This window comes from Chlorocebus sabaeus, chromosome 11 (genome assembly GCF_047675955.1).
Source record: "Chlorocebus sabaeus isolate Y175 chromosome 11, mChlSab1.0.hap1, whole genome shotgun sequence".
NCBI lineage: Eukaryota > Metazoa > Chordata > Mammalia > Primates > Cercopithecidae > Chlorocebus > Chlorocebus sabaeus.
The window spans coordinates 82505860-82577948 of NC_132914.1; the positions used below are offsets into that span (position 1 = coordinate 82505860).

The window sequence follows — 72089 nt, forward strand, 5'->3', positions numbered from 1 at the left end:
CAAACTTCAGATATATAAACTATTGTGAGCATTAAAGATGTCATTTGGAAGATTTGATCTGAAAGAGACTTGCATGACAGGTTTAACCCTGTAACATACCTTGTTCAGTGCAACTGAATGTGCAATTTTGAGAATCAGCCACTTTAGTTACAGGGAATTTTCATTGTTAGAAAGTTAGTCTTTTACATGGAAAAAAAAAAAAAAATTCTAACTCAAGTCAATCAACTTAGTTCCACCACTGGGGCAAAACTGAATGAATTTAATCACTCTTTCTAATGTCTTAGCTAAAATTCACTAACTCTTACAACCATTCTTTAATATGATATGGTTTACAAATCCTTTTTGCATCAGCCACAGTACACAAAATAGCTTCATATTATTATTCTTTCTCTATAAAAATAGTTTCCAGAGCTCTTTTTAATTCTCTAGATTTCTTCATATTTCAATGTATTTTGAAGATCTGGTCTTCCTTGATGTGTGACGGTTTCATTTCTGTTAATGTAATATAAGCTAATTTTTTTTAGATTCCTTAGCAACTAAGTCGTACTATAGACTCAAAAGTATCCTCAGAGCTTTATTGTTGGAACCCCATAAGCTTTGTTTCTCTTCTCTATATTTTTTAACTTTAATTTGCAATTTTGAGTTTGCGTCCATTAATTTAATCCTATCATTCTACCTTTGCCCAAAATATCTGCATCCCAATTGTTGTGGTATTCAAAAGATTTAGCTGACCATCCTAAGAATCCATAAAATGTAAAGCATAGTAAGTATAAAATATCTATATTTAAGTTTTTGGTGAAAATATTGAAAAAAGTTACACCTTTAATGGATGATACCTGAATAAACTTTTTTAAGTGACTTACGGGATTCCATGGTGTTCACCTCTAGAACTAAATAGTTGCATGATGTACCATAGAGTCACTTTTATATCCTATATGGTTTGCCTCAACTGTGATCCAGTAGTTAGAGATGCCCAAAGAAGCTAATATATCTTAAATGAAACAGTACATATAGATCTACTTTATTTCATAAAAGCAAAAATTAGTAAAAGTTCTTTAATTTATTTTGCCAAGATTTATATTTCTTTTTTTATTTTAAGCCAAATATTCAAAGTTTTATTAACCTAAGAAAGAATGCAAGATTGAAGGGCATTTCTACTGGAAACAGATAAATCGGGTATTTAGATTTTGCTTAATTCAACTCAATTCAATTATTAAGCAATTCCCAGTGTGGCAAAAGAGTGGCTGTATACCTCTCCCCAAAAGTAGAATATATGAATCAAATACAGTGTAAAATAAAAACTTTCAAGAACATTAATCAGAAGTGAATCCAAAACAAGTCCTTTTTAAAATTAAAGTGTTTTTTAAATACTTATTTTATAGTAATTTTAATACTGCAAAAAGTGTTTGAAACCTCATAAAGAAGTGGAAATAAATGTATTCTTAAAAGACCTTTTTTTTTTTTTTGGTATCTTAAAAATACTTATTTAGTAGAATGGCAGTAAACGTTTTAATTGCTTATTATATTTGAACTGTATTAATAAATTGTGCGTTCATGAATCTTTGTGAACTGAGAGAGCAAATGTGAAGGTAAGAAAGTATTTAATTTTTTTAGGATTGTATAACGAGGGTCCATTTGGGGGCATCTGATGTTGGAAACTGAAAGATGATGTAATCCCATGAGGTCTCTGAGACTTTTCAACAGAGGTCTTCGGATACCCAGGGCGCCACCCTGCTATAGGTAATGCGTCAACTTGGTTTAATAAAAAGGTCATTAAAAAATCCAGTAAGGGTTAAGAAATTTTTACTGTGGAACAAGATCTTAAGAAGAGACATTACCGTGACCTGGCATTGAAAATATTGGCAGTCAGGCTGAAACCTGGCTTTTTTTTTTTCATCGGGGGAGTCGATCATCACTTGTTGAGGACAGGTAGTTTAAGAGTGAGGTATGAGCTACTTTCGGGCGCTCTCCCCTCGCCCGTTTGTCCCCCCACGTTTGTGTGTGTGTGCAGGCGTGCTCTTTGTACCGTCAAATAGTTGCATGTCTGTTAACTAAACTCCTCTAAATCTGCCGCATTTTGTGATATGGATTAATTCTGATTGCCAACATGTGAAACAAAAAGGGCACTGTCCTTACCAAGGGACGGCTACATGATCCTTTTGCCAACATCAATATTTGGATGGAAAGCTTAAAATATGCTGTTTTTCCAAGAGTTAAACTTTAAAGGGCGAAAAGCACCACTGATGAAATATTAGCATCAAATCGGTTAACCACTAACTGCTTTCCATTTTCGTCGTCGAGGCTCTTTTAAGTTTGCATGAGAAACGAAACTTTATTCTCTTCGCTCAGAATAGAGACTCCTCTACCTATGCCCGTTTAACCACAGAGTCGTTCCTGATTGTAATGGACTTCTCCCACTGCGTTGAAGTGGAGACCCGGCCCTCATTCCAGACGTCCCGCACTGCAGTCGCTCATGGCTCCCTCCAGGCCGAGAGCCAGGAGGGTGGTCCTTCACCGAGGTGCGCAGCAAGTGGCGGTCCATCCATGCAATGGGGCGCACCAATCTGCCTCCAAAAATTTGCTGCGCACACAACCTGTCCACGGTTCCTGATCAGAAAGGGCTAACCAGATGTCTGTCTACAGCTGTCGCTGGGCGAGGGCGCAGGCTTTGGGAAGTGGTTCAGCGCGAGCAGGGACACCGCTTGCAGCCCTCGGTCCTGCACCCCTAGGAGGGGCGTCCCACAAGCTCGGCTTCCCTTCTGCGAGCCACAGAGAGCTTTTTGTTCCGAAATTGTCATTACGACAGATAGCATGTTAAAACTCATCAAAATTCACATGAGGAATCTGTGTTGCTGGGGATAGGCAAGACAGGTTGGGAGGAAAAAACGCGTGAATATTAATGTTTACCTTTCTCTAAAGTTCTTTGATGATTTTCGAAATAAAGGAGCTGGCGCTCTCTCCTCCCTCTTTTTTTTTTTTCTCTGAATAATCCTTGATGTAATAAATGTGTTTTTGTCTTTCTGTTGAACTTATAAAACACCATGACAAAGAGGATAAGCTAGATTTCGAGAGGTTTTCACACCCACAATGAGATTCATTCTAAGCTCACCACCTTGGGGTCTAAACCCGGGCCTCTTGTCCTGAGATAAAAGATATCAGTGGGCATGGAAGGGGCAGAGTAGGTGGGGAACTTATGGGAGGCCAATCTACTTCACTCCTTGGACTCGCTTCGATTTTGTATATTGGCTATACTCTGAGGGTCGGGTTTGATTAATGACCACGGACTTCACATTTACGTTGTATAATTCCAGTCCAAAGGAGAAATATCCATCATTTTATCTCAGCTATCTTTACTGAGATTTTTCTTTAAGGAAGTCTTTACCTGAAATGGGAAATCTCAAGGAGTGAATATGCACGCACATCTTTTTGAAAATAGGCAGCCCTGTCTTTCAGACATATCTAGTAACTCAGCAGGAAAAAAAAAAAAAAAACCAAAAATGTATTTAAATATATCGAATAGAAGTTTAACAGTTCACTTATCAAACAAAATAGTGGAAAAACGTTTTAGAGACATGATTAATAGTTTGCTGGTGAAATACCAGTCTATGAATTGAATACAGTTTAACTTACTTATGTACTTCTATATGTGTCACAGAGGAAGTCTAACGTTAACGGTCTTTATTATATTCAGAACTTCCTGAAAAAATAACGACAGCCATAGAAAGAAATAGAGGTGACTAGATTATTACAGATGAATTATTTTAAAGTTTGGATTAAAATACATTTTTTATAGTAAAAGTAAACAATGTCTATAGCAATGGGTACACATACACCAGATAAATCAAGATATTTGCACCAAGGGCAAAGAGTCATACTGTATTTTTACATTTAAATTGGATCCTTTAGGAGAACAGAAGTTTACTTCTCTCTCTTTTAAGAAAAGGCAACTGTGTGAAAAACTATTATTGAAACACATTGATATTCAGAAACAAGCATCACTTTTTGAAAAGCCAGAAGTTTATGAAACACCAAAATCTTTAATATTATTATTACAATCAGTGTAAAAATTTAATTCATTATACTGGACAGCTTTGCAGCAGCATACTTTAAAGGCTTATAAGATCGATTAACATCTAATTGTTTTTTTAAACGCAGAAACTTCAAAAATGTCACAAAGTTACACTTTAGTCTGTAGGTGTGTTTTCTAGAGTAGATGATGGTGGATTGGGCATATATTTTAAAGAAAAGCCTACATATTTATTTGTGTGCGCATATATTTTTATTTTGATGAAAACCTCTTGAGCTGCTTTGCTGCAAAATATATTTCAGTATCTGTTATGTCTGCAGAGCTGTGGGAAGGCTGAAGATGAAGGCAGGGAAGGAAAACAGCAGCAGAGCACACACAAACACGAGGCCACCTGGCATCTTGCCATGCTACATGACATTCAATTATTTTAGTACTTTTTCATGAAAGTTTCTCTCCACCAGCTCCTCCCCTCTTCAGACCATTGCTCTTCTACATTTGGCATAGTTCGCCTGATTCAGCACACATTTTTTTTCTTGCTCTACTTATAAGCCTCAAACTCTCACTGCAAAAATGAAATCCTGTCTTGACATTCCCACTATTCGTATGTAAGTGTGACATTTCTCTCCGTTAAGTTGAAATCGGAAGAAACTAGAGTGGTCTATACATTTATTCTACAGCTGCTTTAATGCTGCATATGTAAATATTGTTTTCATTTCCCAAAACATATTCACAAAGGGAAGATGGGCATTAAAAGCAGCTTTTAGTCTGTGAGGTTTCTTTTTTCTTTTTTAGTAAAATGAGCCAAGATGCCTTAGACTGTGAATCATTTATCTGAATTTTACTTTCTAATAAAGCACTACTTTGGGGGTGGCAGAACGTCAAATAGTCATTTCAATGGACTTTCTAATAATTTTAACTTCTTCAATTATTCTAATTCTAGGCTCTAAATGGGAACTAAAAAAAAAAAAGAAAGAAAAAAAAGAAACTTAAAACAAATCCCAAATCACTGTTTGGGAAAGCCGCCACCTAACAACAACAACAACTGGTTGCAGGAATAATATTAGATGTCACTTCAAATGGTAGCATCCATCATCTTTATCTTCACAAAATAGCTTTCTCCCCCTCTGTTAGGATCCCATGGTGCCAGAGGAATGATCTAGCTTGCTCCAACGCAGCTCAGTTACTAGAGGAGAAAGTTTTTCAGAGAGGCTGAGACTTGAATCTGTAATAGTCTTGTTAACCCTCATTATTCCTCCTGATTCCCGCCCCACACCTCACCCACAGGCACTGCCCCTCATCCCCATCAAGAAGATGTGAAGAAGCATCACTAAGCCGTGAAGATATGAAAGTGCTGAAATCCTAGGATGTCCTAAATCTTGTTAAGTTTTCAAAAAAATCAATTACTCCCCACCTCTGTTGCTCTCCTACTGCCTCTCTCACCCCATCACTTCCTGCAAGTGTTGGTGCCCATCCGGAAAGTTCAGATTTGAAGGAAGCAAATCAGAAAAGGATGCACAGCAGCTTATTCTAGTTAGATATCTTGACTGACATAAAAGAAGGAAAGCTGAATCCTGGGTTTATATCCTGAATATGGAAAAAAGATGAACAATAAAAGGCAAAATAGGTGGGCAAAGAAGAAAACTGATGCCTGGGGTTGATGGGCTGAGGCCCCAGGAGATAAATCCCCACCTAGAACCTGACCTAATAAACTGGATCACACTTGCCTCAGAGCACAGTTGTCCCTGGGGCCAAGCTGACTCCTTGGAATTGAGGAGGACTTTTAAAAGCTGTCAAAGTAGGAGCCAAGCTGGATCTGGAAGGCTGAAAGCATTTATCAAAGTACTATGGTCAATTTCCAAGAAGGTTATCCTCAAAGCATTAGTGGAAAAAGCCCAGGTAGATCTCAGGGAAAGTGAGATCATCTCCAATCTAATTTCTTCTCCCTTCTTGTGACTTTTAGAAATTATTGAATTAGTATTGTTTTAATTAGTATTATTTTCAATGTATTATTAATGCCCCTATCTCTAGAGCTGTGTCAGAACCATAAACTCCATCTCAACCTCTCGAAATTCATGTAATGCAGCTGTTGGCAACCAAATACCCAGCTTCTTGCCCAAAACTACAGATTAAACATTCGTTATGGGAGTTTGCCATTAGCTGTTCCCTCTGTTATGGGCACATGTGGTTACATGTCACAAAACGCACGGGATTCTGTGTAATATATTTGCATTTCCAGGAATCTCAGGGATATTATGTGCGTTTGGTGACACCTTACACCCCATGCCTCCAACCACTACCATCAAAAGTGAGTTTTGGTAATGGGGTAGAAACAGGTTTACTAGACAGCTCTTCTCCTCGGCTACCCCGTACTTTTCTCTATGAGTTGGACCTTTATTGGCATACAAGTATCCTAGAACTTGTATTACATGTCTTTAATTTAAAAGACACCGGATGTTTTTCCGGAAATTTAGGGTTTTTAAGACATATATTTATAAACAAGCTGACATAGCTCTACAAGATAACTTGGTTGATAACTAGTTTGTATATTTCCTCAAGTCAGCAATAGCTGTTGTTCTTGCTGCTGTGAATTTTTGTAAAACATATTAAACGACCATTTTCTTATCTTTCCCCGTGTTTATTAGAGAAAGGCAGACTTTCAGGATACCTGAAGATAAGAAGATACCGAAGGGGATAGGAAGGAATAGAAAATGGCCAACCCAAGAGGAGTGAGTGAGTAAGTCAACATTCAACGTTTCCACAAGGCTGCCCAGGAGCCCGCTAGAAAGTGTCCAAAGAACGCAGAGCTGAGCCTCCTGCTCACGCAAGGTCGGGATGCTACAGGACACTTTAAGAAGAGCGTTTCAATGGCTTCTTCCGACACCTCACCCTCTCCCCCTGGGCCTGAACTCAGAATGCCAGGTTGTCTGGTTTGGAGTTCCTATGCTCCTACGCCCCGACGCAGCGTGGCTTCCTGCTGAAGCTCACTCCCTAGTGCTTTTCTTTGAACTTGCTCCCCTGAAATTTAACAAACTGCAGTTGGTGCCGGCAGCAATGCTCCGAAGAGAGTAATAATAATACAGCAGAAGCTAATTAGTCCCAGCAATAGCATCCACTTGCCTGAATCTGAGTGCACACTCAAGACCACACTGAGCCCTGCGCCACGTGAACTAAGCTTGTGCCCTTCCTCGGGAGAACAGTCTGGGTTGAACCCTGGCCGGGCGACCAAGGTTGCTGCTGCCAGCCGATCTGCTCGGGTTCCTCTGGTCGGATCTGGGTGCTTAGGGCCGACCCTGCCTTTGGCGCAATGCTAAGGAGCAGCTCTGGGGTGCACAGCGCTCCCTGATTGTTGCTCTCTGGCTGAGGCCTGGTCAGGTCTCGAAGTTCTTACCAGAGAGGCGAGGGTCTGCCAAGATCCCCGAAGAAGGTGGAGACTCTCAAACCCATCAGCATGCCCACCACAGCTGGGCTTGGCCTCACCATCCTCAGAGTCGGGACTGCTGGGCCTGCCCGAGGCCTCACCATAATTGACCGGCTTGTCTGGGGAAACGCAACGGCTGCTGTGAGTGCCAGTGTTGACAAAGGCTGTGTCAGGACACACAAGCAGACGCCTTCCTGGACTACAACATGTCCGGCTTATTTTCACCAAATTTGCTAGTTTAGGTTGCCTGATGCAAATGCCTTTTTGTGCCCAGGGCACCGAACGCATTTCTCCCAGGCGCCGCGGGCGCCTAGGAAGCCAAGAGTCATGCCAAAAGTCACACAGAAGGGCTTTCAACCTAGCAGTGCTCTCCTGCCTGCCCTACCATCCCCTCTGGCGGAAACGGAGGCCTTGGACCTGTCCGCGCCCAGGGCACCGCACAGCGAGTGCCCCCAGCTCCGCGCGCTCACCACTCACTCCCAGAGCGCTGTTCGGAGTAACTTCACAGCGACTCTTTAAAAGTAAAAGTAATTTCTGTAAAAATATGCAGACATTCCTATTCTTCGTAAACCCCTATTTGTAACAATCTTCCCTTTGGCATTAGAGAAAAGCCCTTCAAAGACACTTATCCTAACGGGTTTTCTTAAAATAATTTGGGTCTAATGATAAAATCGTGGACCTAAAGGAAGGGTGGGAAGAGGGTAGGGAATTGGTTAGCATTAGTATAATGGCTTCATTGCCTCTTGCTCGGCTTCTCTCTCCCACCCATCGCCACCGCGTCCACACGCCGCCGCATCTCAGAGAAAAAGAAAAGGCCACGGCCTCGTAAAGCGCCCAGCTGGCCCGGGACGCGAGCTCCTCCCGCTTAGAAGCCTAAGCGACCCTTCTACTACTGCCGCTGCGATTAATAGCTGACAATGCATCTGGTTTCTTGGGCTTCGGATTAACGTGAATCTTCCACGTAAACGATTTACGGAAGAAATGAAAGCCTTTTAGAGCAATACTTCCTTTCAAGTTCTTAAGACGCCTCTAAATCTTTCTGGTAGTGAGTGCCGGCATGGGGGCGGGGTGGGGACGGGTGGCTCAGGAAGGCGCAGGCGGTGGATAGTGGAGGTTTAACTGCTTTGCGATCTCACCAAGATCTTCCGAAATGCCAGTCCACTGTCACCGCGGCAATGAATCGGGGTGTCGGGGGTTCGTCTCTCCTGGCATTTGTCTGAAATGGAGCTGTCTGTCTGTCTATCCTAGGCCTGGACGCGCTCAGCCCCGGTAAGTGGGGAAAATGGGGGTGGGGTGGGGGCGGAGGGGGACCTGGGGTGGAGTTAGTCGCCCGCCTATTTTCATATTCATTAGAACTGGGAGGTTGCCCGAGGAGCCCAGCTGAGTTTCAAGATATAAAAGCAACTTCGGGTGCTCCTTTTCCAGCCGGGACGTATTAAAGGGACCGGAGCGGGGCAGTTCCCGGCGCCGCAGCGTTAGCTTTCCTTTCCCTCCTCTCTGGCCCTCCCTCTTCCCGCCCACTGGCTCCCTCCCCCAGTGCTCTCCAGTTTCTGTGCCCCAGGAGCTACGCGACCGCCTTCCAGGATTATGGAGTTTCTGAGCGAGAAGTTTGCCCTCAAGAACCCTCCGAGTAAAAACAGTGACTTTTACATGGGCGCAGGAGGTCCTCTGGAGCACGTTATGGAGACGCTGGACAATGAGTCCTTTTACAGCAAAGCGTCTGCGAGCAAATGCGTACAGGCCTTCGGACCCCTGCCCCGCGCCGAGCATCACGTGCGCTTGGAGAGGACCTCGCCCTGTCAGGACAGCAGCGGTGAGTCGCCAGCGCCCCAGCCGGAGCCGCCGCAGACCTTTCCGCAATCCAAAATGCAGGATCGGTCAGATCTGGCAGGGAGGGAGGAAGCAGAAAAGTGGGAGCGAGGGTGCTGGAAGGTGGAGGAAGGCAGTGGAAGGTGCTCGCTTTATGAAGCGGTGTTACTGCTGCAGCAGCCTTTGGGGGCGGGGGCCGGAGGGAGGGAGAGATCCGGCACCGGGTTGCCTCCCAGCGATTCTCCTTTCGCTGTAGAATCTGGTCGCCTACCGATCCCTGAGTCCTTCTGTAGTATTGGCTCCTGGAGTAAACTGATAGGGCGCTAAATAGAGCGTAATTGAGTCAAGACAGAACGCTTCTATGCGAGCCCGCCTCTCTGTCCTGGCGGGAGGAACTGAAATCGATCACAGCTCGTTAGAGTACGTCACTGTCGTCACGAGTAGGAAAAGAAAAGAAAAACAACAACAACAACAAAAAACGAAAACAAAAACAGAAAACAAAAAACCCTTTGAGCTCCTTTAGGTAAAGATAAATCTTTTTAATTTTCCGAGACGTGGCGATATTTTTTCTAAGTTTGAGGATCCCTAGATTTCTAGCGTGTGTGAATTTGTAATTTCTGCTTTTTTGCGTTTGCAATACAACACGCGTTAAATGTTTGTTAAACACCAAAGCACATTAAGTAGCTTCGGGCAAAGCATTCCCGGCCTAATAACTCATTCCAAGATTCTACGTTTTCTATTTTTATGACTTCACATTAAAAGTCACCTAAGTGGTCTTCGGAATGCTTCTGGGTGAAATCTTCAACTTTGAATGCCCAAGTATCTCTAAGTCAAAATGTTATCAAAACAAACCATCTATCTTTTCTATCTTGTAACCTAATACGAACCTATTATTTCAGATCGCGACAGCTAAAGCACGTTTACAATTCCAAGAGAACTTTTTCTTATCATTGTGTATATTCCACAGTTAAGCTATAAGGGGCGGGTTGCTTTAAAATAACAAACGAATTAAGTGTGAAATATTTACAACAAGCCCCTTGCCCCCTATTTTATGGAGATTCAAAATGTGACAAAACACTGACCTGTAGAAACTCATTTTCTAAATATTTTGAACACAGGTTTTTTTCTTTTCTAAAAATCTCATATTTAATTTTATTTAACCTTGTAAGTAACCTTTGACTAAGGGTAAATCAAAAATAAAGGCGCAAATGATAGAGAAAAAAAAAACAGCTAAGTCGTTTCAGTCATTTGTTTAGAAAGATTATGTTTAGCATATACTTATTATTCTTACACTGAGTTGTTGGTTTTCTGGCTGCGTTTCAGACCTGGTATCTGTATTTGTGGAATTCTTAGATGCATGCGTAAAGTTATTTGAATTGACAGGTCTTTCTTTAATGATTCTGCAATGTCTTTTATTGACTCTGGATGGACTCGATCATAACATTTTATTTTAAACAGTTGGGGATCCAAAATAAGAGACATAGTTGATGCGTTATCAACTTTTAAACAAATATCACACTATTAAGGCTAATTTTAACAGAGAAGTGTTAAGGAAGATGAACATAGGCAGTCATTCGCTTAATTTAGGAGAGATCCTGTCTTTCTCTTGAGTTGCCCTTAGCCTCTCTGATGCTTCCCCTCCCCCATCCCTAATTGCTGCAGTTCCCCCTTTAATTTTGCCCAAGGAGACAAAACCGTGTTGTTAATCAGTCATGGCTCTTCTTTATATTTAGTTTAATATCACATCTTCCTTTGCATGAAAACCATTAATTTTAAAACTTTGTTATATATCGACAAATTATAGTTGTGTATTTTTATGGGGTACAAAGTAATGTTACGTTTTATGAATACAATGTGGGATGATTAAATCACGCTAATTAAATTGGCCATCACCTCAAATATTTGACATTTTTTGTGATGAGAACATTTTTGAGAGTTACTCCGTTAGTGACATTGAAATGCACAGTACTCAATTGTTAGCTATTTAAGTTATATGCACATTAAAGTTGAATATATTTGTATAATGATGAAAAGAGTTGTAAAAATGCATTATGGGGGTAATTTTAAAAAAGAAACAAATGAAAAAAAGTATAATCATCTATTGGAAATTATTGTTCTGGCTGGATTGAATTTACGTTTTAAAAAGTGCTTCCCATTTCACTCTGTGCGTCCATTGCATTTGTGGGTGTGTGGCATTATATGATACATTTTTGTTTTATATCATACTGCAAGCATGCAATCAAATCTGAAGAAAATTACTGAAATTAAACATCCCTTAACAGAATGCCAGATGTCATCCTCTGTAATGTTTTAATAGCTGTTTTAATTTCTGTGTTTCAGCAGAGAAAAAAGTAAAGCTTTCAATCCTAAAACATATTTCACTAGCTAAGCAGAAATATGAAATGTTTTAAAAAGAACTGCATGATAAGTTTAGGTTAAAAAAAAAAATGCTGCTTAAATCTAATTTCCGATAGAAAGTACATTCAAAATTTGGCATGAAATTTATTTTGTCAATTTAGTAGATTATTTTTGAAGAAAAAGTGTAAATGCAGACATGGATATAAAGTTGAAATATCCAAAATTTAGTGGAAATAATGTCACATCTGAAGTCTATCATCAGTACGTTTTACATGGAGGGGGATAATAACTTTCAGATATTAGTATAGAGGTATTATTTAAGATTAAAATATATTTTCTGAGTCACATTAGTAGCTTGATTTTATCTGCTGTGATAAATATATGACATTAAACTTGCTTCAGTTTTCAAAAATCGTGGACACTTAAGTTTTGTTCATGAAACACCCAGATCATCTTTTAATTCGAGTACATGAATTTAAATAAAAAATATGTGCATAAACATATAAATCCTGTAAAACAGAACTGCAGATTTTGCCAGATCATATCAGTTGCATGCACACATTTTAAAATGGTATTTAAACCCGTCCTACAACGAACTAAGTGTAGAATGTGGTAACTGAATTAATACTGGCACAATAAATTATGAATAGGCCAATTTCTTGATGCTCTCAATTACTTCGACGTATTGATTTAATTGGGATGAGTTTCACAGTCCTAAGAACTGTTGTTTTTCCTCCTCTGGGTACAGTGAACTATGGGATCACTAAAGTAGAAGGACAGCCCATTCACACTGAACTGAATAGAGCTATGGACAACTGTACACACAGTCTCCGAATGTCTCCCGTGAAAGGGATGCAAGAGAAGGGAGAGCTGGATGAACTTGGGGATAAATGTGACAGCAATGTATCCAGCAGTAAGAAGCGGAGACACCGAACCACCTTCACCAGTTTGCAGCTAGAGGAACTGGAGAAAGTCTTTCAGAAAACTCATTACCCGGATGTGTATGTCAGAGAACAGCTTGCTCTGAGGACAGAGCTCACTGAGGCCAGGGTCCAGGTAGGAGCCAAACAGAGGCCTTGATGGATGGGATAGGAAAATAAATGGTGTTAGAATAATTGAATAAGTGCATCTTGCTACAAAGAAACAAACTGATTCCGTAGCTGAAGATGAGGAACAGAGTAAAATATATGAATATATATCTACTAAAATTATTTTTTAATTGCAAAAATTTTGATAACTCACGCAATATATAAAACAAAAGAACACTTGAGTTATTACGTAGACATAAAAATTAACAATCATTCAAATATAACAATATGATAATATAGCTCTGATTTTCAAAAGCGATTTTTAAAGGATGAAAAGCAGAATCAGGACTATTTAGTAATTGGTATATTTATTAGTTTTTTTTTTTCAGTTTTATTAGCCACTGAGGTTATTTTTTAGATTATATATCAGGTATTTGTAAATTATTTGTATAATAGCCCATACATCTAGAAATTTACTAGAGTTGGAGGCATAATAAAAGAAAAAAAAAGAAGCAATACCACAAATTCCCAATTGTTATGCATATCGTAGAATGTTTTCACTATAGATGATTAAAAACAAGATCAAATCGTGCTCATTTACAATTTTATAGTTCTAGTAGTTGTCAATATGTAATATTCCATTATAATTTTTAAAGCCTAGATAAATTATATGAATTTTGTATAGGCAATAAAAATAATGGCTTTAAAGTAAATTTTTGCATACACTCAGTTATGTTTATAATATATATTCTAGTTATTAAATTGCATGATCCAATATACTTAATTTTTAAAAATAATTTGAGAAAAAAAAATCATACCAGGTAAAATTTTTCCTCTTAGGAGTATTTTATTTTCACGAAATTGGATTTTCTTAAACTATACTTTACTAGTTTCCAAGTAGTAAGAGTTTAAAATGCAACAATAATTCAGGATAATGGCCTTTGTCTTTGTGTGTGTTCTGACTCCTCTACAAGTATTGATTTTTGCAGTTCCCATAAACTGCTTAAATGGGAGAATGAATAAAATAGTAAAAATTTTTGTTCTAAATTGAGTAACAGTATTTCTTCCTAAGAGTAAGCCATTGTAAGGCTCTTACATCATTAGAGACAACATCTGGTGGTACACGGATAACAAGCAGCAGATTTTTACTTGATTTTGTGGAAGTAAATGGTTACTTTATCTTGGTTCAGGAAGTAAATATGTAGAAAGTTCATGCTAACAAAGAATTTTAGAATTGTCAAGTATTAACACCCGCTCTGTATGTTTGAGATCTTTGTCTTTGTCTATATTTAGTTATACTTGTAACCATAAACAAATATGTTTGCACACAGAGTGACCAACTGTACATAATGCATCTTTTCCCTTTAACATTCACCAAGTCTTGATTAATTTTTGTCTAAGAACATGCACAGAGAGCCAACCTGAACTTAATTTACTCAAGTCATTCTCTTTCCTGCTTTGCACATAAGAGTGGTAACTATTACCCATTTTAAGGAAATTGTCAAGTTCTTTTTGTCAATGGAAAAAAAATAAAACCCAAAAACATATTACTAAATTCCCTTAGTGTGTTCCTGGGACTTGTCTGTGGAGACAGCAAGAAAATTTGATTTGTTTTGTTTTGTTGTTGATGTCTTGAGCCTTGTTATAATGGATAATATGCCTTTATCAGCAGTGTACTAAAACTATAATGAACATGTAGCTTTCTGGCTCATTTCAATTGCTGAAAACTCTTCAAAGTGCCATCTTAAATTTGTAATGTGTACTTAAAAATTAAACTGAGTGTTAATATGTTGCCATAATTGTGAAGGTAAAGATATATAAGATTAGAAATGAGTATGAAAAATAGTGAAAATTTGAAGTAAACTTCAACAAAAGACTTTCACAACTTGTATTTTTTATATTTGATTTCTAGCTTTTTTCCTAAATATTTTATATTCTGAACATAGTTGTGTGAAGAAAACTAAAGAGATTCCCAAAGGCTACTCCTATAATGTTCACTTAAAAACATTAAAGTATACATATTGAATATAATCTTCTGCATCTCCCTTTAATATTAAAATGAAGATCTTGGAGCATTACAAGTATGAATTAAAGAATGTCCAACCTGCTGAGGAAGATGGTTTTTATGATAAACACTTCTAATAGGTAATTAGAGAAATTGTGGAAGATAGCTTAGTGATCTTAGTTGCCACACTAACTGATAGACTTTCTTGACACTTGGTTCTATTTGCGCTATTTCTTATATTATTTCCATTACCTGTGCTTTAAATTAAAGAAATTTTGTAAAGATATCTGAGCATTTTCATAAGGGAAAATATGTTGCATAATGTATGTAATAGGTACATTCATGTATTTTAAAACCATCGTTCAACTTTAGATGATTCCTTTTTACCATGCTTATTTTAAAACCATAGTTCAACTTTAGATGATTCCTTTTCATCATGCTTATTAAAATATGTAATTTCATTTTTTCCTATTTCTAGATAATCACGATGTTCCTCCTGCTGCCATATATTTAGATGCAATCTTTATGTTTAAAATTTTAAAAGATTATGTAGGTATGAACACAACCGAGAAGAGCTTTCACTTTTGTGACATATTTTAAAGATAATTTTAATAGACTCAGATATTAATTCACTTATAGATTGGCTGGGTTTACGTTATGGCGGATATGTCTTCCAGACTTGCAGCATCCTCTTAAAGGAGACTTATCCATGACAATGGAACATACAATCTGATTCCTTTTTGTTTTCCCTAAATGAGAAAACAGAGGCTCAGACATATCAGATGTATTTCCCGAAAGTCTCCTGCCTCTTTCTATTAAATTAGTTTGCCTCATGGGCAAATCACTTACCACATCAAGATACAAGAAAAAGTAAAATCTGTGGATCCTTTTCTAACATAAATACATTTCTTTTTAAGTAAATTTTTTAACCTGGTTTACCTTTCTGGTTTGATGTCTTTTAACATCACATTTGCTTTATCAAATATTCCTTAGCTAAAATTCTACTTTTTATTAAATAATTAGGTTTGGTTTCAAAATCGAAGGGCCAAATGGAGAAAAAGGGAACGTTATGGCCAAATACAACAAGCGAAAAGCCATTTTGCTGCCACCTATGATATATCAGTTTTGCCAAGGACTGACAGCTACCCACAGGTATGCTAAACTACACAGAATACTGTTCAAGAAAAGTAGATTTGGTTTGTGTATTCTTAAAATGGTTATCATAGGCTTTACTTCATGTGATATAATAGTCAAGAATGAAAATTTAAGCTTCAGAAAACATTCTTCATGTCTGCTAAGTTTTAATTTTTCTAAATTATTTTCTTGTTTTTCTTACAGAGTCATTCATTTAAAAATATTTCAGTGTATTTTTTTCTTTTGAATTTTGTTTATTGCAACAAATGAAATAGCATCATTTAATGATACAGGTCTTTTAATTATTCTACATTCTAATTACTCAGACTTTCTCCCTTTTTTAACTTTTAAAAATACTGTAAATAGAGTGTTGCCTGGTGTGCAATCTCTGTGGATATTGTTTTATGAACTATACTAACACCTGATGTCAAATGTGGCCTATTAAGCCCTTAACTCCGCTTAAAAATATATCTCTTTTTCTATTTTTTTTTTTTTTTTTTCAGATTTCAAATTGCTTATTCTCTCAAGGTCCACATTTGGTCCTGTATGACTTAAACAGAGATAGAATTAGTACCAGACATAATTTTAAAAATTAATCACAGATAAGTAACAGCTTCCGTTTATAATGGGTGCTCTTTTATTTCATTACAAAAAGTGTTAGAAATTCTTTTTCTTCCCATTTTTCTTTTTCAATATAGAGACTCTATATATTTCTTTTTCATGTTTTGTAATGAATGCAAATGTTTTGTCTTTCTAATATATTTTTGTCACTCTTTCCTAATAATAATGATATTCAGAACTGTATTTGATACATGATAAAAAACACCTATGTTATAAGGAACAAGCTATGCATTATTTTGTTATTTATTATTTAATGATATGCATTGTAAGAGACCCCTATGAAAACACCTATGAAACAGATATGCTGGAGAAATACCTTGAAAATTTAGTAACTAGATGATCTGAACCCCAAACCTGAGTATTCATTTTCTTCAACACTATGAGTACAAATTCAGTTCTTTAATATTGTTCTTTCCTTGTGTTCCTATGCCTTTTATGATTCTTAAAAACCAATTTTATAAACCTCACTCCTCCAGATAAATCCCCCAAATTTATTAATATAATATTATATGTTAAATAAAAGAAGTCTTGGAGGTCACCTTGTTCAACTCCTTCATTTAAAAAAATTATGAAAACGGGCTCAATTGAGTTAAGGAATTGATTCGTGATCACACAAGTGGTTTCCTGCAAGAGATACTATAAAGGTCGCTACATCTAAGCCTTTACCCGATAGTTTGCTAGAAGACTATTGTTATGGATACCTTTTCAATAAATGCCCCCTATCTCCTTGTCATAGGAGGAATCTTGCTTCTCTTTTAAAATTTATGTTAAAGAGGTTATCTTATGTTTTCTCCTATTTTAAAGCATGAGGATACCTCTGGTGGTTATTTATCATCATAGGGCTAGTGAAATTTTGTTTGCCAAATAGTTTTGAGTGCCTTAGTTGAGTCAGTTTGAGTTAGTTTGAGTGCCTTTTGTTTCTAAGCAAAATTCTGTAAAAATGTTTCCCCTCTAGGCGGCAGACTCCATGAGGACAGGGACTGCAGTGTCTTCATGGTTATTAACACTACTGTAGCCCTTACTGTATATCTGGACACTGTTCTAAGCAGATTACATATATTATCTCATTTAATCCTCACACCAACCTTATGTGCTAGGTGTTACTAATTATCTCCATTGCTCAAATGAGAAAGAGGTGAGGTGAAGTTCAGATTTGACCAGAGACAATTTGGTTCCCACTTGCCAGATTTTAACCTGACAATAGACTGTCTCTCCCTGTGAATATATTTAAATGATACCAAAGGAGCATAAGGCTTGAGCTGCATTATTCTAAGTCTGCGCTTTAGTGTGGGGGAGCCACAACCAGTGAAATAACAATAAAAATATAGGTGAAATGGAGAATGGTTTAGATCATTTTGAACTACTTGACTGTGGTGACTTTAGACGTAATAAAATAACAAATTATGAGCTCTTCACGTGGATTTTAAACAGTCTTACTAAGTATATTCCACAACACTTGACTATGACTACTTTTTTGTGCATCTTATTCTTTCAGTCTTCATCTCCTTTCAAACCCCATTTCTGTCTGTTTTCCACTTTTCTGTCCCTATATGTTGGTTGTTTTATATTTGACTCTTCTTGCTTCTTTGGTATAGGACAAAGCAATCAGAATAGGGCCTACCACTGATTAAGCCCTATATACAAGGTAAAGCATTCAGAATAGTGCCTAGCAACTATTCTGAATTTAAAACTTTATACACTTTTAAGACCTGAATAAAGGCTCAATATGACTCAATGTACTGTGACTAACCATCTCTTTTCCCTAAGGTTATCTTGCCATTGTGTTAATGTACCTCAAAGCTTTATATATTATTAATTAGAAGAATGAAGTAACCTAGACACCAATGGAGGAAGGGACATGGTACACCAAATTTTATGTTTGATCATCTTTTTCACTCCAATGAAAAATTAACTTAAAAAATTTCCCCCCACAAATCATGGAAATGTTGCACTAATTACTCCTCATAATTTGTATACATTGGCTATACCACCTGATAATTTAAGAATGGAGAATTTACGTTGGAATTATTTTAACAGTGCCAATCGTGAATAATCATAAAAATTAATACCATGAAATCCATAGTACTTTCCTGTATTGGTAAATCATTTAATGTTTGTTTACCAAAATTTCTGAAATTATGTGGCTGCAATTCCCCACTGTAGCTACTGGATAAAGCCAGGGGGAATTTTTATTTTAACTTAAATATATACAGAATACTTTTTTAGTTTGTTTGAAAAAATAATTGTGCCAAGATCATGTCTCTCAAGAGTTAGCCTAAAGGAAACTTTTTTTTTTTTTTAATCATGGGTTTTGAAAATAGGAAAATAGGAACTTGTAATGGGAGAAATAGAAACAGAAGTAGAATCCAATAACTCAGTCCAATAAGACACTGGATTTGGTGACTGTTAATTACAGAAAAAAGCATTAATTTCAGAAAAGTTGGAAACTAGAAAATGTTAGAGGAAGGACAGAAATAAAGAATTAGCAATTTGGCAGGAAAAATAAAGCCATACATAGAAATACATGAAAAACAGAGATAGTTTAGAAAATGATCTCCTCAAGCCTGCTCAGGGTGTACAATCATAATATGTTTATTTCTATATAGTAATTAATACTTTCTAATATGTTCTAATAAATACTTTGCTTCAACTGGCCTTCTTTTACTATAGTAACAACAGCTGTAACAGTAAAAATAATTACTAATAATTGGGGGCATATTTAAAGCCAGACACTGTGCTTCCTTCTTGTATCTCTTATTTAATTTAAGCTCAGGTTTTCTGAGCTCAGAAGCCCAGAGACCTTTATGTGACATTATCTCTTTAATTCATCATTGAACAGTGAAATAATTCAACTTGGATCCTAAAGTATCATATCATTTTTGCAAAGTAAAAATGCTTCTGTTTTTAAATTTATAAACATTTAGAAAGCCTAAACACCTCACTGACTAAGAATTTTTTCTTAAACTTGCTTATCTGTGATAGCAAACAAATAAGAAAGTGAGAGATGTGATGTTCATATTAACATATTTTAAAGTAGTACATTTTGATGTACTGATAATAGTATCTTTTTGTTTAAGTTCTTTATTTGAAGATATCAGTTGCCATTTGACAATGCTATGATTTAGCTAAATTAATGTATTCATTTTTCCTCAAGAGGTGACATTTTTGAAAGCATTCTCATTGCTTGGGATGAATCTGTTTCCTCTATCTCGAATTTCCCTCCCTCACCTAAGCCATATTTACTCCATGAAGCCTCTGGAATGTGCCATCTATCTGCACATCACTTTCTCACTGACATTTTGGTGGGTTGTGTTAAAGATCTGACTTTCCATTTACAATGTAAAATATTTAAAAGATGGCCCAGTTACTAGTCACCTTTGTATCACCAAGGATGCTCTGCTATGGATTGAGCAAATTATATAGACATTGGATAGATGTGAGTAATAATACAGATTCACTTCAGTATATTAATATATTAAGTAGTGTATCATAAAACAAAAATAATCAGTTTTCAATAAAACAGATAGTTTCTGAATTTCTGTTATTAACCAGCTTTGTGGTATAAGTAATTAACTTTTCCTCAATTTCTTCTTCTGTTAAAAAGAATAAGCTAAAAAGATTTGCAGACACTTTTCAGCTGACTTTTATTCCAAAGTTATTTGCATTTCAAAGCAAATATATGCCATGCACTATTGCAGGGATCAGGGATATATAAATGATCTAGACAGAATTCCCTGCTTTGTAGAACGACTAAAAACTGGGTAATATTTGTACTAAATTTGCAAACACTTCTTGGTGCAAACTAGGCCCAAGAAACCATAAATCTAAATAATTTTGCCCTTAAATTTAAAAAGCAAGCAAAGATCTATTGATATTACATTTTAACTTGTTTCTAATATAGCAAAACCAAAACATTTTAAAAATAATTATTTTGGTGAATAAAATATTTTACCTTAATGTATAAGTGTTTTCTTGCGAATTATAATGACCCTTCATTTCTTAAAAGAAACTTTACAATTTCATGTTCTTAGATTTGGATTACATGAGCATTGACATTATTATCTAGATAGATAACTTTGAGTTACAACTTTGACTTGATCTTCAGATTCTTTATTTGTAAAATAGAAGTATTGTTGGTGCTAGTGTTGGTGATGTTGATGGTGTAGATGATTAAGATGATGATGGTTTTTCTGTTTTTATGAAGACTAAATGGATTTCCAAATCGGAAAGCCCTCTGTTTGTAGACTACAGAGGTGTATCCTGGGATTCGAAGAGGGCCATTAATGACTATGAACTTCCCAGTCAGAGAGATGTGGGTTCAAGTTTTGGCTTTTCCGTTTAATAGCTTTTAGACATTTGGCAAATGAATTAACCATGAGGAACATTTCTCTTCATTTATAAAATGGGGGTGAAAGCTCATATAATGTTTGTGAATGTTAAACAAACTTGTTTATGCAAATTACTTAGGGCATTGCCTAGTACAAAACAGAACTTAATAAGTAGTAAGATTTCTGTCATTTCCATTAGTTATTATTAATTTTGTTCTAAAGTCCCTGCCTTTCCAGGTAGCTAAATTGCTTGTTATCTTATGTTGTAGCGTTTAAGTTAATCCAATCTGTGAGTAAATTTACTATTGGGGTCTAGGGAAGTACTGAATTTGGTTAAATATACTTTCCTTTTTAAATTGAAAACCCAATATGGTAACTTTAGAAAAGTTTATTTTCAATTCACCAGCATTATTTTCTTATAAAGTAAATATTTTCATCACAAATTTCAGAAAAAGAACCGAAGTGCTTTTCCCACCAAAATTTTGAATGAGGTTTCACTGAGTATTGTATAGTGAAAACTATGACTAAATCTATGCTTACCAAATGTACCAAGGAATCCACACAGTGTCTTGTCTTCTGTTGTATTATTGAGGACTTCAGAAATATATGCCACTTAGAATTTGAACATGCCAAGCAGTAGATTCAAGTTATAGGTAATTGGTAGTAACTTTTATAACTTAATACACAGATTAAAGCTGTAAAACATTTTAGTTTAACACATTCTATTTCAAATATTGTAATGATACAATTAAAAAGTGAAATTCAAAGGTTTTCATATAATAGTAGATCCCATATAATAGATTGTAGATATATTGTTTATCTACCTTGGTTTTAACAGCAGTTGCTATATTAATCTTAATGGCTGTCTTAACTTAAGCTAAATAAGGAACATAGGACTTGTCTCCTTCAACCACTGTGGTTTATAATTAAAAGGCATTTGTAAAATTTTTTACCTTTGGAGAAAGTATCATAATTTTATCCCTATAATTTCTACTTTTTTCCAAATATTTGAAGTAAACAAACCAAAATCTTTAAAAAATATTACTAATATAGTGGTAATTAACACATTGTATAATGAATGCTTTCACATCCATGAAACAACCAATGAAAGTCATACAATGATACAGTGAAAATTCTTGTATGACTTATGACCAAAAATGTTATCATCATTTTCAAAAAATCATGTTGATATTGCACAAATTTGTCATTGTTAATAAACACAAATATTTAAAGTGATAGAAGAAATATAATGTTAATCTACCTTACCAAAATATAGTTTTTGCAGCGAGTAAATATATTGATTTAATTAAATTTATATACTGTTTAAATAAATATGAATAAAATCTTTATATATGTGTGTGTGTGTGTGTGTATATATATATATAAGTTATGTGTAGCATGAGACAAATTTTTTCAGTATCCTTAGGTGAAGGTACAGTTAGTTACAGTGAATTCTTTATTTTGTTGAAATATTTAAATTTTAATGAAATGGAATTCATTTAACGAAAAGAAATTTTAATAAAATGAAACATTTCATTTTTATTAAAACTTTAATTAATTTTTTTGTTGCATATACAAAAACTTTAAAGAGGCAAAGAATATCATCCAAAAGAAACAAAGTGCATTCATGTCAATTATGAAAATAATTAGGTCTGTTCTTTTGAAAAGGTCATATTCTAATGTAACTGTACACAATAAGTTAACAAAATTTTTTAAAATAAGTATTTTTTATTTTACGAGGAAAGTAAATCAGTAGGTTGAGTAGATAACCAAATAAATAAGAAGAAAATAAAAATAGATGTTGCAGAGTGCCAGTGTTAGCTTATACATATGAAAACCTCACAAGAAGATGGAGAAATGACAGGCAGAAAGTTAAGCCATCAAAGCCCAGGAAGTCTATGAGCACAGACCTGTGGTTTAAAATCTGCTGTTTACACTATTGTTAGTGTGAACCTTATGATATACTTTAATCCAGAATTATATGCATGCCATGTTTATGAAGCCTCATGTGTCTATGGATTTTCTTTTTTATTCTATATCATTGACATTAAATAGGTAAACTTTGATACAAACTCACAGTTGATTTTAAAACTTACAAAAATAAAATGTCAACTTTGTAGTTAATACAAAGAGATGATGAGTAAAATCAATAGCTTCACTCAATATTTTAAGAAGAAACTCAAAGTCCATATATGACTCCAAGCAAGATCTCCAAAATTAAAAATTTTCTATGCAAATTAAAATATTTGCATATTTAATTCATATTTTAAGCTATTTATGCATAAAAGCTTAATTTACAAGCTTACATTTTTATCTTTATTTCTTATATTGTGAATTTTGTTTCAATAGGAAAATTTCATCACTAAAATGAATCAGACACTGATGAATCAGCAATAGCTATCATACATGTATTAAAATACATGAAAAATAATGTAACAAATGTTTGGAAAATCCTCCATGTGATCATTATTGCTTGATAGTAATAAAATAGCAAAGGCTAGGTGTTACCAATTTATTTCTTCCTTAAATGAGTTGATTTGAAAACTTTCATTTTAAAGCAATCGTGAGAGTTTCTATAAATCTTCTTTTTAAAAGTCACTTAATATAGAATTTAAGAATACAGCTAACACCAAAGAAAAAATTTCTTAATGTTCTTATATCTTGGACTTGGAGCATTTTTCAGTTATTATTTGAATAATGAAAAATGTAAACACATTTATATGATGTTATTCTGAAAATTTATAGACATTAACATTTCTTATTAAGCTTTCTGCTTTTAATTTTGCACTAAAAGTAGACATACACATTTATTTTTCTGCTAAGCCATTTTCTTCTTAAATTATCAGTCTCATATGGGTGTGATATTTAATGGTGACTTTTTTAAAATGGAAAAGACACCTTTTTTGTTTCAAATCTCTGTACACATATCTAAGATGGAATTTTACTAAAAAGTAAAAGTGACAGTATTTAGTATATGATCTGTTTCTGATGAATAAATTATTTCTAATCACTTTAGTTTAATAATATACATTGAAAAAGTACTTTAAGAATGTTTGAAATGTCAATCGATTCATCAAAATCTAAATATTTTATATATCAACTTAAAACATTTTTTGGTGAAAATTAGATCTAATGAGTAGATACTGATGAAAATGTACCCTCACTTTTACCTTAGGGAGTACCTAAAAAATACTCAGATTAATCTTTTCATTGCTTAAATAATTCAAGTTGGGATCTTTTCTTTCAGGTAGACAAAGTCTCAGTGTGTGTTAGTCACTGGTGGCAAATTCAATCTTTAAAGATTCACTTACACTCTTTCTCCCTGCCAGCAACTTACTGATGTAGTAAATAGAAAAGTTAATGGGATCCTAAAGTTAGTCAACAGCTAAAAATATCTGCATGTTGCTAAGCATATGATTCTTATTAATATTTTGTCATGTAAATATTACAGGAACGGGAATACTAGTGAATTTCATAATAGTCTCTTTAAAAATAGAACTGTTTTTGCAGAAATCAGTGTTCTCATTTTTTAAGAGAACATGTACAAATCTAGTAAATTCAATTACATAGTGATACTGTCATAATAAATTTATATAGTATTAAATGATATACAGAAAAGTTAGTAAATGTAAACAGTATGTCAAAGAGGAAACGCAAATCAATTTTTAGATTTTAATGTGAAGAGGTATTGCTATAACATCATCACAAGTAACTCTGTGAATCTCTGATCTCTGTCTTTTAAAGTACCCTTTAATTCCCACAGGAAACTGTGTGAGCATGTGATGCGAAACTTATGTGAATGTGCACATGGAGTGTGTGTGCATATGTATGTGTATGTATGTGTGTTTATGCAAGTAAATATGATCGATGTTGGTGGCAGGAGATAGGAGCAGTCTATATATAGATGAGAAGTAGAGTTAAATAAACTTAGTTTGGTAGAAAAAATTTGTTACTTAATTAGTTGTTTTGGAGACGCTTTAAAATTAAGGGAAGGTTGTTACTCACATATTTTCATGTTTAGTATTTCTATGAAATCTGATAGTGTTGTTTCTTCTAAATAGCACTAACATTAGGATATTGACTATAAAATGCTATCTTGAAACTAATTTTTTTGTTATACCATACTATTTTACAATTAAGTCAAAAACTAACAAACTCACTATTCTTTTAAAAGGCCTTTTTAGAAAAATATATGAAAAAGTACTCACTATATAAAATCAATAAATATATTAGAAATATAAACCAGGGTTAGAACAACAAAATCTACTTTGTAGTTGTGATTACAAAGGATATATTCATATCAAGGTTCTAAGGTAAATGAAATAAATAATTTTCTATCCATAACTTACTGTAGTGCTTGAATTTATTACAAATATATATCCACAGTAAAAAGCTCTTAGTATTTATGTTTATATTAATGTATATTTATAGATTTTCCCTTCTCCTTCCTCTCTACTGCTTTTAATTCCTTGGAAAAAATGAATATTAAATGAATTAAGTTTCAGTTTGGAATAAATATGACAAAAATAAAACTTTTCTCTAAAATTCCAAAATCATGGGATAATTAAGTGTTAACGTTTATTTGGTTAGAAAAAAATGAAAGGGCAAATGCTCAAAGTGAAGTGCAGTAAATCCACTGAACTTCCATTCATGCTAATGGGAGGCAGTTGGCCAAGTTCCCTGGATAGAGTTCCCTGGACAGTGCTTTGAACACACCCCTAAAAGGTTTTTTTTTAAAGTTTCGGAGCACATTAAAACATGGAATGTTTTTAGATTCTCCACTCCTTTTAAATACAACAAAGAAAAAAATGTAAAGGCAGTCAATCTTTTTTTTTTCTTCTTCTTTTTTAAAAAACAGACATGCAAGAAGGATATGGGAATTATTTGTTTCTGGTTGTAAAGCCCTTGAATATTGAACAGAGGCCTACAAAAACACCGTAAAATTATATGTTGCCAGGTATTGTCATTGTAGTATCCATGAAATAGTTCAAAACAAGAATAGTTATCTTATTTAGGAAAAAAGTTAATATATTTTAATTCCAAAATCGAACCACAAATATGATTTTTCCTTCAATGAATCAGAGTGCAATTTTGATGGACTTCCCAGTTGACAAAAAAGTAATATGCGCTTTTAGATAATGTGCACATGGATTTATAGATTCCAAGGCATAGTTAAAAAATTACTGCCTATGTGAGAATATATTGGAGGGATGGAGGAACAGCGTGAGTCCAACTTGACAGCAGTGTAGTCAGCCATTAGCTCAAATAATGTTATTGTTTAATCAAATCTAGATGGCCTAGATCAAAGATGTGTTCTGCCAGGTTTTTCCTACAGCAATGAGATGATATGCAGTGTATGATATTCTGCTGTAGATGCTATGTATTGATAAGGGTAAAGGGTGTTGATAACCTGAAACATATCCAGAATCACATGATCTGAATGATACAGTGTCTAGAAACTAAGGCATATGAGGAATGGTTAAAATCACTGGAGATGTTTACCTGGAGTAAAAAGACTTGGGGGTTGTATCATCATGCCTGATGACATTTTAAGATTTTTACATGTAAGAAAGATGATATTATTCTGCATCATTATAGGGCACATAAATGGAAGCCATAGGTAGAGGTAGAGGAATATAACAGCTTACTTTTACAGAACTCTCCAAAGAAATGGAATTTTTTTTTTTTTAACAGGTGAGCTTCTTATTGCAAGAAGTAAACAAAATTGGTGTACAAAGAGTTTTTCATTTGGAAAGAAGTTGGACTCCAGTAGTCTTTCCTAATTTCAGTTGATTTTCAGAATTCCACGTGTGTATTTTATTACTATTATTTTAATACAGATCCCCTGAGCCATACTAAATGAATCAGAGTCTCAAAGGATATGTATCTGTAGTGGAGAATCAGTGTTTAATAATAAGAATAAAGAACTTCCCAGGTAAAGGCAGTTAGCAAGGTCTAGGAATGTAATTTTCATGATTACTGCTAAAATTATTGAGTATGGTGATTTGGGAGTTCATATTATGAAACAAAAATTTTGATATATTAACATAAATCATCCATAAAATTTTGATTATACCTGCAAGATGGATCAGTCCATATTTTTCAAGCACTTAATAAATTTGTGTTAAGGATTTACCATGTACTGTTGTTAGACCTGTGGATGACAAAACAGTTGTGAGAAATAATTGTGGGTTTTTCTTTCAGAGAGTAGACTATGAACCTCCACAAAGTAGGGATAATGAGTAAATAAATAATTTCAACTCATAAAACTAGTCATTATTACAGCATTTCTAAGGCTTCCTAGGTTGAGATTCGACCTCCACCATTGGAACTATGAAATCTTGGGTGATCTTCTTCAGCTCTGTTCTATAGTATTACCATCCTCAAAATGGGGATAGCAAAAGAACACACTGTCTAGTGTATTGAAACAATTAAAAGTGTTCATAATGTATTTAACATAATGCCTGACACATGGTAATTAAATGATAACCATTAGCTATAATGAACATGGTCTTGAGCATCATCATCAAATGTTTCAACACCCAGAGGGCAGGCTTCAGAAAAATAAAATCACAATATACTGAGGATACTATCTTTTATGATTTGCATCCAAACAAACTTACAATGTGAAAACCAACAATGTTTCTAAAGTCAAATAAAGTTATGTTGGAAATTTTAAAAAGGAAAGATCAGCGGTGGGGCTGGGGAGGAGGAAGAAATAGACATTTTGAAAACAAGATAGATCAGTAAAAATGTGTGAGGGTATCTCTACCTATGGGAATAAATGACAATCTTCAAAATATTTAGGGTATCTTCACAAGCCCAATTAAAATATTGCTATCATATTTACTTTACCAGTCTGTTCTGTCCAGAAAAGCATGTCTATGTGTTAGAAATTATTTCATCAAAAGTAATGCATATAACATGCTTGATCATGTCCAGATAAGAAGTTTTGATCAAAATAAAATTTGCTTATTTTTGTATGTACTCTACAGAATATTTTTCAATTTATAGGCACATTTATGTTAATTATGTTAGAGAGGCAATATTTTCTTAATTTATATTTATAGGTTACTTTCCTTGCCTTTACCTTTCTGATTTTAGCTTTTTCATCTAGTTCATGAATATATTTCTGTGCATTTGGAATATGAATGAATTATTTTAATAAAAAATTCGAATAACACTCTATAAATCAAGCAATTCTTTAACAAACAAAACATAAATAATCTCTCTTTCATTATCTTGTCTTCCTTTTTTTTTTTTTTTTTAAGTACCCTAGCAAAGTTCACTTTCATTTCTGAAAGCTCTTTTGTCAGACATGTGACAGTGGTTTTTGCCGAGTAGCACAATGTGTGATTGAATGTCAGAGGAAAAATCACCCAGATGAAGTTAGAAGAGGTAGTTTGACAGAGTAATGACATTAACAGCCCTCTTGTTGATTTGAGATACATAACTCAGCAATCACTGGTATCAATCATTATGTTTTGCCTAAAATGGAACACATATAGTAGAATGAGCCAGAATTAGAACATAGCCTGAGACAATTTAAGGATTAACAAAATATGCAAATTATATGTGTGTGTGTATATATATATTTAGATATAGATATGTAGATCTCTTTCTTTGTTTCTTTCTACATATGTATATATTTAACAAGTTTAAAGCAGCTTATACATATATTTATATAAAGAATTATTTTTTAAGACAACACAGATATATAAGCACCTTGCCAATCACTGAAACCCCACCTAAAAGTTGAAATTACTTATTAAGGTTTTTCTCTTATATTTTGAACCTGGTTAATCAGTCCTTTCTTGAGTGACAGAGTACCTTTTTTACCAGTGTGATCTAGAAGATTTATTAATGTATTTTTTGCTATGATTTGAAAATTAGTTGCCATAGAAGGTACAACTCAAGTATGGGTATTGTAAGACTACACCAGACATTATATGCAGGAGCCTGGAATCTCTATGTAAAAATAAATATAGGAAAACATATGTGTCCTACTCATTGATAATTCAACTCTTACAATCATGATTTTAAAAGATAAGAAAGCCTGATGTGATTAGCATGTGTATTGCTGCTATGTTCTAGTCCAAATATATTATAATAATGTTGCTAAAAGCATTCAGTTTTATTTCCTCTTCAAAGGGCTGCATCGCAGTATTGATATCCCACGCAACATTTTCTTTTTTACCTTCCCCAGCTCCTGCCATTTGTCATGATTTTCTCTGAGCTTCCCAGTAACGTATGCAGTTCCTGTTTTTGTTTGTTTAAATAGCTTGTATATTAAGATTGAGATACATCCCACTTAAAATTCATGTTATATAAGTTCTACATCACATTTCTTTTACATACTAGTAACTTTAGATAAATTTGTACTTGTTAATATTGCATTGAATTGTTTCCTGTAGAGATTTAATTGTATGAAATGTGAAATGTGAATATCTTGGGTGTCAATGATAATGCAGTTTTTACTATATAGGAGTACTATATAAAATAAGAGCAACTGCATTATACTCATCTGATATTTCTTCTAAATAATTGCATAGCTTTCTCAGTTATTATTCCATTACTTGGTAATGTCCCATGTTTTAGAATTCTAACTTGGTTTTACAGGTCACATGTCTGTTTTGAATTCATTATATCATATATAAATCATACAAGAAATTTTAAAAATATGTATATTTACATATTTTGTAATTTCCCAGATTATCAGAGCTGTTTCTTCTAGACTATAGGATACCAAAAGCAGTGGGTGGGAAAACATGTTCCAGAATGAGTTTGATCAAAAATATCTTTACAGAGCAGTCTATTGTCAGCAATGGTTTCCAACAAAAACTGCCACACCAGGAGTCCAAGTTAGAATTTAAAAAAAAAAATGCCTTCATGTCATTTTGTTTAGAAAGACAAAAACTATCTTTAAACTTAAAACCAGATTTTAAACTACTTTTCTAAGCATATGAATTGGTCATGAGTTTTGATTCAATCTTCCAGATTCATTTTTAAAATCATGACTATGAAAATAATACTTTTTTTTATAAGAGATAGATATGTTTGAGAGTGTGTTATGTGGCCAAGAATGTGGGATTTGTTGCTCTATTTCAGTATAACAAACTAGAAGGATCTCTCAAATAATTATCTTTTAGTCATTGTTGTATGTAATTACAGACCACCCAATAGGAGCAAACAATGAATAGTTAACCAAATTTAGTAAATACAACTTAACAAAAGTAAGAGAACAAAAGTGAGAACATGTAAATGTAATATTTGTTGTTTTATATATTCCAGATTCAGAACAATTTGTGGGCAGGAAATGCAAGTGGTGGTTCTGTGGTCACTTCATGCATGTTACCACGTGACACTTCCTCCTGTATGACACCTTATTCCCACTCGCCTCGGACAGATTCCAGTTACACGGGGTTTTCAAACCACCAGAACCAGTTCAGTCACGTGCCCCTCAACAATTTTTTCACTGACTCTCTTCTTACTGGGGCAACCAATGGACATGCATTTGAAACAAAGCCAGAGTTTGAAAGGAGGTCTTCCAGTATCGCAGTTCTTCGAATGAAAGCCAAGGAGCACACCGCCAATATTTCATGGGCCATGTAACATACAGTACTCTTTTATTTTTCTTTTAATAGCAAAGTTAAACATTCTTATTTCTTATATTTAAAGGATACCACAATAAGCTGCTGTGTGTGGAATTGCTAAAGGTCAAGATATTCAGTGAGACCAGCTTAAATGAATAGTTGTTATTTAACATTAAAATCTAAGAATGAACCTCTGAAAAGACTAAATAGGTTTACCATGTGCCAGTCTCCACAAACTCTGTTTTAGTCGTAAGATTTTCTTTTTCTATTGTACAGATCAATGAAATATGATCATGCAACTTATTAAAGAATAAATGTGTTAAACAAATTCTTCTGTTATAGATTGATTTATGTTACTTCTGTATAACAAGAAATCTCTTGTAAAATAATACCTGATAAAGAAGGAAATGCACTGGGGAAAATGTCAAGATGACAAAGCTGTCAGGTAAATATTGAACCAAAGTGTTTTGGGGAGTTAACTGCTCTCTCTCTCTCTCTCTCTTTCTCTCTCCAAAAAGCAGTGTGCATAAACCCTGTTGCTGAGAATTTATTTTCAAGCCTCATTTTTATTTTTGTTTTCACTTTTTGATGTTTTAGTGAATTTCCACTCTGTTACACAAGAGATCTTTTAAAATAACCGACATTTGCATGAGCTATTTGGGCATAGTTTCCTGAAGCCACATGGCTAAAGGTGAGAACTGAAGTATTCTGGTGTGATTGAAAATATAATCATGGGAGCGGACTTTATAAATGTCATTTTTCCAGTGAAGAAGCCAGCATAGACTCACTTAATCATCACAAACAAGAAAAAATTTACAAACCTTGCTGTTGCTTTTAAACTAAGATTGTGTTGATTAAACTGTGCCTATAAACCGCTAATTAATACTACACTGAAAGTAACATTTTCTGTTAGAGAATCAGTGAGTTGGAATTTATATGTATTTTTGTGGGTATGTGCATGCTTACATGCATGTGTGTTTGTTTCTTGACGTATTATGCCTTAAGCATTTTTTGCTACTGTGGTTTTTGCACAGAGAATTAAAATGTCAGAAAGCTTTCTAAAATTTCTGGTGGAAAAGAAGAGAAGAAAAATACATTGCATCTGGAAAATTGCTAACCCCTTTGATTTACTTCTCCTCCCTTTACCCTGTCACATTCCAAGCTTTTGCAGATGAGTGAAATGTCAACCTCCATGAAAGATTCTTAAGTTCATAAAGGCAAAGTAAATTAATTGAAATGAAGATGACTTCTATGGCTCGGATTAGAGCCGAGTTCTTTGTACTCTGTTAGAATCTTCTTGTGGTCCCTGCAGACGTCAGGAATATGCTTGGGATCTGTAATGGCTAAAGGACAAGAATAAATGAATTTTAAAATTAAATTTTGGAAAAAGTACTTAAATCCAGTAAGTGTCTCTTCTCAGTGGGAAAATATTTATAGCAATTAAACATCTTTTGTAATAAAATTTTAAATAAAGCCAATGATAGAAATGAGTGATGTCCGAAACATTCCCTGACTTCATAATACTTTATTACTTTTGTGTTCTCTCTCTTTATTTTTGTTCCTAGAAGAAACTTGTTCAACTTCTGTTGTGAGAATTATGCTTTCATGCAAGAGATTTTGTTAAAAGACTATTTAGGCAGCTGTTAAATATCTTTCATGGTTTTAGAAGAGAATGACTTATTTTCATATATATTCATATATGTGATTAATAGGAAATTGTGAATTAAACCTTAAAACTAAAACGTAAGATTTTCTTTTCAAAAATTTCACAAATTAATAGTGTTCATTTTCATTTTCTTCTGCTTTAATTTAAATTTTAGTATCCCTTGGTTAGTACCATATATTTTTCAAATGAGAGACAGAAGTCATATAGTCAGGTTTGAATTTCATTTTCTTCCTTAGTTTTTCTACTCTTTTACTCCTTATACTTAATAATTAGGTAATAATTAGTTGGAGCTTCTATAACTATTTTTTTCAGTTGAAATATCTTTTTAATTAAGGTTTTACATATACAATTCTCTGTATAAATATAATTCACACATTTTAAAAACATAGTAGATGAAGGACTATTTGCAATAATAAAATAAATAGTGGAATCATAGTTCTTGTCCTTTATGAGTTCACAATCTTCCTGGACAAACGCATGCCTGAAGTTCTTACCCTCAGCCATGACTCAGATTGTATTATGGCAATAAGAATCTCATGAATTTTCCTGTGTTAACATTCCAACTTCCTTTTTTATACATCAAATTTTTATTATGTATTCAAGTTGCCAAAAATAAAATAAAATGAACTTTTGATATAATAGGATAAAATAAAGCTAAAACAAAGTACATAAAATGAACTTCCTGAATTTCTCTTTCTCTTTCTGAATTTAAGTTTCATATACTAGAATTCATATTGATGTTATACACTTTTCTTAAGAGAAAAAACTAAGGAACATTTTATTTACTTTTATTTGGGCTCATTATTGATAGTATTATTGGGAGTTTTGGTACATTAAGTAATTTGAACCACATGGACATTTGTTCCCATGGCTATCTCATCCCCTATTTGCCCCTTCCATACATTTTCCTTGCACACATGGTTTAAAAGATGTTTCTTGTACTCTTTTTCTTGAGCAATGTGGTTAACCCTTGAACCTTAGGATAACAGATAAATTTATGGGAGAATTAGGTAAGGTTTCAGTTTCTTAAGGATAAAATGAAATTTAAGAAATGGTTTATAAATGTTTGAAGGTGTCTTATTTATTTTTATGAATATTAAATAGTAAGTATTTTCTTCTTATATATGATCTTATGAAAGTAGAAAAATAAAGTCACTGCAGTCTTTGCTCTGAGTCCAGAGAACATATCTTAAAGGAATAACAGTTATGTAACCTATATAACCTTGAGGAAACTCATGAAATTGTGTGTATAAATTATGGGAATATATTAGCTTCATCGTTTCATCTGACTGTTTATTTTGCCTTCAAGGGAGGGATAACAGGCAGACCATCGGACTTAACACAGTTCTTCCCAAGATGATATGCAATTGTTTTCTTTTTGTATCTTTACTTTCTTCTCTCAAATACCTTTGGACTTAATGCGGTTCTTCTCAAGACAATATGCCATTGTTTTCTCTTTGTATCTTTATTTTCTCATCTCAGACACCAGGTGCTTGTTGTGACTGCTATGGTATAATTCACACATCACCTCCATCTGTGTGTGTGTGTGTGTTTTGTTTTGTTTTGTTTTGTTTTGTTTTGTGGAGTTTCGCTCTTGTTGCCCAGGCTGGAGTGCAAGGGTGCGATCTCAGCTCACTGCAACCTCTGTCTCCCAGGTTCAAGCTATTCTCCTGTCTCAGCCTCTTGAGTAGCTGGGATAACAGGTGCCTGCCACCACGCCTGGCTAATTTTTTGTATTTTTTGTAGAGACAGGGTTTCACTGTAGTGGCCAGGCTGGTCTCGAACTTCTGACCTCAGCCTCCCAAAGTGCTGGGATTACAGGTGTCAGCCACCATGCCCGGCCTCCATCTGTTTTATGTAATGCTGTTCTATATGTAATACTATAGTTTTAGTTAACCAGCAACTAAAAAAATTCCTTGGATGAAATAAGAAGTGAAAAGATCAATTACAGTGTTTATGAAAGCTTTGAAAATTTTAATTTTCTAAATTTATCAGTGGCTCTTATTTCTGTCTTTCAACATTTAATTCAGATAGTATTCTATACAATAAGTAATTATGTTAGCTATATTTTGTATTAAAATATTTGTCACTTACACTATCAAATATTTTAGGAGAAAGATTAAAGGATCTTATTTTTAAAATTCCAGTTGGTGGTGACCTCTCTTCTCTCTAATTAGAATATAAAAATATATCTTTATTATTTAATGCATAATTGTTCTCTTTAACCTATTTCTACTTTAAGAAATTAGGCATTTAAAATTCCAACAGATATTATTTCCTTATAGGAATTCATATATTGCATTGACTAAGAAGTATGACTTTTTGCAAGAGAATCTACTTATTAAAGTGATACATTAAATAATATTTTAGTTCTTAGCCTCCAAATCCTATTATATATATTTTATATATGCCAGGTAGTTTTAAATAATTTTACTAGTGGTCAAATATGCAAATGAAGTCCTAAATGAAATGCCTAGCAGTACAGCCCCATTTATGGCCCAAAATCTCAAAAATGATTAAATGTGATATTTTATAGCACATAGTAAATGCTGAAAGAGGATTTTTTTTCAATAATTCTCTTTATATAAGCATATTATCATTAACCTGGGAAATGTACTGCAAGATGGTGAACAATGCTTCAAGACTGGAACTAGCAAATTCTTCAATTTTACTGAATAAAATAGTAAAGAACTGAAAGAAGCCCTTTTAGTACCTTTTTATTCTTAGAATTGCATACCACTATGTGTTTTCCATGTCCAAGGGGCAAATCCATTATTTCACCTGAAAATTTCATCATGACCCTATTTTATAGTATACTTTTGATTTTTTTAAAAAAAGAAACATTATGTACTGAAGTTTTTTCATGTGTCTTCACATAGTGTATATTTGCAATATTTATTTTACCTGTTTACCTTGAGGTATATTTTAAAGGCTTAAGAGAATAATCCAGAGCAATTGTTAGCATTGTCAAAACATGACAGCTTTTCAGTAGGAGGCAAAAGGAACCCCCTATGAGCTATTTACACAGAAAACAGGGGAGGATGCCTGTCTGGATATAATTTAGAGTTTCCATGAACTGAGATGGAAAATAATTAAATCTTTATTTTCACTAATATCTAGAATAAAACTTAGCATTTTCTTTCATTTAACATATAGACAATATATCTCAGTAGTATTAGCAATACCTATGAATTTGTCACCAATAGAAAGAGTAGATATTTTCATGTAGAGTTGTTGTAGATTCCTTGAAATAACTATAATTAAAATTCATAATTTGATTAAGGCAATTTTCAAACATGACTTCAACATTGACATAGTTTTTAGCTCTGTTTCTGGCTCTTGCTGATCTATCATAAAGATGCACAGATATCACTACATCGTAGAGTTAGTTTTGTAACTATTTGGATGCCTGTATTTGAACATACTTTGTTTTGCTCCTAAGCCTATGCATTTTCTTTTACTTCAAATCATTTTCTAAGTAAGAATTCACAAACCTTACTGAATTGCCAAAAGCGTTCGTAGGACATTCTCTTTTGCCATTATTTTCACTCTGAATACGTTGACTATTTTTAGGATTTTCGTTCTTAACGTTTAGTCCTCTTCCTACTTCACTAAAAAATATTTCTAAGGTGTTTCTATGAATATTTTTTCGACTTTTAAAAAAAAATTTGAACCAGAAAACATATCCACAAGGGTAGCTCCTTTAAAAAGTTGCATAAAGCTTTAAATTAACAGAGCACTTTCATATTTATTTTCTCATTTGACTTTCATAATTTTATGACAGTGGGTATAATTATCATCTCCCTTTCACATTATGAGGTAACTTAGGGACAAAGAGTATAAGGATCTCCTGTTAAAAGCCTCTCCTGATGCCTCCTTATTCTGCAGACTTTTTTTTTTTAAGCGATGAAGAAAAAAATAATTTAAATATGCATTTTTAAAGTATTTTATTTTATTCTGTGAAGTACTTAAATGAAATTATTTTAAAATAGGCTTTAATTTTTCCTTCTATTAAGTCAATGTTAGACTTCTTTCTCTTCATTTTTGAATTTTTAAATCCAGTTTTGCTCAATATACCAAACATTTACTGACAACCCACTTTGAGCCAAGACCTTAGAGAAACTAACATGCTGATTGGGGAGACCAGAGAGAGTCAAACAAATAATTACAGTATGACATGAAAGTGTCTCAAGCAAAATACTATTGGAAAACAGGTAAGAGATTAATTAATTTAATATTTTATAGGTCATGGAAGACTACAGAGAAGAGATGACATTTGAAACAGACATTGAAAGATGAATGAATTATAGAAATGATATTTTATCTCTTTTTTGTTTTAAATAGAACCCAAATAAGTTTAGAAAAGCTATGTTCATGCTAGTTAAAATGTTTGTAATCCTTTATTATTTATATCATTCCACAGCTTTTCTCTAATTTTAAATATTTCATTTTGTTTTTTTTTATTATGTTTATTAACTGGACCAAAGTTCTCAAGCTCAACAAAAAATGATTTTTTTATTCAATAATTTTTTCAAGTTTTCTGTAATACTGTTAATTTAAACAAAATGTGCTGAGCTCATATTTTAATGTGCTGTGCTGGCCATAGAGGTTATGAATAAATCCAAGCCACGGACTTTGTTTTCAAGGAATATTCACTTTAGTTGGATGTGTGACATTTACTGAAACTTTCATAATATTAAAAAATAGCATGCATATATTAATAGATCTATCTATATATAAAATGTATAACAAAAAGTGGAAAAATTATAAGTGTACTTCAAAATGCACATCTGCAGAAAGCTGATAGTAAAGTTCCATAAGAAGAAGGTTTCACCCTGGTATGCCCCTTGATCTCTGACCAAAAAAAAAGAGAGAGAGAAAATTCTGAGGTCATTAGAGGAAAAATACTCCCTACTCCATGAATGGGAGAAGAAAAAGAGGCAGCTGTGTATTGCTTTTGTGTCTTTAATTTAACTCTTTGTCTGCCTCGGCAGGCCAAAGTCTGTCTCACTTTATACAAAACTGTTTTCTAAATTGTATAAACTGAGTTTTAATGGAAGAACAACTATCTCTTATCTAAACCCCTCTATTCCCAGCTGTGAAATTGATTGATGTTTTTAAAGTTCTAAGGAGCTACCCTTGTGGATATGTTTTCTAGTCCAAAGGAAAAAAAAAAAAAAGTCAGGAAAAAGGGAATCATAGAAACACCTTAGAAATATTTTTTAATGACCTAGGAAGAGAACTAAATACTAAGAAAAGAAACCCTAAAAATAGTCAACATATTCAGAGTGAAAATAATGGCAAAAAAGAATTTGCTAGGCTCATGTAGTTATATGACTCAGATTAGCATTTGTAGCTGTGTGAAGATTTCATAGATTTAAAATTCTTCATGTCATGTTTCCATTGGCTTTGGCTAAAGTCACTGTTTGGCAGAACAGAATCAAGATTCTGATGCCAGATATGTCACTGATGATCAGTTCCATCTCACCTCGCAGTTCTCAGAGTTCAAATCAATTCAGCAAATATTTATTGAGTGCTTATGGCTGCTGACTTTTCTAAGTCAGAGAAAAGTAATGAGATGTTAGTAAAATGTGACATATCTCAGGTTAGACAGCCACAGATATAGAAAACCATTATCATCATTGCTACTTTAAACCATAAGTTTAATTTGATTGCATTAATAACAGCAATAGTGTACATTGCTTCAAATTACCATAATTTCCACACTGGATTCTTATTTTTAACTACAGAAATCACTGGCTATGAACTGAAGTCTCCAAGGCTTGACTTATAGGTAAAAGAACACCATCCCTCATCTAGCATCAGTTATGTATATTTCTAATAGCTCAGTTGAGGGACAGCATTAAGCCATTATATAAACTAATTGGGTTAATTCTGCTCTGGAATTTAGGCAAATAATGTAACTGAGATAAACAAAGGGTCACTTATGCATCTACTTGTACACATTTATCTACACTTCTTATTTATACTACTAAATGCTTAAAACAACACTAGGCTATAAATTTGCCTTTTCTTTCTGATTCTCTTGGCAGGGTTTCTTACATGCTTAACTTTTAAAGAGTGGAGATCGGCCTCCTCTCAAATAAATAAGAGAGCAGTGGAAGGAAAAACTGCAGCTACAAAGTAGTTCTAACCCATTAAACGCAGATGGCCCACAGGGGGTTTAATCATCAGGAGCGAACACACATCACGCTGAAATATAGAGCTGTTTTCTATCACTTGTTACCATTTGAATGTCTGTCTCAAGAAAGTGAATTCCATATATCTTCCTGGCCATCAGTTGCCCTTTGAATACTCCTCTCTCTGATGTAGCTAGATTTCTCTTCAGAACTTACTGAGATGAATGAGCTCTTGCCACACGTAGAAGTGAAAGAAAACATTTCTTTCTTTGCCACAACAGATGAGATTCGTCATTAGGAGAATGGATTTGACCTTGTAAAGTGGACCAAAGCAATTAACAAACAAATCCCTTTGGGGCAGATTGAGTTTATTCTAGTCCTTTAACAGAAGCTTTTTTTTTTTTTTAAAGTACTCCATAACAATCTTGTATATTCATGGAATCTGACCACAAAAAATCAAAAATGTGGAATAAAAAAAATCATCTTCTATTTAAGCCGTTCTATGTAAGAGAATTTAAAAACACTTAAAAATCACATAGGTTTATCCTCAGATACCATATCAACAAGTCAAATTAGTCAAGAAGTCACGAAAGAAAATCGATAAAACCAATTTGATAACATCATATAAAAGAAAAACTAGAGATCAGTATTAAGGTCTATTGCAAAATGAGGAAAAACCCAATTTTAGGGCAATTTACAGTACCTAAGGGAAATATTAATTGTACTTGCCATCTCATACTCATTGTATGAGCTTCTTTAATATATTTATCTCTTACTCATGATGTCCCTTCTATAGTGTCTTTCCCAGGCTTTTTATCTATGCCTTGTTCTTTTAAAATTTATTTTCCTCTTTCCTGGAGCCTATACCTAGCTAAAGTCCATTCTTCAAGTTTAAAATCTTATGTGACATTCATGGAAAGAGCAGCTACCAATTCGTTGGACAGCACAGGTAAGTAAGCAGCTTTCTTACTTTCCCTAGAGTATATATTGAGCTAATGCTATTAAAGTGAATGACACAATCTTGAGTAAACCCAGCTGATAAACCCCATGGAAGCTACTCCTCTACCATGGGCCTGCAACACTTTGGCCTTGCTCTTTTATTTGTCTTTCTGAGTTTGTAAACCATTCAGCAATTTGGACACTTAGATGCAAATTGAAAGTTATTATTTTAACCCCTAAATAATCTAGTCAGTTCAAAACATTACTAAAAAGGCATTTCTTCTTTTAAAATTTTGTGTATGTATTAATTTTTTTGTTTGTTTTGCAAAGTCTGCTTTTTCAAAATCCAAAAATAGGTCAAAGGAAAGATATCAGACTAGCAAAAGATCTGAGGTCTCAATATGTTTTTAAACATTTGGATGCTTTAAAAATTTTATTATTAATGAGGAAAATATTAAATCCACTTATTTTTAATTTTTAATTTTTTTTTTTTACCAGTAGATGGCACTGCACAGATGTAAGAGATATTTACATTTAATGTGATTTAGGGGACAAGAGAATCATCAGCAATGCTAGCTGGTGTGAAATTCCCTCCAATACAGTTAGCTCTTAAAGGATTGTATCTGGGAGTCCCAACAGTTGTATAAGGGAAGAACACAAATTCATTAACATCAATTTTATTGATCAAACACTTTAACAGTGCTCACTGTGTGACAGATGAGTAGGTTCTCTTATTCGCCTATTCAGGTAAGAAAACTGACTCAGAGAAGTTAAGATTTCTGGATGTCAAACTTCTAGTGAGATATAGGACAGAGATTGAGCTAGGCAATTGAGCCAGTCTGTGCTCACTGCTTTGTCCCCTCTTACCTCACTAACATGAATCACTCATCCATCTATTCAGTGATTTCTAAGGAGCTAACTTGAAGATATAAGGTATTAAAACAAACACGCAGTCCAATTTGAAAACCAGAGAAGTACTAGGAGCATGGGAGTAATCCTGAGGAAAGCAAAGGGGTCCTTAAGAGGAAGGGAACGTGTAGGTCTCCCTTCTAAAGAGCAGAGTTATTTATCTGATCACCTACTTGTGCTCACAGGCACACCATATATTAGGAGGCTGAAAATGGAACATAACATCCCAACCCACCCCTGCTTTTGTACAACATATACACATAATTAATAGACCATATTTTCAAGAACAGTCTCAGGTTTACAGAACAATCGAGTAGAAAGCACAGAGAGTTTTGTTTACCCCTTTCTGTTATTAATATTTGTATTAGTGCTCTAAATTTTTACAATTGATATGACATTATGAATACATTATTATTAAAGTCTACAGCTGGCAACAGGGTTCATTCTTGGTGCTGTACTTTCTATGAGTTTTGACAAATATATAATGATATGTATCCACCATTACGGTAGCATTCAGAATAGATTTACTGGCCTAAGGATCCCCTTTGTTCCACCTATCCATCCCTTCTTTCCTTCTTCCAAACCTCTGAAAACCAGTTATCTTTTTATTGTCTCTAAAGTTTTGCCTATTCCAGAATATCATACAGTTGTAATCACAAGGTATATAGTCTTTCTAGATTTGTTTCTTTCACTTCATTTCATCTGAGTTTTCTCCAAATATTTTCATGACTTGGCTCATTTTTCATCACTGAAAAACATCATATGGATGAATGTAACACAGCTTGTTTATCCATTCATATTGAAGGACATCTTGGTTGCTGTAAGGGTTGGCAATTATGAATAAAGCTATTATAAGCAATCATGTGCAGATTATTGCGTGGACATAAGATTTCAACTTCTTTGGGTAAATTACAGGGAGTATGGTTTCTGGATCATATGGTAAGAGTTTACTTACTTTTATAAGAAACTGCCAAAGTGTCTTCCAAAATCATTCAACAATTTGGTAATTCCCCCAGCAATGAATGAGAGTTCCTCTTGCTCCACATCCTCTCTAACATTTACTGTTGTCCGTGTTTTGGATTTTACTTGTTATAAAAGATGCACACTGGTATTTCATTGCTTTAATTTGCAATTCACTGATAACATGATATTGAACATCTTTTTATACACTTGTTTTGTATCTCTATATCTTCTTTGGTGAGGTGCCCAGATCTTTTACCCATTTTTAAATTTTTGTTGTTGTTGTTGTCTTGTTGGGTTTTAAGAGTTCTTTGATATTTTAAATACAAGTTCTTTGTCAGATATAGGTTTTGCATTTTTCCATGTTCTATGGCTTTTAATTCTTTCTCTTGACAAAGTTACTCACAGAGCAGAAGTTTTTAATTTTAATGAAGTCCAACTTACCAATTTTTCCTTTTGTGGTTCGGGCTTTTGGTATTGTATCTAAAAAGTTGTTACCAAACATAAGGTCACCTAGATTTTCTCCTATGTTATTTCTTAGGAGTTTTACAGTTTTATGATTTACACTTAAGTATTTGATACCTTTCGAGCTAATTTTTGTGAAAAGTATAAGGCCTATGTCTAGATTCCCTTTTTTTCTTTTGTATGTGGATGTCTAGTTGTTGAAAAACAGTATTTTATTGAAAAAAAAGTATCCTTTCTCACTTGAATCACCTTAGCTCCTTTGTCAAAGATGAGTTGACTATATTTGTGTGAGTCCATTCTTCGGCTACTTCTGCTTTTCATTTCTTTCTTATTTCCTCTGTAATACAAACTTGAGTGTTATTTATTTTATTCCTGTCTCTTCTCACTCATAGGCAATCAGCTATCAAATCTTACGGTAAGTGTTTTTAATGTATTATTTATTTTATTACTACAACAATCCTATGTATTATTAGGCCCATATTAAGCGAGAAGCAGCTCAGAGAGGGAATCTACTTACCTAGAATAAAACAACTGTATTCTTCACTTCTTTGGGAAATTACCACGTACATCTCATAAGTGGCAGAGCAGTTTGACTTCAGGATCTGAACTTCCAAGCACTACTGTAATTTCTAAATCTATTTTAAGTCGTTAATTCCCTTCACCTGTATTGCCATCATATTAATTCAAGCCACTATCATCCCACAGTAAATTTACTAACAATACACAGTATCTTCCTTCCTTCCTTCCTTCTTTCCTTCCCTCCCTCCCTCTCTTCTTTCTTTCTTTCTTTCTCTTTCTTTCTTTCTCTTTCTTTCTTTCTCTTTCTTTCTCTTTCTCTTTCTCTTTCTTTCTTTCTTCTTCCTTCCTTCCTTCCTTCCTTCCTTCCTTCCTTCCTTCCTTCCTTCCTTTCTTTCCTTTCTTTCTTTCCTTCCTTCCTTCCTTCCTTCCTTCCTTCCTTTTCTTTCTTTCTTTCTTTCTTTCTTTCTTCTTTCTTTCTTTCTTTCTTTCTTTCTTTCTTTCTTTCTTTCTTTCTTTCTTTCTTTCTTTCTTTCCTTCCTTCCTTCCTTCCTTCCTTTTCTTTCCTTTCCTTCCTTTCCTTCCTTTCTTCCTTCTTTCCTTTTTTCTTTCTTTCCCCTTTCTTCTTTCCTCCTCCTTCTTCTCCTCTTCCTCCTCCTTCCCTCTTCCTTCTGTCTTCTTGCTTCTTTCCTCTTTCTCCTCCTTCCTCTTCCTCCTCCTCCTCCTCCTCTCCTCCTCCTCTTCCTCCTCCTCCTCTCCTCCTCCTCCTCCTCCTGCTGCTCCTCCTCCTCCTCCTCCTCCTCGTCGTCCTCCTCCTCCTCCTCCTCCTCCTCCTCCTCCTCCTCCTCCTCCTCCTCTTCTTCTTCTTCTTCTTCTTCTTCTTCTTCTTCTTCTTCTTCTTCTTCTTCTTCTCTTCTTCCTTCTTCTTCTTCCTCTTCTTCCTCTTTTTTCAGAGATGAAGTTTTGCTATATTGCCAGAGTGATCTTGAACTCCCAGGCTCAAGTGATCCTCCTGCCTCAGCTTCCCAAAGTGTTGAGATTACAGGCACCAGCCACTGCACCTGGCCCACTCAGGATCATTCTTATGTTGAGTCTGGTCCCACTCCAGATGTTTTTTTTCTAAATCACAATTCTGATAGCACTAACCATAAAACTACTTAATGGCTCTCCATCATCTCTAAAGAAAACAGGTAATCCAAAATATGATTACATATCTTTTCCTCATCCAAATCTCTAATCCTGCTACACTAACCTGCATGTACTTCTCTTCAGGCACTCTGTCTATGCTTAAATATTCACCTTGTACACATAAGTTCATTTGCCTCTATTGGTCTTTTCTGGCTGTTCATTTGGCTAATGCATTGTTTTCTTCGGATTGAAACTTAAAGGTTGTATTCAAGTAGGACTGTCAAATTTAGCAAATGGAAATTCAAGACTTGTAGCAACAGATATTACTTGGGACATAATTATATTAAGACATCACTCATTGTTTGTATGAAAATCAAATGTTATTGGGCATTCTCTATTTTATTTGGTAATCCTATGTCCTAGGGATATCTTCCCTGAAACCATACCCTAGGATTTGGCTAAACGCTCCTCTGATTTGCTCCTGTACCATCCTATGTTTACTCTATCACAACACTCATTTCATCCCTATTACTCGTATAATACATCCATCTCTGTCATCATCCTTAAGGACAAAGAATCTATCTTTTTCAGCAGCATGTTTGCAGCATGTAAATAACCAATGCTTGGTGCTCAATGAATATTTATTTGATGTTTTTAAATGCATGAATTAAACCAGTTTAATTAATTCAAATCCTTAGCCAATTTAGGATGTATTATGAATATTAATATGTAGTTTACACCTTATTTTGATGTGTTTAAAATTAAATTAGAAATTTGAGTTTAGAATTTTTGAAATGATATCGATCATTTTCAAGTAATTCCTGGCAAGCCTTATGTCTTAGGTCATTAAAGCTGTAACAAAATACCATCAATTGGGTGGCTTGCAAACAACAGAAATTTATTTTTACAGTCTGGAGGCTGGGAAGTCCAAGATCAAGGCACTAACAAGATAGATTTGGCCACTGATAGATGATGCCTTCTCACTGCGTCCTCATATGGGTGAAGGAAAAAACTCTTGTCTCTTAGGTTCATTATAGGCCACTAATCTCATTCATGAGGGCTTCACCCTGATGACCTAAACACCCTCAAAGGTCCCTCCTCTTAATATCGTCAAAGTGGGTATTAAATTTCAGCATATGATTTTTGAGGGGTCACAAACATTCAGACTATAGCAATTTAGCTTCCCTGAGCACAAAAGCATACAAAGTTGAACGCTAGGCTGCTAAATTTGTAACTTACTGAAGTTGTAGGAAAAGATTGGGTTCCCTCTCCCTTCCAGAGATTGAAAGTAACAGATGACATGCTCAAAGTTGCCCACTTACCTAATCCATAGGGGAAAAATATTGATTTTTCTGTATTTGTCATCTAGATTAATATTTTCCTCCACAATGTGTTTCAAAGATCTTTTATTATTCAGGTTGATAACAGGTGTGCTTCAAAAGCAAACATATTATAAGTTTGTTTATCTGCTAGGCAAAACAAGTTTAAACCAATTTCCATCCTCTGGGAATTTTCAGAACCATTAATATATCAGTTTATGTAGTGAATTTCCAAAAGGTGTTGTATAATATAGGTGATTTTTCTAATCTAAAAAGAACAGAGTCATTTCATTAGGTAACAACCAATTTAGGAAATAATTATATAGATTTTGTTGCAGGGTAAATGTGTATGTCTACCTGATTTTTGTTGTTAAAAACAAGTCTTTGGAATGCCTGACTCAGAAATGGGATTGCACAATTTATCTAATACACCTAGCTTTCTTGAGTCATGTTTATCTGTTTTGGAGTAGAGCACCGAAAAGTTTCCAAAATAAATGTTCTTTGGATTTAGTATATGTAAAAGAAAGTTTGTAGTTCATACAGAAATCTGTAAGCCCATAAAGATATATGTAAAATTCTTGAGTAGTTATATATAATTTGGATTGCTGAACATTTAGTATATTGGATTTTAAAACAAGAACTTCAAAGGTAAAATATAATTCTCACTAATGAAAAGCACATGTGGTATGGCTAAATCCCCCAGCCCCCACCCCCATAAGCAACAGTCAGGGCAGTCCTAATGTGTGATCAGAGTACACGGCCACCTGCGAACTGAAGTTTGAAGGACCTGATCTACCTAGCTGCCTTCCAAATCATGCTTACCTCCATCATAAGGTTGAGTGTCACCAGAAGAGTTAATATGTACAGTGTTGCCTGTGAAAGTTGGCACATCAAATTATTACTACCTATTAACCTAGAAGTTAGTATAGGTTTATTATCATTATTGTTAGATGCCACGGCACTAATATTTAATGATAATAGGTAGCATTTCTCTCAACCACATATGCCAGTTGCTTTACATGATAGTGACAATAGGTAACATTTTTGACCACTTAGTGTACTACACATAGTGCTAAGTTTTTTACTTACATTATTACATTTAATTATTTCAATAACCTTTTGAAGTCAATTTCACTTTTATATCCATTTTATAGATGATGAAACCTAAGGCTTTGAAAACTTAAGTGTTTTACTCAATAGGTATAGTAAGTGGCTGAAATGGTCTTTAAAACGATCTTTATCTGATCTGTGAGTCTGCATTTTTTTTTTTTTAATTTATTTATTATTATTAAACTTCAAGTTGTAGGGTACATGTGCACAACGTGCAGGTTTGCTACATATGTATACTTGTGCCATGTTGGTGTGCTGCACCCATCAACTCGTCATTTACATCAGGTATAACTCCCAATGCAATCCCTCCCCCCTCCCCCCCTCCCCATGATAGGCCCCGGTGTGTGATGTTCCCCTTCCCGAGTCCAAGTGCTCTCATTGTTCAGTTCCCACCTACGAGTGAGAACATGCGGTGTTTGGTTTTCTGTTCTTGTGATAGTTTGCTAAGAATGATGGTTTCCAGCTGCATCCATGTCCCTACAAAGGACACAAACTCATCCTTTTTTATGGCTGCATAGTATTCCATGGTGTATATGTGCCACATTTTCTTAATCCAATCTGTCACTGATGGACATTTGAGTCTGCATTTTTAAAGCTCTATGCTTTGAGAATAATTACAGTTCCCCAGTTTGGATAGATGCTGAAGTATTCTTATCGACCTTTATCATGGAAACAACTGAGGCTCATAAAAATCTATATACTTTGTCCAGGGTCTTGAGGGAACAGATACATAGGTTTCACTGTGAGAAAATAAAGATAAATTATGTAAAACTACCTATGCCAGCAGAAGCACCAAATATGAGATTCAGGGCAAGAAGAACATATAGTTTGGCAATACAGAGATGAGGTGAAGGGAGAGAACAAAAAATAAAGTAGGATAAACCCCAAAGACCAAATTGGCCTTTGCAACAATTCCGTTCAGACTTTAAGGAAAAACTCTGTCTATTAAATCTTACGTGATGTTTTCTATGTAATTTATAAACTGTCTAAAAAATAAAATACGTTTGAATAGAAAATAATGTTTTCATTCCTAAAAGCATTAGGAAATAGACCACTTGAGGTCAGGGTAACACCAAAAAGAATTTCCCACCACTAAAACGAACCACATTGCAAACTCTTCCTAAGTGCTTAGCAATGTTCTGAAATGGCTCCATTTATGTGAGGCTTGAGAAAGGAAAGAGGCCTCTTGTGAACCTTTCAACCACAGAGAGGAGTGTTCTTTAAAACGATACATTCAAAGTGCTATAACAAGTGCTACATATAAGTGGTGAATTGCCTTATTTAAAAACAAGTGCCAATAAAAGATATTCTTCTTTTTGACAATCAAAATAATTTAATTTTCAGAAACTAAGTTTCTGCAAGTTATAATAACTGTTTTGTGTTTAATGGTCTTTACATTCTGTAACTATTTTTTGATTTCTTATATCTGTTTTTAATGTAAGTACTATCTCATTGAAGATCTCATTGTTTTTGCAACATCTTATTGAATGAGTAATGCAGATTGATATTAGTAAAAATTGACACTGAGCGATATATGACACACTGCTGCTAAGAGGCTTTGGAATATAGAACATAATAATTTGTCATGGTGGTTGTTTGATTTCAAATATTTCCTTTATAGCAGACTTCCCCAGGAGAAAATGTTGGTTCCAGCTTTCACAGCCCAAATAGAGGTGAGATTATGAATAATCCTTGATGTATTACAACTACAAAGGTTAATATACCAATTTTTTATCCTGCTAAGTACTGATCACTTTAGTAATCACTCTGTGGGACACCTATTATTATTATTCCATTGATAGATAAGGAAACTAGATTTTAGAGAAGTTAAATAATTTATCCAAAGTCACACAGCTAGTCAGTGGTAGAGCCAGGATTTAAATTCTGGCAATCTAACTTCAATTCCAACAGCTAACGGTTGCAACCGTTATGGTCTAGATGGTCTCCTGTGGAAAAAGCATTGTTGGAAACCCAGTTCTGACACTGCCATGACCTTCGTTTCTCTGTGTCTTGGATTCCCCATCTGAATAATGAGGAAAACTCTAACTGAGCCCTGAGATCTATTAGATGTCTAACGTTCTATACTCTCTCTAATTGTTACAGCAAAACCTCAGAGAAATGACTACTTGTGCATCATCCAAAATGAGTTATATTATAAATGGAAAAACTAGAGAAAATGAATGGTTATTTATAAAAGGGGAAATTAAAATCATATGTATTAATAACTCATGAAATACAGTGAATTCATTTAGTGTTCTGGTGCATATGAAAAAATTGCTTTTACAGATGCCTTTGGCAATTGCTTTCCTAGACCTTGTACCGTAAACCTGGAAAATATTTTTTGTTTGTTTGTATGTTTTATGTATTTGAATTTAAACAGCTGATTTAGAGTGCTCTTTTTCTTATATTCCTAAGCATGGTAAATTGAAAAATTTTGCCAGGCACCCTTCAATTCCCTTTGTCTAAAATATGCTTGTCTGACTTTCTTGGGTGTGACCAAAGGTCTTTAGTCTTTTTTTCAAGTGAACTTGAAGGTCCTATTTTCAAGTGAACTTTTCCTCTTTGTAATTCCATCTTCCATTTTTATTAACCAGTTAAGCATGTTTTACTTTACACTGTGATAAGAGGATCAGAAACAGCTTCCCCACATCTAAGGCGATCTTAATCAATTGCAAGGAATACATGAGTGGCATAGTGTGGAAGCTTCCTGCCTAGAGGAAGAAGAGAGCTCCTCTGGATTATTACTTTTGATTCCATTGATAAAGGAAGAAAATTAGGTAACCTTGAAAATGAGTACTTTTGCCTGTGAACCATTTTGAAGGGACATGAGGTAAATTGTTATCCCCCTGTTGACCCTCAACTAACCTTTCACTTTTAACATATGTTTTTGAAGTGCCAGCCATGTTGATTTGCATGGCTGTTTGGGTACAAGTTTCAGAGAATCCTGCTGCCCCCAAGTCTTTCATCACTTTTTTGAACTTTGAGTATAAACATTAAAATGCCCTTATGGCTCACAGAAGACTGGATGACTGGCATTGACTAAGAGATATTGTTTAGTAACACACCCTTAGTAACCCCAAGGTTTGTTACTTAGCTTCTCACTCAGTAACCTAACTATGAGGTCTAGTTACCCAGGATGAAAAATAACTACTATAAGCTGATTGTGCTTGCAGGGATGAAGTGGTGATTGTGTCATAGAATCTCTGGAATATCCTGAATTTTTCTTTGTGGCCCACTGGGTTCTGAGGCATTTTCCAGGTTATTTCAATGTGAATCAATCTACTGTATCCTAATACTTCTGTCTCTCAATGTCAAAGGATGTGATCAATAAAAGAAGAAATGTATAGTTAATGTGATAAGATACTGACAAAGCAAATAAAGAAAGCAAAGACAGTATCAAGGGTTTGCTTTTTTGGCAAAGACTGTTTCACTGTAGTGTAATCTAAAGGAATAAATATGCAAAAGGCTGTTTCACTGTAGTGTAATCTAAAAGAATAAATACGCAGTTAATCATAAGTACACATAATATGGCCCTCAAAGGAAGAGAAGTACAAGGGTTAAACACATTAAATTATCTTTCTTTCTTCATTGGTGCCTGTTAAATAACATTATCTTCTATTGTCCTTAATACCAATGCTCCCACCTCTGAAAAACCCCCCTCTCTCTTTCTTTCTTTCTTTTCTTTTCTTTCTCTTTCTTTCTTTCCTTTCTTCCTTTCTTTCTTTTTCTTTCTTTCTTTCTTTCTTTCTTTCTTTCTTTCTTTCTTTCTTTCTTTCTTTCTTTCTTTCCTTTCTTTCTTTCTTTTTCTTTTCTTTCTTTCTTCTTCTTCTTTTTTTTTTTTGAATAAGGTCAAATTAATGGAATGAAAATCAGTTCTCACTAATGTCCAGGGTAGGGGCTGGCAGCGTTCCAGAAATGCTTTTCCAAAATACTGGTTTCAAGTTTTCATTGTGGAGGAGGGAGGGAGAGAGGGGATTTTGGAACACTGAGAACCCCTGGGGATTATCGCTGGCTCAGACACCTCATTACAGAGCTTTAGAGGCAAAGTGACAGGAGAGCTTTGGAGGCCAGGGAGATCCTGGAGAAAGACTTTATGAAAGTATGAGTGTAGAAAAGCAAATAAATAAATAAATAAATAAAGTAGAAAAATGAATGTCTTTCATTTGTGATATTAATAGTGATAATCCTATTAATTAAATATGCTGATAGGTTTAACAAACTCAGTGCTGTGTGAAATGTATATACTTTTTATTCTCTGTGCATTTCTAATGGGTAGCCATACATTACACAATAAGTTGCATATAGAAAATACTCAATAAAAATCTGCTGAATTTAAATGTCATCTATAGGCAACATTCTTATTTTATCAAATCCGAATATCTACTTTGTGTCAATCCCTGTGTTAAGTATTGTAAAGGATAATGGAATACATTTTGCAGACATACATCCTGCCCTCAAGGGGTTTATAGTTGAACTATGATCATAATAAAAGTTTGAAAGCCAGTCTGATGTGATATCAGTTCCCTTAAGTTGACCCTGAGTGCATGAAAAAACTAAATCATGCCACATCCAAAGCATTTTATATTGAACTGTCTTTCTTTTTCTTTTTCTTTTTCTTTTTGAGATGGAGTTTCACTCTTGTCACCCAGGCTGAAGTGCAATGGTGCGAACTTCGCCTACTACAACCTCCTAGGTTCAAGTGATTCTCCTGCCTCAGACTACCAAGTAGCTGGAATTACAGGTGCCTGCCACCACACCCGGTTAATTTTTGTATTTTTAGTAGAGATGGGGTTTTGTCATGTTGGCAAGACTTTTCTCAAACTCCTGGCCTCAAGTTATACTGAATTTTCAATTCGGAGTATAGATAACTTTCAGCCTTTTAAAAAACTCATGTGGCTATGAAGAAATTGAAGTTTCACTCTTTAATGAATATATGTATATCAATACCTTTTATAATCTCTCAAGACCCTAATTATTTTACTATATAATAGCAGCTATTTAAAAATATTTCTCAATGTGACATGTATGTACACATATATATGTGTACGTATATGTGTGTGTGATTGTATGTGTGCAAGTTAAATATATGTGGAGGGAAGGAGAGTAAGAGTGAACTTGTACCAAACATATGTTTCATGAGTTAATGAACAGCATTAGTTTGAGGAAAAAGCTGTTTCTAAGTATTTCATGGAAATCAACATATTTATTTATCCATCCAATCATTTATTTGTACCCATGTGTCCTCATAGATATTTATTTTAATTATTGGGCTTATAATTCAATGCCATAATTATTTATTGCATTTGTCAAATTGTTTCAGATTTTGCTATTGGGAAATTCTTTCCGATTGGCTCCTGCCTCCTTTTGATATTCTCTGGTCTTGTTTTTATTGAGCCCTTCCTTACTCTCAGGCACTACAAGATGCTCCAGGATCATCTTATATGCTCCCTGCCCTAGTCGTGTATATTAACCTATGTATACACACATGTCTATATCCAATTATGGCTGTCTGTCTGTATGTCTGTCTGTATATAAATACATACATTCAGGTAATATCTGTGATTCTAGTCCAGCACCACAGAGTTTAATTCTAGTTTTCTACCTTGGTTATTTACGAGTTCTTTCTCTTACAGCAAGAAGTCTAGCTCCCATTATCTATAATTTATTGACTTATTTGTTCCTAGTATGCAGGCAAAGTAGTTTCAGGATTGTTGATCTGTACCCAGGATCTTGGCTTTAATCTAAGATGTTTTATGATCATCTTTAGAATTATTCTCTGTTACATGTTGGACATTAGCCTATCATTGATAATACTAATAAATAATGGAGTCAGTCAGTACAGCTCACATTTTATCATGTTGTGCAATAGTTAGATATCAGGAAACTCTGACCGGTGTCCTTCATGTCACTTTAATATCAAAGAATGTAACATTGAGTCAAAGAAATGGCTTGAAAATGTTGCCATGTAGAAATAAGAAATGGGTATCTTACAGCATGCATGTTGGGACTCCAGTGGAGACATCTCTGCCCAATTTCGTATCACTAGAGTGGCTGAACCACAGATGTATTGACTGTTGTGCTAATTCCGCTTTGATTAAGTGTTTGTCACTGCTCCATTATTTTGTATGCATTCATACAGATTCTTTTCAGATATTTTGCAAAATGGAAGAAAATCTGAAGTTAAGGTAGTTAATTTAAGATATTTAAATTAAGACAGTTTGAACATTTAACTTTTAATAGTAATTCTCTCTCTCTCTCTCTCTCTTTGACACATACTTTCACTCTGTTGCCCATTCCAGGCTGGAATGCAGTGGCACGATTACAGCTCACTGCAGGCTTCAACACCTGGGCTCAAGTCATCCTTTCACCTCAGTCTCCCAAGTAGTTGGGACTACAGGCACACACCACTATGCACAGCTGCTTTTTAAATTCTAGAGATGGGGTCTCCCTGTGTAGCTCAGGCTGGTTTTGAATTCCTGGGCTCAAGTGATCCTCATACCTCAAACTCCCAAAGTGCAGGGATTACAGGTGTGAGCCACAGTGCCCAGCCTCAATTCTTTTTAAGGTAAATGAGTTATGCACATTTTAAGAGATCTGAAAGATAAGAAAACAGTTAGTATTCCATACCTGAACTGCTAGTTGGAAGTTAGGTGTGCTAACATGAACTCTACTAGTTCAAAAGCAAGAAGAGCTGAGCTGTTTGTCAATTAGTCTGTATCTTTTCAGTACCATCTAAAACTACAAAAAAAAAAATCCTTTGAAAAGTGTTTCAAACAATGTAAAACTTGGTATTTTACCTGGTTATGCAGTAGATTAGCTCATAAAATAGAACATAGTATTGAAAATAGTGGTATATTATAATTTAATGATGTATCAAGTGAATCATTTCATTAAAATAATAAAGAGAAAGGTAAAAAAGTTTCTGAAAATCAGTTATGGACATACATAGGTAGAATGCTTTATTTTAAGGTACTGTGCTGAACAAATAGAAGTAATACGGAAGTGATTCAGCAGGAGTGAAATGGCTTGGTAAATACTATTCACTAGCTGGTTCAAATGACAGTTATCTTTCATTGTTTGTCATTGTAAACTGAAAGAAAGCAGGAACAAGATGGAATAGCTGCCCTCAGTTTATTTTAAAGAACATTTTTGTACGGTTCATTTTTGTCCAAGACATACATATGCATTTTCAGTGCACAAATGCAGCAAGAATTTTAAGATGGTTAACGTGTAGAATCTGTGTTACCAGAGACTTAACTAAACAGACATAAATAAGCTGAAATTTTTCCTACAGTCAAAGAGAGCATTTTAGTGTATGAGTTATGTTGTCTGTAAGCCTAAGTTTGCCTGTTCTTTCTCCCTTGCCACAAACAGGACTTATAGAAGTCTCACCTTCCTCTTTCCTCAGTAGCTCCTATTTTCCTCCAGGGACCCATACTCACATTTTTCCTTCCTCCTTCCCTCTCTCCACCCCGCCCCACTCTCTCTTCCTTTCCTCCATTTTATCAAATCTTGCCTTTCTTTTAGCCTTTGGCTTTTTCTGCCACTGACTTGACATCATTCCTTCTGTGTTTACTTAACACTAATAATTCCATTAAAACTGCTTTTCCTATTTCTCCCTTTGCCTTCCTCTCCTCTTTTTCAGAGTTATTGCAGGGTAAAGAGAACAGTCTGATCATAAAATGTGTTAACACAGTTACTTCTGTCACTTATGTTTGTCGCTGTGTCCTCTCTTCTCTTGTGCGAAGGGTACACACAGGCACACTGGTTCTTTAGACACACAAACAAAGGTGATTGTTTTGTCTATACCAGTCAAGTCAATCACAGGGTAAGCCCTTCTTTTTTCCCTCTGACTTGACTGATTGAGTCAGTCAAAGCATCAAACTAGTTTATGTGACTAGACAGCATCACTCTGTGTCTTGTTTGTTATGACATGCCATGGTTCCCTGACTTTTTTGTAAATTTTAAGTTTAGACATTTTCTTTGAAATTTGCTGCTACTGTTTCTTGAGAAATATATCTGTGAAGTCTCCAGCTTTTCAACCTCCTCGCTGGAAGTCATCACTCTCCTGAATGCTTCCTCTCACTTTGATCATACCCCCATTACTTCATGCATTTTACTTAGCTGAACATGCAAATGTTTCCTCTGTTAGATTGTACATTCTTCAAAGAGTAATTTTTTTGTACCTTCAGTATTTTGTAAATTTTCTTTTATTTAATGGGTGTCCAGGTACATAGTCTATAAATTAGTGAATGACTGCACTGTAATTTTTAACAGTAAAATTTTGAGTTAATCCTAAGCAAAGAGATAATAAATCATGATGGCAAAAACAAATATGAAACCTGGTTGCAAAGGAAAATCACTACTACACCGGTAGTTCTTCTATTATATTAATATTATACTTAACAAAAACTGGGAAATAGTTCATCTTTGCCTATTCTCCTCCCTGACTTTATACATTCTTAGGGAAAAAATAGAGGAATTCTTGTGCTAATGTATGGAAAGGTTTTTTTTTTTTTTTTTTTTTTAACATTAAATTAAAGGCAATATGTGTTTTCCATAGGCAAGCATGCTTTGAAGCTTTTACTTAGATTTAAGTTTATGTAACTTTTAATTGGTAACATGTGCTCTGCGAATGTCTATGTGGATGAATGTGTACACAGTATACCTACAGAAGTAGGTATAAAAATGATTCGAATCCTCCTTATCTGTTTACAGGTTTCTGCTTCACAGCTTCTAAAATTTACTAAATTCATCTAAGTCCTATGCTGTTTTGACAAATAAAAACCATCTACAAAATAATGTATTTATGCATCTGTCTCTCAATATCACATCTACACATTTACAGGGAGAGGAAAGAAGAGAACAAGAAAAAAGAAGAGAATAAGGGGAGAGAAATATGTATGTGAGTAAATCCATTTCTAGAGTAGCATGTTTGTGTTTGCGCCTCTGGCAGTGGATCCATGAACACTGGAATATATGAGTAACTGCATCTATATCTTTATAACTCATTCTCTATATATTCATATCGTCTGATGATTAAAAAATATTTTTACTTATGTATGTTCTAATTTTACAAATTATCATTTTTAAAAATGGTATAAAAAATAACATCTATTTAAAATTAGAATGCTGGTAATAATAATACAAATTACATAGATAATACAAGATTTGAATTTTAGAGTTATAAATGTACATATATTAGCCAAAATGTAAATATGAGGAACTTTTTTCATTGCTAGCGAATTATAAAAAATTATTAATCGTGGCTGTCTGAAACAGAGAATGAGGTATCAAATTGGGATAATTATTTGATTATTTGACCAACCTAAGTTTTTATTCTTAGAACAGATTGGTCAATTTGCTTCCATAACCTAAAGTGAATGAATAGCCAAATATTTAAAAAATATTTTCCATAAAACATTTATTTAGTGTAATTCTGTTTTTTAGTAACCTGGTTTTATATGTGAAAACAATAGCCCTAAACATGATTTGAAAAGCATAAAGAAACAAATATTTTTCCCAAGCAAGATATCTGAAAGTTCAAAGTAATTTAGATTATTTAGAAAACTGGCTTGTTCAAAGAGTGATCTTCATCTCTCTTTTTAATTTTTAAATTTTATTAAGTCTTTTCCTTTTGTTAGTAGCTCTAAGCTATACTTGCTTATAAAGAACATCACCTAAAACTTTAGTGCCATCTGGCTAAATTTAAAAAGTTGTGATTCCTAAATACACACAATCAAACAACAAAATATTTGTTTCTGTGCTTTTGGAAACATAAATGATTTATTGACCATAAAAATATGAACATTTCATTTTCAGCAAATTAACTAGAAGCTGTTAACATTAAGTATGGCATGTGGAAAGCTTTTGTTGTAAAGTACATAGATGAAAGAATGTCTATTTAAACTGAAATACTTAGCCATTAGTCTGAAACAGATTCATTGCCATAATTTTTATTCTGATGGCATTTAAAAATGTGAAATAGTAGATGTCATAAAAGTAAATCATCTTATATTTGTTTTCTGGGATTTTTTAAGGCCAGAGAAGGTGATCTTAGTCTTAACTTCATATTGGTGAATAAATTTTTAGTCATTTTTTTAAAAAACAAAAACCATTTCTAAAAACTTCAGGCAAATAAGTAACTCTTTGATAATAATTGGACAATAAATTGGGTAAATTAACAGTTTTTAAAATTGAATTTAATAATCTTCAAGCTTGTCAAAATAAAGATGGATTTAATTATAGGAAAGAAATTGTCCACAGACTGTGTTCTGTAATATTTATGAACTAACCATATATCAGCTTTTTTGAGTCTAATTTTCTCAGTCTAATTGTTGAGTGTACACTCATCGTTTCTTCTGTGCCATTTACATATATAAATACACATACTTATAGGGGCAGAAGAGAAAATATTAAATTTTTATTTCAACTTTTTAGTATTACTGGTGTGAAAAGGGCACCGAAGAAAAGAATGAAACTATGCATTCACTAAAAATGAGGATTAGGAATTTAAAAAATTACCTTCCTTAAAAATTAATCAGATAATGCACACTCTTGAAATTTAGCATTAAGGCCATGATGAACACGTAGACATATGCAGTTTTTATTTGCATGAATGCTGTATTACGTGTAGCATTCTAATGCTTAATCACTCTGCTTCTCAGAAGTGATTTCTCTTACTACCTTGTGGTCTCCATTGAATTTCTCCCCTCTATATTCTCCCTTTCTCTCTTCCTGCATCCCCTTTCTTCTTTCAAGGAGGGGGATTGGATAACAATGTTTTAGATAAAATGAATGAGGTACATAATATAGAAGGAAAAAGTGAAAAGGTGAATGGACTATAGGAGAGGCAATTGCCTTAGGATGCTGAAGGATAAGGCAAGAGTGCAGTGCATGATGTGCTATATATTTCTGTTTCATTTCCTCTGTCATTTTTTCCTTTAAGATCACTTGATTATATGTAGGTATGATGTATAAGAAGACTCAGATTGTTTCAAAGTACACACTTAGTTCAGAAATTTATCCATGAGTAGAGAATTTAGTATTTGGAAGATTAAAAGAAAGTCCAACTTGAAGAAGAACATGACAGTGCTAATTAATATATGATCATCTAATCAATTATTATATCCAGCTGATTTGTCCACTTTCCTCCTTTTATATGTCTCAGTTATGAATATAGTGTAATCTGTTTCAATTGTTCTGTTTGATATATTAATGGTGTGGGTATTTAATTCAAGGCTTTCCATTATATAAACACTCTACAACCTGTAAAGGCATTTTTGTTCTAAAAGTATGCTCGTAATTTAGTTGTTTGGAACTTAATAGTCCTTGTTTCTCCAAGAGTTCACAATGTTAATAATGGTAGCTATGATCTCAGTATAATTTCACAAAGGTGCATTTAGCCTAACCCTGTGGACTCGTTTGTCCATCAGCACATATAAGAGACATTCCCCAAGAAAGAAATATATGCTTAACTTCGCAATCCCCGCCCCCCTCACCCCCGGCGTTGGTGAGGCAGTTTTATTCCACTGCGTTCTGTAAGATGTGTCCTTTCTCTCTTTTCCTCTCTGCTTACTTTCAGCTTTATCTCTCCTCTTCCTCCCAAGATCACAGTTATATAACACCAACCAGCACTGGCCAGCACCTGAAAAGAACCTTTTCAATAATACAGAGTGATGTCCTTTTATATCTGCCCGATTTCATTAGGCAGAGAGTATCTGCCTAAAACACCAAGGTGGAAAGGCACTAAGGCTGCTTCATTCTACAAATGACAGATTTTTTTTCATGATGGAGATTCTAATTTTTCCTTGGGTTTTCTCAGGCAGCTAGTTGTTGTCTGTGTTACATCAAATAACAAGGTATTTAGATTGTACCTGGCTATACAGAAAGACATTTTATTACATGTTGATAACAAACTTCAACATGATGCTAAAACTCTTGAGGAATTGTATACTGAGTCTATTCATAGGTTTACACATTAATGAAGTATTGGATTAGAAATGACTGTTCCTAGATTTTTTAAAGTCAACATTCTAGAACTAAAAACATTTTCATCCTTTTCTGATGAATTTTATAATACTTGTAAAGGAATGATGCTCTGCTTCACGTCTCTGAGTGTCACTCAATTGTTTCCTCAATTTTGGTTTGGATATAATCTGTGTGCATTTAATATCACATCTGTAGATCTGGTCAAGGTTTCCCGTTAAACCTAAAGGAAACAGTTGAAAGGAAAAAGGCAGAATAAAATATCTTAGGAAGACTTAGACTTGGTCTGGCTATGTTTAGATTTCTTCCAAATTTTGGCTCAGTTTTAAGCTTTATTGGCAGTCTCATTCAGAACTGTGGCTTTATCCTCTTTTTTCATTTGACTAATATGATTTGTTAAAACATTCTCTGTTTATTTCTTCTTGCTTAACATTTTTCCACACAGCAGGCATAATGAATTTTTGTTTATGATGGGCCGTGCTGCCTGAATTATGGTATGGAATCTGGGTTTGGTTTCTTTGGAAAGATATTTTATTGCAATTTCAGGGGATTTATGTAGCTTCTGGTGTTCAATCTTAGACATGAGTTTCTCTGAACTTGGTTGCTTTAGGAGGAGTTATTTCTAAGGAAAACTAGGCAGCATCTGGTAATAAAAAAAAAACCACCACAATTTATTATAAATAGATTTACCAGATTTCTTGGTATAAGCATTATCATATTCCCTACCAACTTATCTTTGTATCTGAATTATGCACAATTAAAGAGTGACATGCATCTTTTTAACTCAAGATCCTCAAAGCTCATTAAAGTGCCACAAGTACTGGGGTTTGTTGATGCTGATCAGCCACAGACAACACATATTAAAATATACTCTTCCCCAAAAGAGCTAAGGAGATCATGTTTCCTTGTACAAGGAATACTGATATGGGCTACATTTTGAAATAAAAGTACCTGGTTTGTAGGAAATAATTCTACCCCTGAGATGCCTTGTTGTCAATTCAAATTGCATAAAATAAACTTCTAAAGAAACCAAACGGCAATTTCTAGGATAATGTGAAAAGTTACTACCATATCATATAAACTGACTTGACTTAGAGCACTCTTAGAGAAGAATATTCATGAAATTAATCCACATATTCATTTATTTTTGAAATGCATACTGTATTTTAATGAACTCATTTTTAATGTACTTTATGCATCAGTTATTGTAGCACTTTTCTTGAGATTAAAAAAAGGAGACAAAACCCCCCAAAGCGTTTGTGTTAAATTATTTTTAGTTCATTTACTTGTAAGATGACCATCCAAATACAAGATTTCCCATAGATTAACGAGCACAGAATTTGAAGCTAGGCTGATTCTATTCGGAATCCCAGTTCTATCTCTAAGCTGCCTAACCTATGTTAAGTCTGAGACTCCTAGTCTATAAAATAAATGAATGCAAAACTTGAAAGGTTGTTACTCTGTTATGCAGAGTAAGTAATGCAGTAAATGCAAAATGCCTTGTATTACCTCTGGCAGATATTATATGTTCAATAAATGATAGCTGGTATTACTTGTATTGCTATGCATTTCAATGGTAATTGATATTTCCAGAGAGACATTTTGAAGTAAAAAAATTGTCATCTTTAATGTTTTTGAAAATATACTTTATATTTAAAGACTGGCAGTCAACATATGGATCAGCAGCATAGACATGACATTTTTAAATAGAAGTGGATCCTTTTGTAAATTTTGGAATAAACAACTCAGGATCAAAGAACTTGAGAAGAATGTCAGTGGGGAAATGAGAAGTGACAAAAGCTGTGAAAAATAAGCCCCACAATAAACTGAATGAAATTAGTGTTACTAGGTATTTTTTGTTTCCTTAAGTCTAGAGTTGCTGCATGGTTCCCATAATATAGTCATTAAGGGCACAGGTTCTGGGGTCAGCATACCTGGATATGACCCACTTACTATTTCTGTGATCTTAGATATTACTCTCCTCTTTGCTTCCATTCTCTTATCCAATATTATAAAACTAGCTTAATAATAATACTCCACAGAGTAGATTTTTATGCTGTCCTACTATGTTAATACACATAAAGTGTTTAAAATAATACCTACACAGAATAAGTAGTCAATAAATATAGCTAATACAATTATTTAGACAGAACAAGGATTTATATTCTCATCTTACTTGTAAGTACAGAAATCAAAATAGGGCTGTAAGAAATTTTCTTCACATAATTAACATTTTTGTATCTTATATAAATCTGTTTTGTCTTTGCATTTTACATGCTGATCAGCATAAAAACAAAACTAGAGATTTATATAGTATATCTACAGTATTTTATTTCTTATCATTTACATATTACATTTTAGTAGTAAAAGCAAATAAATATCAGAACATCAATGTTCTTATGATCAAGGACATACCACTCTACCTTTAAAAAAATTAATACCTGCTGTTTCCTGCTGCATTGTCTGCTATACGTTTGATAGGTATTGACTCAAAGCATCTTTTTCATGATTTCCCAAACCAGAAACTTAGACATGGAGTTTTTTCTCTGTAATTTACTTGATAGAAAAACCCAACATGATAAAAAACAATTAGATTACAAAACATACTCCAAAATAACATGATAATTATAGTCTTTTTTGTTAACTTAGTATAAATGCTTAAGTGTGTATGTCTGAATGAGCTAGGTTATGCTGTAGTAACAAACAACCCTCAAATCTAGTGGCTTAGAACAAAGTGGCCACTATGGTTTGACATAGTCACTCAAGAAGCTAGGTTGATAGACACCCTGTCACAAAGGCTGCTGGCTGTCATGTCAGAGGAGTAGAGAAAACTCTGGATGATTTTTCATTAATAATTGATATTTGAACTTAGAAATGATACCATGATTCCACTGACAACCAGAACTAGTTGCATGGCTCCTCCCCAACACAAGAAGTATAATCCTGCTGCGTGTCCAGTAGGGAAGAGAAGTGTAAATATTTGGTAAACAGTACTAATGATTACTAGATTATATTTCACTGCAGAACTATTACTATAGTGATTTTATATTTCAGACCCAGAAAACTGTTGTCATCTTGTATATTATATATCATAAATTCCATATAATTTTTATAAAATCTGAAATAAGTTTTCATTCCAACAAGACAATCTTTTCAGATATGGAATGAAGAATTAATTCTATGTTGAGCTCTAGGGATTCGAGGAAAAATGAGACATGGTCTCTACTTGGTAGAACTCAGAGTCCAATGAGAGAGTAAGGCATATAGCCAAAACTTTCAAAGGAATGCATAATGTATTACATTAGAGGCCTGATGAGAGTGCGATTGCAGTACAGAGGAGGCAGTGAAGAGATAGATAGGCCTCATCTAAATAGAATGACTTCATAAACATTGCATTTAAGCTAGGATGTGATGCATGGTAAGCATGGTAAGCATTGAGGGTATAATAAGCATTTCTAACGGATTTTAATTAACTTTTTATTGGCAGGCTCTATGTTTTGCTTATACAATATGTACATATTTTTATTGTATATGCAGTGTTTGGGGCACAGTAAATATGACAGTGGTTCCATGATTGAGAAAAGATACGTTTGGGAAAAAAATTATGCCCCATCATGAGGGCATGCTGTGGAAAAGGAATTTTAGGCCAGGCGCGGTAGTTCACGCCTGTAATCCCAGCACGTTGGGAGGCCGAGGCGGGCGGATCACCTGAGGTCGGGAGCTCGAGACCAGCCTGACCAACATGAAGAAACCTTGTCTCTACTAAAAATACAAAATTAGCCGGGCGTGGTGGTGCTTGCCTGTAATCCCAGCTACTCGGGAGGCTGAGGCAGGAGAATCGCTTGAGCCAGGGAGGTGGAGGTTGCGGTGAGCTGAGATCGCGCCATTGCACTCCAGCCTGGGAAACAAGAGCAAAACTCCCTCTACAAAACAAACAAACAAACAAAAATCTAATGTTATTCTGAGGGCGGTAAAGATAATCAACTAAGTTTTTAAAGAAGGAACATGAAATATTCTGTGTTTTCTGAAGGTTCTCTTGTGCCAGAGGATCAATGTAGGAATGACAAACTCATTAGAAAAGGTAATTTGTGGAAAGAGAAGTAAATTATACTGTTTTTGTATTTCAGTTCTTTTAGTAATGTCTTTTCAATATAGTGTGTATATTCAATATTAAACCTAGCCGAGAACTCAAATCTTAAACATCGATGTACTTGTCCGAACAGAAGGTTATACAGAGGAATTCCTCATGTTTATGTTTAGGTCAGTTGATTACAATGTTTCCTTATGCATGTTGCATTCCTGGAGTCCTATTGAGTATCAAATGCATTTTGCCATTGTCAATCTTCTATGTTTTAATCCTTGAAATATGTGAATAGCATATGACGGATACATTTTGTACAATGAGTCCTGTATACACCTCCTTAAAAACCACAGCTGCACTTGCATCAATACTTGAAGTGAAATTGCAGGAAAATCTCTGAAATGAAGAAAACATAAAAAATTGAACAGTTTACATTTATAGAAAACACACTTCATTTAGAAAAATATATGAATTACTTAAGACATATTGAAGTCAGAATTTGTATTATATTTTGCACATTTTATATAGTTATAGCATTTGCAAAATGTATGATTCAATAGGATGATATGTTACCAACATATTGAGATTATTTTAAGGTATATACCAGCCTATATATATATTTAAATAATACATAATGTATAAAACACTTTTCTATACATTCAGGTCAGTTGCTATGCATAAAATCATTGAAGTGGTAAAAGTGAAAATTATGTTGCATTTTTATCACACAGACAGCAGTTGAACAGTTATTTTATTGCAGTTAACCAATGAAATAAAACTAATCAGTATAAAAATACTATGATATGACTTTTTATTCTAGAAAACATTATAGAGGAGCTTATTTTAATGGAAAAAAAAAAAAGGTGACTTTTTGGGGAAAGTGGTAGTTTACTATCTATGAAATAGAATTTCCTTCCTACTTGTTTCATTCTATAGGCCAACATGAAACGGAATAGTGAGATGAATTAGAATTTGTATGGTTTTGCTACTTATTAGCTATAGCCTTGAGCGAGTTGATTAAAATCCCAAGTCTCTGTTTATGCATGTATAAGTTGAGAATCATGACAGCTAGTGTCAGGAGTTGTGTATATGTGTATATGAAGGAAATGATGCAAAGTCAATGCAATGAATAGGAGCCAATGATAGATGAAGAGAACCGTAATAGCATCGTGATTCCACTGTTAACGGCCTGCCACCCTCTCTCACAGAGATCCCATCTTGATATTTATCATCCTTTAGGTAGAACAAAATCTCACTTTCACAAAAACTTAGAACAAAAACATTTCAACGAAGGGCATCACATTGCATTTATTTTAATAAAAATCAACTGATATATCAATGGAACAAGTTGTACTACAAAGACAAATCTGGGATATCAACTGGAAACAAAATTCCATGGAGATGGTGTAGTACAAAAAAATAGCAGTCTGAACTTGTTATCAAAGCTTCACATCAGATTTTCCTCATAACTTCACTGGTGCTTCAAAATATTTATGCTCAAAGGTGATATTCTCTTTCGCCTCCAATATCTCCTCCAGCCTCACATCTTTCACTGTCCCATCCAAGAAGTTTACATCCATTAAATTATAAAGATCATTGTCCTGTATTTGAACTTGCTGATCACTTCTTTTTTTCTGCTTCTGTTTATAACCTTGGGTTCTATGATGCCTGGTTCTACTGACACTGCTCTGATCATCTATTCTTGATTCCTATCCTAAGCATTGTTTATCTGGTTATCCTTTAAATTTTTGTAATTCCCAGAATGTTATACCTTATATTTTCCTTATAATTTCTGGGTTACTGTATAAGTTTTATGATTTTAACCATCATCTACATGCTCATTACTGGAAATATATGCATCTTTATTAGTTTCCTATTGCTGTTGTATCAGCTACAAATACAGTAGCTTAAATAACACAAATGTATTATCTTACAGTTCTTCATCCTTAATGATATAGCATAGATGCTATGTTCTCCAGAAACTTCCTTGGCACCCACATTTTTGGATGGAAGTTTTTGTCATTTCCATATAAAGTAAGCTTAGTCTTTTCAATGTGGTTCAACATTAAATTGAAATTATGTTCACCTATCTTGTTTCAAACCTTCCCAACTAAAAGTTAAATTTAATAAAGGACTGAAAGCAATCATTTTGTATCTCCAGCCAGGAACACAATGCCAAGCTTGGCTCCTCCAAGCTTGGCATTGTGTTCCTGGCTGGAGATACAAAATGATTGCAATAAGATTGCAATAAATACTTATTGGACTGACCTCAACACAATTTCCTTACCTATAAAAATAACATAATAATTCAGACCCCATATGGTTACCATGATGATTAAGTGAGGCAATATATGCAAAGCACCTGGCACATAGCAGGTACTTAATAAATGTTCATGTTCATCCTTTCACAGAGCCTTCCTTCACTGCATTGGTTCAGGCTTTCATCTTTTATCTTAATTGTCTCCAGTCAGGATTGCATTTTGGTTCTCAGTTCTTTGATAATTTTATGTATGTATTAATTTTCCATCCCTATCCAAACTGTAAACTCCTTCTGGACACAACTGCTTCTTATCCTTATTTCTAGCCTTATTACACCTTGGACAGAGGAGGTGTTCAATATACACTTTTTTAAGTTGACTGAGTACTCTCTGTATGTGTTCTATTATGTTACATTAAAAACAGCTCTAAAGCCAGGTCTCTATGACAGCAAACAAATCTCTGGCCAAGAAATAAGCCAGTGCATAAAACATGCTGTCAACTTGGCTTTCATACTAACCTATGCAGGTGTGTCTCTGTTTAGGGAGTAGAATATTATGAAATATCAGTGCCAATTTAGTGTGGGGAGTGAAGAGAGGGTTGTGTATGTACATAACAGATAATCTGTAAAAACGCTAGCTTCACTGGCTGTACTTAAGCAGCATATGTACATGTGCACTGACTCTAGAACCATATGTTTTGCCATGACTTCACATGGTATCACTCTATTTGATATATCCTAAACTCCACCAGGAATATGTCCTCTTTTAAGCTGATTCTTGTGTGACAATAATATTCTTCATTCATTAGTTGGATGCCAGAGTTGCAATATCAAAGATATTCTGTGAAGTGGTTCAGTTTACTGAGTGTGTTGGGAAAAAAATGGGTATTCAGGGTTTAGGTGGGGACGAGCTAAAGGCTATCCCAATAATATATTATCAAGAATAAGAGCGCAGACTCTTGAACCAGACTACCTGAGCTTTATTTCTGATATTGTCTCTTGCTGTGGGATGCAAATTTTTTCAGGTTATTCGAGCATTGGAGAAGTATTTATTCAGTGCCTAATATTTTCCAGACCAAGAAAGGGCAGTAAACAACACAAAGTTTCCTTCGGTCATGGAGCTTACATTCTAATGGAAGGCAAACAATAGACAACAACGACAAAAGTATGTAGAGTATTATATGATGAAATATTTTGAGAAAAATGGAAGAGAAACAAGGAAGATGGATAAAGAGTGCAAGGTAAATAAGTTTGAATTTAACAGGGGTGCCAGGGAAGGCCTTATTGAAAAGATGGAATGTGAAAAAATGACCTTAAGGGAGAGAGGGAGAACCTTCTGCAGGCATTGGGTAGAGTGGTTGCTAAGAAAGGAATAGCAATTAGAAAACTGAGCAACCTAAAAGAAGAAGAAGATGGAACATTTATAGGCGCCTTAGGCAATTTCCAGGACTTTGGTTTTATTCTGAGTGATTTGGAAAGCTATGCAAATGTTTTGACAGAGGAGTGGCTTATGTGCTAACAGTAGAATGAAGTGGCAAGAGGGCAGAGAAGCAGACCAGTTAGAAGCCTATTGCAAAAATTTAACCAAGAGTTTAAAATGGGGCTTTGACTAGAAGGTAGCAATGGTGATAATAAGAGGTTAGATTTGAGGATATATGTTTGAAAACAGAGCTAATAGGCTTTGAGGATGAATAGCTTGTAGGGAATGAGAGAACACAGTCAAGGATACTCAAAGATTTGGGGCCTGATTAAATAGGAAGATAGAATCACCATTAAGTGAGAGAAGGCTATGGAGCACAGAAGCTAGCTCAGTTTTTGGTGTTTGGAAAGCCTGTGAAACATATGAATCCAAGACACTGAGATATATGAATCTTAAGATCAGAGCAAAAAGTCCAAATCAGTCATATGCATAATTAAATCTGTTAAGCAAAAAGTTAGTACTATATTTAAAGCCTTAATATTAGATGAGATTAGCAAGTGGGTATGTGTATGTACAAAAGTTAAGAGTCCGTAAGGTGTACTGTGATAAGAGCTAAGTCAATGGTTCATTGTGATGATTTAATAAGTTATATATGTAAAATTCTTAGGGCATTATCTGATACATAGCAATTCTTCGGTAACTATCAGATATGCTAGTTTTCTTTTAAACACAATAGAATGAGACAGGCTTGTTCAGATATTATGTATCATAAATTATATTATTAAATGAAGACGCAATATTATCTGACACAAACTCACTTCTCACATATCTTCTTCTCTAAAGCCAATTTTTCTATAGTAGTCTCCTATAATAAATTAAAATAATTGAGTAATATTGGAATTAGAGTTGAGCACTGATTTCATCTGTTCCAACCTTTCTTCCAGTATGAACTATAATAACATTTGTTTAGTGTTTTATTCTTCTATGTTGCATGTCTCTCTCATTTCACTTATCTCCATATGTTATAATTTTGTTTGGGTGTTTTACCCACTATACTATGAAAACCTTGAGGAAAGGGATGTCTTATTTATTTTTATAGTCCCAGTGCATAATACCAGCCTGAAACCCCGACACTACTCAATAAATATTTGGTGAATGTAGAATGAATAGGTAGATAGTATATGCTAGACATTGCATTAGGGTTCTTTGATAGTTTTTTTTTTTTTAATTTATGTAATCCCTACAGGAGTCTACCAAGACTAATATTAATAATCCCATTTAAAAGATTTAACAATGTCTTCACAGACACTAATGGATATGCTTACTGTAACAACCTAGTTAGCTGCAGTGCTTCTATTATACCACAGGGATACACTATGGCCCAAGTGTTCCCTGCCCTTTCCAAAAGTTGTTTCCAATGCAAAAGTTACTTTTGTAATATTTATGAAAGATAATCATAGATCATTCACTGGAAAATATTAAAAAATGGAAAAATCATTAATTATAAAAAAAACTATGCTATTATTATTACAACCTTGATTGTTAGCATCCCTTAAATATATTGAGCCAAAAGAAGACAAATTGTAATAATATAGAAATGTATGCTTCATATATATGAATATATATTATATATAACAGTATATATGATTTTTGAACAATCATAAACCTACCGGGAAGTTAAAAGCACACAGCACACAGAATACTTTTCCCTGAACTCTCAAACACTTTAATATGCATTTCTTACGTTATCCTACATAAACAAAATATCAGCATTGCAATCAGGAAATTAACATAGGCATATTGTTCCAGTTTCATTCTCAGTCCCTATTCAGATTTCACCAGTTGTCTCAACAATGTCCGTAACAGCCGAATAATCCAGTTCAGAATCATGTGCTACATTTGCTTTTCATATCACTTTAGTCTTTTTCAACATGGAACAATTCCTCAGTTGCTCCTTGACTTCCATGATTATGAGACTTGAAGATTTTAAGCCATTTTCTGTGTTGAATATCTCTCAAAATTGGTTTGTTTAATCTTTCCCAATGATTAGACTCAAGTTGTGCTTCATTGAAATGCCACTGCATTCTTCTCATTGCATTCTACTAGGTGACATGTAATTTCAGTCTCATGCTAATGATTTTAATTACTTGATTAAGGTAGGCTTCTCCACTGCAAAGTTAATATGTATGTTCATAATACATATTTATAGCAATAATACGTATTTTGTGCCTATTAGGTGTATTAGTCCATTCTCACACTGCTATAAAGATATACTGCCTGGGACTGGGCAACTTATAAACAAAAAGGGTTTAATTGACTTACAGTTCTGCATGGCTGGGGAGGCCTCAGGAAACTTATAATCATGGTGGAAGGTGAAAGGGAAGCAAGGTACATCTTACATGGCATCAGGAGAGAGAGAGAGCAAAGGAGAAGTGCCACACTTTAAAACCATGAGTTATCATGAGAACTGATTCACTATCAGGAGAACAGCATGGGAGAAACTGACCCCGTAATCAGATCCCCTCCCACTAGGTCTCCCCATCAAAACACGGAGATGACAATTCAAGATGATATTTGGGTGGGGACACAGAACCAAATTATGTCATACGTCAATACCCCATTCCTCACCAAACTTTCAATTAATTTATCTCATTATAACGATTTGGTCTTAGGGTTTTTTTAATTATTATTTCCAATTGGCTATAATCTTTCATTCATTATTTTTTATGCCAAAATTGTTACAGATTTGACACTGGAAGCCCCTTTCAAACAGACATCTGTGTCTTTTTGACATGTTCTCATCATTCAGGAGCACCTCCTGCTTTCTGCTAGATGAAAATGTTTTAAGCTTATTTTGTATTTTTCCTACCGTGACCTGGAAAAACAAAGAGAAGTGAACCAGCAAGTAACATTTTTAAAGGTCAAAATGTACATGCTTTTTTTCAATTTTATTTTCAAAGCACCCTTTATAAAATGTTTTTCTTTATTCTTGTTGTGTACTTGAAATTTAATTGCAAAAATGTATAAGTCACTGCCTTTGATAAATTCAAACTTCCGGCAGATGACAGGCACAGAACCAGTCCACAGAGATTTTTTTTTTGTTCATCACAATTGCTACTTTGTGTATATAATTGCACTGTTTATCTAAACAAAAAGCAAAGAATTTTAGGTCTCAAAAGGTCCTATATGATTCAAGCCCTCTCCCATTACAGACACTGTTCTGTGAATTCTTGGCTAAGTGTGACTCAAAGTTTCCTTGAACCATCACAGAGACAACTTCACTATTTTTTGAGATACCCTTCTCCATGTTAGATAATTCAGACTTTCTATAATTGAATCAAATGCATATTTGCCAGGCTTCTACCCATTAGTAGTAGTTCTACATGTTGATGCAAGACCAAAAAAAAAAAAAAAAAAAAAATCACATTTTCTACATGATAGCCATTCAAATCTTAGAGAAAGCTTTGATTCCTGCCTCACTAGTCTTCAAGTTATACTTGCAACTGGCGAAGCATATCAAATTTCCTCATTCTTCACAGTACATGTTTCCTTGGTCCTTTATTTCATTATATCATAAAAGTATATTAATCTACTAAAAGGATAGAACATACTTTTAAGACTATAAACTACTTGAATTTAATAATATAAAATCATTCTCTTATATGTAGGATAACTAAGAAACTGTCTGCTTTATTTCAATGAAAATTAATCTCAAGGAAAATTGGGACCCATCTTGCTACAAATTCAGAAATTTCTTGGGCTGCACCTGACATGCACTGGAAAGTCTACAGTCTAGTATCACTACATGGATACACTGCAACAATAACTTTTTTAGTATTTTAATAATGCATTGCATTTCCAATAGTTTGTTTTATATATGAACCTATTATTTTTCATATATTATGTTGAATGTTAAAAGTTCATCTTGAAAGAAATTTTTAATTTTAAGTCAATTCCCAGACATAGGTGAAGAAGGAAAACTGAAAACATTTCTGAGCACTAGAAGAACTTTAATTAAAGTCCAGACCCAAGAGCCCTCCGTTGAGAAGAGCTTACTCCTGATCCCTAATTTGAAGCCTTGGGATTTTAGAAAAAAACGTTATTCAATTCCACTGTCATGGAGGTCCAGAGGGTGCCTGCAAATTATGGTGAGAAAAACATTGGGAGAACATATCAAAATGTCACAAAACAATTCTCAGTGTGAGCAAGTACCTACCAGATATCTAAATGGTTTTTAGAAGAAAATACCTCTAGGAAAACTCAGTGACATCAGCTTATGACTTTCTCTAAACCAGAGAGCCTCAAGTAATTATGAGAAAACAGTAGATTGTACTCTAAGCTCTGATTTGAGTAATGACTTTTGAAACGGCGATTGAGAAATAATTGCACCCTTCTGAATTTCTCTGACTAAAATGTAATGAATATTGGTGAGACTATGCCACAGTTTTTACTAATGTAACATAGTAAATTGTATTCATGATGTGTAGTTTTATGTTTATGAGTTTTTAAATTGGCTCCTGACCTCTAGGTTAGAAAATATAGAGAGAAATAGAAGGTGAAAAAAATAGTTGCATTTCTATGAGAAGAATACAAAACAAAGATAAAAAATTAAAACCTATCAGTGACATTGCTGCTCTAAACAATTCGTGTTTGTTATTCTGTCTCAAAAACGGAGACGGAAAAAGATGCATCTTTCTAGTGTCCTATAAAGATAACTTCTAAAGACAGATGTGGAGTATATAACTGAGTTATTTTTTCAAGAAAAAGTGAAGACCCTAGTCTTTTCAGGTGAGCAAGCAAAACACTAGCATTTATGTATATACCTTCTTCAGATTTTTCAACACATTTTAATATATTTTGTATTTCTTTTCCTTTTTAAATGATGCTTTTACTTAAAGAAGATTGCCTCCTAAATTAAAGAATGTCTTCTCAAAATGATAGCATGTTTGTCAATGGAGAGAGTATGGTAGTCAGACACTGGTTATTTCATTTTACCATTATTGACTATGTAATTTAATTTTATACTTTTGATAGGTGTGATTAAAAGTTTTTTATTTTAAATAACTAATTCTTAGGTAGGAATAAAGCTTCTCTTAGTTTACTCCATATAAAATAATTTAATAGACTAATACATCTCCCTACTTTCTGTTTAGGTTATTTAAATTTGGCAAAGGAAATAAAAATATATATTTTAGCATATTTCATAATGAACATTAATATCTTTCCGACTAAAGAATAATATTCCAAAATTGTCCTTATAAAGCTAAAACACAATAACAGAAATGTCAGTATCATGACCAACAATAAAAACAGAATAGATATGTAGTAGCTTGCTTCAAGAGCTACTCTTAAATAGTCTATTGCAAAATAATGGGACAATTTTTATCTAATTATTGAGCCAACCAAATCTTCTTATAGTGAAAGATTCCATAGATAAATATTTGAAATTTACATTTTTACAAATTTTACAATTTCTGTATTTGCGAATTTCCACCTTCATTGAAAGTACATGACTTTTCAATATAAAGAATTTCAAAGATTTGAAATAAATGTATTATACTAATGATCGGAGAAAAGTAAAAATTCTAAACATCCTCTAAAATCCTTTTGTGAAAAAGGAGCAGCTTTTTTGGAATAACTATTTTTCTTATTAGTAATTTATCTATAATTTTAGTAGCTTGAATTTAATTCGAAAATGTATCATATAGTTTTAAAAAATCCAATGTAATTATAGAAACTTGATATAGTGACTTTTGTTCTGAGTGATTAGAACTATACTGAAAGCAACTTTTAAAATTTCATGGATTTACAGTTTAGTGCGATTTGTTTTAAGTGCCCAGTTCTGCTGTATGTCTCCTGCCATTTGTGTGCTGGAGACATTCTACTTTTCTCCCCTAATGAAGTGCATTAGTCAAGAGCTCAGTGACCTCTGACAAGGCTCAGTATGGGATTATAGCCTGACAGGAGGCAGCTGGAAGAAATAGTTGACAATTCACACTTAAAGTAATCCCTGAAAATTGCATGTCAGTTATGAGGAGGTGACAGTTTGGCTCCCTTGTGGAGAAAAAAAAAAAAAAAAAAAAAAAAGGGTAATAAAAGATATTTCAAGTAGAGTTTTTGGACCCTAACTATAGTTTCTGAATTAAGGCTAAATTATCAAGTTCTCTAAGCACCAGTCAATAGGAAGAACATTTTCATGAATAGATTCAATCTGCAATACTATTTCAAGCAGCTACCACTTTTAGTCCGTTGATAGAAAACTCATTTAGTCAATGGATTATCTATAATTGACTAACTTCTTTAATAGAGTTTTAACACATCTTCCATGTAAAAACATTATCGGGGAGGCTCACAGAGAATTAACAGTTGTAAGCAGAAATATAAAATGGTCATTTTTCTGTAAAAATTATAGCAAGAAATCAATAACACAGATTTTTATATGTTGACTTGTATTTTTCTAACATGCTATTTTATTTAAAATGTGTTTTTTTTCAAACAATAACTGCTCCACTATAATTTTGTTTAAAATCCCATTCATTTGTCCACTTAATGGCAAAAATATTTTGCAAAATAACTTTCAAAGATTACATATTTATCATAGTAAATACACTGTTATATGGAATTATTATATATTACATTATAACTTATTACACAATAATTGAATAGCACACCTATATTTTAAAAATACAGATACTCTTTTAGTAACTTTTTTTTCTGTCTACTTCCCAGAATATCAGATGTTTCCTTTTGATCTCTGTTATTATTTTCTTGCAGTTGTGATTAAAATACTTTCCATAGAGAAATGAAAACATCAGAATGGACTTCTTTGGAAAACACACTGTTTGTTCTCTAACTTCGGATTTTCACTAT

The 72089-nt window shown here is 34.0% G+C and overlaps 1 protein-coding gene across 1 annotated transcript; it reads left to right on the forward strand.

The window, feature by feature from the left end:
* The first annotated feature begins 8551 nt into the window (after positions 1 to 8551).
* ALX1 (ALX homeobox 1) lies at positions 8552 to 31809 on the forward strand. The gene is made up of 5 exons (XM_037996758.2): positions 8552 to 8714; positions 8983 to 9258; positions 12361 to 12668; positions 15669 to 15797; positions 30020 to 31809. The coding sequence occupies exons 2-5, from the start codon at positions 9033 to 9035 to the stop codon at positions 30338 to 30340; spliced, it is 984 nt and encodes a 327-aa protein (XP_037852686.1). The 5' UTR covers positions 8552 to 8714; positions 8983 to 9032; the 3' UTR covers positions 30341 to 31809.
* The last annotated feature ends 40280 nt before the right edge of the window (positions 31810 to 72089 follow it).

What these genes read in the sequence shown, in the direction of transcription:
- ALX1 (XM_037996758.2), top strand. Translation starts at nt 9,033, where the DNA reads ATGGAGTTTCTGAGCGAGAAGTTTGCCCTCAAGAACCCTCCGAGTAAA. An exon ending in GCCCTGTCAGGACAGCAGCG is followed by an intron (nt 9,259 to 12,360) that starts GTGAGTCGCCAG and finishes CTCTGGGTACAG; the next exon opens with TGAACTATGGGATCACTAAA. An exon ending in GGACTGACAGCTACCCACAG is followed by an intron (nt 15,798 to 30,019) that starts GTATGCTAAACT and finishes TATATATTCCAG; the next exon opens with ATTCAGAACAATTTGTGGGC.